Source organism: Erithacus rubecula (genome assembly GCF_903797595.1).
Source record: "Erithacus rubecula genome assembly, chromosome: 4".
Classification (NCBI taxonomy): domain Eukaryota; kingdom Metazoa; phylum Chordata; class Aves; order Passeriformes; family Muscicapidae; genus Erithacus; species Erithacus rubecula.
The window spans coordinates 45,583,149-45,655,237 of NC_136686.1; the positions used below are offsets into that span (position 1 = coordinate 45,583,149).

General features: G+C 38.9%; 1 protein-coding gene across 1 annotated transcript; it reads left to right on the forward strand.

Moving 5' to 3' along the window:
* The first annotated feature begins 16,991 nt into the window (after positions 1 to 16,991).
* TES (testin LIM domain protein) lies at positions 16,992 to 44,784 on the forward strand. Its single transcript, XM_079304719.1, has 7 exons — positions 16,992 to 17,128; positions 27,872 to 27,957; positions 36,596 to 36,845; positions 37,950 to 38,291; positions 41,252 to 41,467; positions 41,992 to 42,150; positions 43,342 to 44,784. Exons 1-7 carry the CDS (start codon positions 17,102 to 17,104, stop codon positions 43,531 to 43,533), a joined length of 1,272 nt encoding a protein of 423 aa, XP_079160845.1. The 5' UTR covers positions 16,992 to 17,101; the 3' UTR covers positions 43,534 to 44,784.
* Positions 44,785 to 72,089: the final 27,305 nt, after the last annotated feature.

Sequence of the window (72,089 nt, forward strand, 5' to 3'; positions counted from 1 at the left end):
ACACTACATTGATACACAAACACCCAGTGTCAGGATATTCCTTTGACCTTCAAAAATAACATCCTTTTTATACACATTTCATTTATTACTGTGAGCTGTCTGGTTTTACGATTTCCTGGTTCAGTAAGATTGTACCTTTCTTTGTCATAATTAATGCACCAGCATTAATGACTATATATTACTTTAAACTAAAATAGTAAAAGAAATTAAACAAGACCCCACATCAGCTCATTAAATGCAATATCAGAATCTTGTCAGAGAACTGAGCTGGTTTAGTCAAGAAGATTTATCAACAGATCTTCAACATGGAAGAACTCTGACCTGTAGCTAGCACTATATTTTTTTTTCTTTGGACTTTGTACAAAAGATAAACTAACCCTGTCTCTTATGGCAAAGCAAAAGAAGCAATAAAATATCTTCTCTCTTATAACCAAGAATTATTCTTCAGGCAACTGGAAAATATTCATGTTTTAATATGTACATATTTTGGGAATGGTTTAATAAAACCCAAAAAATACAGTGGTCTGATACTTAATTGTTTTATAAACTGAATACAGATATATATATGTAATAAAATCATGGCATGAGAAAGACACGTCATTATTCAGGACTTCTGTGAATCAATTACAGAAATAAATTCTATGATGTCATACAGCTCCTGTATACTCAGTTCCTTCAGAATTAGATCTTTGGATTGCCTTTTTGGGAATGGAAAACATGGCTCCTTCATAGTACTACTTTTTGTATCAGTGGCTCCCTCATACCTCTCCCTTTTCCCCATGTAAGGTGTAACAATCTCAAGTTGTTTACATAAGAAAGTCTTAGGAAAACTGAGCTTTTTAATCCAGGCACATCTTAGAGCTTTTATTTGTATGCAATTTCAAATGGAATTAATAGTACACTTCTAGAACAGAGAACAGCACTGCAAGAGCTGGATTTCTTATCCTTATAAGAAGTTACCACCCTCACTCTTCCATTCCATTTTGCTTTCTAGATACCTGTTGAGTTGTGCCAATTACCTTGCTTTCATAAAGAGCCACATAATAGACAAGCTTGTTGAGATCCACCCATGTGGATGTGGGACAGAAATGGGCAAATGGGTGCAGTGAAGAAGGAAAGGAGCTGCTTTGTGGAAGTCAGTGGCAATTTAGATGTATCTTGAGGCAGCTGTTCTGACAGCTTCAGACTCTCAGGTGTCACAGCTTCCTCTGGTCCCTCTAGCCTCTTGCTTTGTCTCATTCCTTGATGCCAACCATGGCAGAGTGGACTAATTGTAATAGGTAAACTAGCAGAATAAATAACCCTTACTAGGTTTCCTACTGGCTTAGGAAGGCAAGAAAGTTCACAGCAAAAGAGAGGTGGTGAACTCTGAAACTGGGAGCCAGAAGGTAACACCAAGTTTGACCAGAACTAAGTAATGTGAAAAGGAAAGTGCAAAGGGGCAGTGTTTCACTGGAAACAAGTCTGAGGCTTTCAGAAGAAGGTGGCTTGGTGTGAGAAGTACCATTAGTCATGATCTTACAAAATTTAAATTGGTGAGCTGGGCAGGTTTTGAGACCAGCAACTAATTGCTAATGACTAACTGATGCCTATGATGCTATTAATTTATTTTTCTGCTTCACATAAAAGCAATTCAATCCCAATTTTACTCTACTATTTTGTCTAAGATAAATACAACTTATTGATAGTATAAAAGGGCAAAGGACTGTAATATTCTGTGAGGGATTTGAGCATAGATAAAAATTGTTAGAAATGGTTAAACAGAATGGATTGGAGAAAAAGGAAGCAAAGAAACCAAAGTCATCCACATAAGATGAAACCTGTGGGCAAAACTCCTTTGCATTATGCCACAGCTAGGTAAATCAAAGTACTACTGACTCAGCACCCATCATATTGACTGTCTTTGAATCCTATGAGTAATTTGGTTAAACTATTTGGTTAGGTTTCTACAATTCAAAGGAGCATTCAAAGTTTTCTTCAAAGTGTCTACAAATACTTCTGCTTTAGATGAAAGACTTTAAGAGAAATTTGTATGCCTAATAGTAGCTGAGATAGACAAACTAAGCAGCATTTCTTGGAACCTTATTTAATGGTTGCTCCAGTGGAGATGTGCATTCATACAGTCCTACTGTCACCTTTGCAGGGCTCCAACAAATCTCCAGAGAACCTTCCAGGCTCAGCTGTTCTGTGATTCTGTAAAAATGAATTAAACTATTCTGGTCTCAAGGCTGCAAATACTCACCAAGGAAAGGGTGGCCTGACAAGAAGCAGTATGATTAATTATATATGAAAGTATATATGAAAGTATATAAAAAGAAATTGCCATCTCTAAAGGATGAATCACATCACCCTAAGATTGGCATAAGAGTAAGCCTGATGAAGCACACACTAGCAATATTTACTTCTTTCCATAGATTTTAAAGACAGCTCAGAAGAAGTAGCTGTGACTCAAATATTTAACTCCTACACATGTAAAATTGCATGACAAAAAGCTCTCACTTAATAATGACAGACACTGCATACAGGAATACAGGAAGTTGTAGAGTACCCTACAGCCTGGACTGACACCTGAACAATAATGATGATTGGACAGATTTCTACTGAGCAATGACCTGTAGTAAAGGCAGGCATTGTTATTGCCAGCACTGCTGTTACAACACTCACATTGTAGCTCTCTTCTCACCAGTAACCTGGATTTAGTCTTTTATTGACTTATTCGGGTTTGGTGTTTGTTCTGTTTATTATTTTTCTTCAGATTGTGTTTCTTGTCACTTCTAGAAACACAGATAACAGTGTCTTTCTGACTGAGGCTTTTTCTAGACTGGTTCAGGATTAAATATTCCCTGCCTCTTTAGTTATTAGCTTTCTGCTGATCCAGGAGAAATCTGCTGTTCATCCATGGTGGGGATACATATTTAGCTGCTGACTAGAAATTCAGCAAAGAGTTTGGTAGTTAGTAGAGCAGCTTGTTTAGAGACTCTTAAAAAAATGTGCTCCTGGTTGCATGGAGTCGTGCAACAATGTTGGTGATGCACTGTGTGATGGGGTCTCTGCCCCCAGCTGAAGAAAGCACCCAAAATACCTGATGGCAGTACAAGTTGTGAGCAGGTGACAGGCTGAAAGGAGTCTGAGCTGGGGCTGATGGTGCCTCATCTATGGGAGATGTGCTTTGTTGATGCTGAAGGGGTTGGGAGGCAAGGTGACTGTACATTCTCATGGAGAAGGAAGAAAAGAGCACTGAGTCTTCCTGACACCTTACAGAGGCAACAGCCTCAGCCACACAATGAGTAAGCATGGCATGAGGCTGTGCTTGAACCTGTGGTGGATGGAGACCCCTCCACAGGGAAAATTGAAGCTTATGCCTTCTGACCAACAGAATGGGTCCTCCTCTGGCAGTAGATCTGAGCTTAGAGTGTCCTGAGAAGCAAAAAATGGGCACAAGCTCCACTGGGGAGACTCTGGAGCCCGAAATATGCATTAGCACCAAGATGAAATAGTCTGATAGTGCTTGGAGATCCCCTTGCATAAGGGATGGAGTTGCTGTCATAGAGTTTCCTGTTTGCTGTGTTGATTAAAGAGATTGTGGGGAAACTGCTGGGGCTCATTGTGCCCTCAGACCAATATTTGTCATTGCTTATACACACGGACACAGAGGTAGACCTGGAGAAACTCCAGAGGATCTACTTTGCTGAAATGGCAGAGGTGATGGACATAGGAATCCAAGAATTTTCCACAGTCCTACAGGTGAAAGGTCAGGTAGGATTGGACATACTCTAATTTACCAGGTGGTTACATGGCTGGTGTCATGAGGAGTACTTTGGTTTTTATGACCATGTTGTAAATTCCTTTTTCCATAATGGGGGAACAATTCAGAGGAGGCAGATGTAGGTCACATTCAATATTCATTAGAGCATTTATTAATTAAGCTACTGTTATTAACTGAAGTTAACTATTCACACAGCACATTTCCCTCACACAGTTCACTTACGCATACATACTAGTCAGAGCAAAGGTTTAAAATTCAGCTTCAGCTGCTTAGTCAGAAGCAGAGTCATACTGATGCATCAGTGGTTTGTATGAACATTTTGAGAACGGTCCCTCCAACAGTTCTTTTTTATCAGCTGCATATGCAGTCCTGTAACATTTATTTGCATACAGCAGCCTTCACTGCTTCTTGATGTGGTCTGAGCTACACAACCCATTGTCCATGCTATTGCAAGCTAGTGGCCAAGTACAGAAGACAGCCAGGACAGATGACATCTACTGATCACAAAGATATTCCAGATCATAGGATATTGAGCTCAGCCCCAAAATTTAGAGAGGGAGGTTGGTGGGGCCTTGCTGGGCATTGGTCATTTGTTGGTGAACAATTGTTTTCCTTTACATTGTCAAGAAAAGATTCTTGGATTTTATTTTCCTTTCTCCTTCTTTGGACTTTTTCCTCACTCATGAGATTTCTTCAGTTTTACCCTTCTGATTCTCCCCCCAGCACTGAGGGGGGGTGAGTGAGCAATTGTGTGGGGCTTAGTTGCTACCTGGGGTTAAACCATAACATTGGGTTAAAAAAAACATATGTGTGATTCCTCAGGCTAACTGCATACTGGGTTGTAAAGGAAAAAAACTGCAGCCACTAAGTCAAAGGAAGTGATTAATCACCTCCACTTTGGGCATTGTTAAACCATTCTCAGAGGGGGCTCCCACATTCAGTTTGGGGTCCCTTAACACATTAAAGGCATTGACCAGCTGGCAAAGAGCCACCAAGATCATCAATGATTGAAGCATTTGCCTTGTGAAAAGAGTAACATGCAGTCTACAATTCAAATCATAATTATCTCTGATAGCTAATTTAAAATCACTGGCATTTCATAATGATCATCCAAGACACAAAAGTGCAAAGCAGCTAGAGCTTTCTCAGGCTTTATAGCAAGACTACTTTTAATGTAATTATAGCAATTAAGACCCTTCTATTAATAGCTTTCTTTTCAGATTAATAAGCCACTTATGCAGCACAATATAAAGAAGCTTCTAATTACAGTGACAACATTGTGATTTCTGAAAACTGCCTAATAATGTGTGATAAGTGACTGCCAACTTGAATTAAGATGTTTTAGGAATCCTGCATGAACCTGATGTTTGATAATACTGTTTTGAAGAAATTATTTAAATTGCAAATTGAATTTAAAGGAAAATTCAACATTCTTCAGCCAAAAGCAGTAGAATCCTTTTTTGCAGGGCTAAGCAGAATTCTAAAAGCATGGCAGTGCTTGATAAAACAATTTGTTGTTGTTTGATGTAGCTCGCCATCAGATGAAAGGCACACTGGTGACGGAAAAAACCTCTCTTAATAATCTCAGTGAATCAAAATCTTAAGTGAATTATCTGGTTTAAACAAGGCATTCACTCAATAGGAAAGACAAAGTAATTAATAAGAAATTAATAAATATAAATTGTTTGACTTAACTATAATAAGAAAATAATAAGATGTTAAAACTGGGTCTCTATTTAATTGCTGTAGAGCAAGATATCTATTTCAGATATTAATGAGATTTGTCCCTTGCTGTATATGAAGCTCTTGGATTCTTGATTTTTTTTAATTTTTTTTTTAATGTCATATGGATTTAAGGAAGACTTATCCTTCATATTTTAGACATGAATACTGAGATACAGAAAAATCACATTTTCAAGAGATTAAGTTAGCTGACTCTACTTCTGAAATTTTTATCCCCAATACATTACTCAGTCATTTATCCTTTTCAGGTTACTGAGCTTAGGGTTAATGGTTGCTAAACTACATGGCATTAACAGGTTTCAAACTGATCTATCAATTTGTGACATGTTTTTGAGAACACAGTTTTTCAAATGCTAGTATTATTATTATTATTATTATTATTATTATTATTATTATTATTATTATTATTATTATTATTACTATTATTAAGAGATTTACAAATTTTAATTGTCTTAAACACTCTTAAGACCACCAAAGGACTTTACCCACTGTAGCAAACTGTGCAAAGAAGAAATTGCTCATCTACAACCCCTGAAGCTCAGCCCTTCAGATATATGCCTTCTGATTTCAGGAAACTGGACTGTGAGTTAAGCCACCTGACAGGAACTTGAGATAAGATAAAGGCTGTGTGATTGTCCAAGTATCTCAGGTCTAAGGAGAAGCAAACAAGGCTGGGGCAGACAGACTCATTTGCTGAGGCCAGGTTTGCATGCTCTCCTCCCACAAACCAAGGGGGAGAAGGAGGGGAGTTTTTGGGGAGGTGGTGACAAGACTCTAGTCTGCATAAAACAGAGTGATGAAGGCTAAAAGCCAGATAAGAAGCAGAACCAAATGGAGACAAAATGGTGCTTTTTACTATGCCAGTTTTCTTCCCTTACACAAACTGGTCCTGGGTAAAGCTCTCCCTCCCACCTCCCAGAAGGTCACATTTTCGCAGGACATCCAGCTGCCTGATGTGAGAGGTGGCTGTCATGTTTAGAAGGTGTCATAAACCACCAAAGACTCTGGAAAGTGTGCCCCTTACTCATTCCACCGGAGCATTGCACTTGATTCATATGTTAAAACAGACTCATTGTCACAAAAGGCAGTGTAAACATGCCTCACCTCTGAGGAGGTGCTTGGGCATTCCCACCTGTATCTGAATATATTAATCCACAGAACTCTGTGTTTCATGAGACCCCCAACACCAACAAGCTCAGGGGAAAAGGACCATGGGATGCTACTGGATCCACAGGGATGGTGATTCCTACTTGTCTCTCACTCTCCTTCTCCCTCCCACGCTCTCTTTCCTATTTTTTTCTCTCTATTTCACATTTACAGTTGAATAAAATCTGTATTGTTGGCTTTGGCATATGGTCTTACTTGCATCTTAGTTTGAGTAGAGGCATCTCTCGCTAATAATCATACCATAACAATTATAAGATTATAATTAAATTCATCTATTCTTTACTAAAGATTCTTATTACATGAAAAGACAAAACTCAGACTAATTTTCTGCAAAAATTCAAGCATTCATTTAACAGATTAGAAATATTAGAATTACAGTTGGAGGCAGTTTTGGAAGGAATAATCAATTTAACAAAACAGCAATTTTACATTCTTTAATGGCATTTATGATGCTGAGCTGAATCTGACAAATAGGCTTTATTAAAAAACCCAAACCAAGACAGGCATTTTCAGGTGTCATTTACAGAACCAGGAAAGAATGGTAGATTTTCTTCCCAAATTTTATCCACTAGTGCATAATAAAGTTGCCAATTGCCAGAAATGGCCCAGTTTATATATTCTAAGTGTGGCTACACTCACAATTATTCCATATTAAACGGAGTGGCAATTATCCCAAATCAGCGTTTGCTCCTTCACAGCAGGGATACTGCACAGAAAGGGATATATTAGAAAAAGAAGATTTCTTGTCAAAGCTGTTCCATACAAAATATTTTAAGTCCATATATGGTGAGACAGATTGTTTCCTTACTTAGAGGTTACAGGATTTGTGTGGGAGATTCAATATAAAAACAAAAAGTATTAGACAAGACTGTCCCATACTTCAAATACAGCTGAAGGCCCTAAACACAAGACTATCCAAGTCATACATGGATCAGTACATCCATTTAGGTTGTTTGCTGATTATAGACACTGACTTCTATTTAAAATGCCTCCAAAATGAGACTCCAGCTGTCAGAAAAATTTTAGAGAAACAGGTATAAGAATTGTTAGTGCTGGCAAAAGAAGGAAATACTCTTCCCTATTCATGTTCCAGGAAATACCTTAAATTATCTGGAATTAACAAGAAATCAAATCAACTTATTTATCTCCTCTAATGTTACACACACACACAAGAAAACCAAAAAACTGTGAATGATTTTTAGAATAAGAATGGAAGAATTATGCTATTATGTTGGGTAGGATGTGAAGCAGTAAAGCTTCATCTCAAATGGCTGATGCTTGATAAAGTTATAACGAGCTGAAAATAGACCTTGCACCAGGAAGTCTTGGATAGCCTTGGCTCTTGGTACTGCATTTTGTCACTGGTGGAAAAAGAAGCAACAAAATAAATGATAAAAGCATTTGAGAGGTAGGCACATACATGGGCACACTGAATTCTGACTTTCTTTTCTCGTGTTCCTTCTTGTATATATTCCCTTAGTTACAGATAAATACAAGATGCTATCAGGTTATATTAAATACTTTTTTTGAGAATAGAAGGCAAAACATGGACGAAAGTAAACTAAGACTTCAGTCACTCCATATAAGGGAATGGGAAGAAGATGGAAATCAAATAACAGAGCAGCAAAGCATAGAAAAAAGGCATACATAGAGAAGAATGAAGGAAATCTATGAAAAGCTCTAATGTGATGAACCATGTTGTTGATACAGTTTCTTTTTAATAATGCTTTGTGAATTCTTTAGTCTTTACCAGTAAAGGAGTACAGTTGTTGAGTACATAAAACAGCTGTGATAAATTGTGCTGTAATATTTCATGCCTACTCTACACAGAAGAAATACACCATACAGGCAATGAAGAAGTGAAAAATTTAAAATGAGATACAACTTCAACAGTTTCTGATTTCCATGGCACTCATGCATCATATTCTATCCAACAGCTTTTGAGACACAATAAACCTACTGATCACCAGTACTAAATGCTTGAACCAATGAATGATGCAGTTCTTAGCTCACATACTGTTGTAATTGTACTGCTTCCTATGAAAAAGCCAGAATCTAGACAGTACTGCAGTTGAAGACGTGCAAACAGACTGATGATCTTTGTGAATCAGACTTGTTTCTTGGTCTGTACTGTGTACAACAGACAGCTTCCCCATGATATTGCCTAGAAGACATGAATTCTGAACAACTAGCCTCCCACGCTTGCCTCTACCTATTCATCTTCAAGGTCCAATCCCTCATCCCTTCTAGACATAATTTTGTCATAAAGCTGTCTCATAGCTATTCAATAGTCCTCCCAATTCTGCTTCTGCAATGACTTCTCTTGTTATCGGCTTCCCTCATTTGAAGTTTCATGAGAACACTCTGCTACCAAATACACCATCATGCTCATCTCCTTCTGCTCTTTCTGGTGTTTGATTTCTTCCACAGCCAGTTCAGGTATCTCTATTCAGCTCACTAAGAGGACAGAAAATTAAATAATCACAAGATTAATACATTTCTTCTGGTTACAGAGTTGAACTGGCTACTCAAGGAACCAGAGATGGCAAAAGTAAGGTCATTAGACTGGGCAAAAGGCAGAAATGAAGGAAGAAGGAAAAATCAGACCTGCTGCTCTAACCAGAAATGGATGTCAGATAGGACCAGATATCTTCTCTCATTGTTCCTCAGCTACACAGTCACTTTTATTGAATAATTTTTTAATCATGAGAAAATGTTTTTGTGTCTCCCCAAAACACATTTGTTAATGGTACACAAGTCATTAGACCACTTAAAGTCAATTGCACCATGTGGCTGTGTAAAGCTAAAAGCATAAGCAAACTACTTGTAGGACAAGCCCTAAGAAAGACCAAACTCATTAAGCAAATATAAAAATCCACCTGTGGCTGAGCTTGTGCCTCTGTAGGCTCTTTGTCACAGGAAAAGAAATCAGATTTTCTGAAAACCTTTGAAAAATGTTTTTATTGCTTGAAAAAGCAGTTTGCTCTGATTCTTGAGAAATCAACTGCAGTCCAGGTTATTGAGCTCTGCTTTTCACCTGTTTCAGAGCTAGAAAACCTCTACACCAAATGTCTCCAAGTCAAACAGCAGAATAAAGTGGCCAAAGTGTTTTTTGCCAAATATGCCATATATCTTCATTTTAAATGAAGGCACAGATGTAGGGAAATTATCTCTGTGGCTGACTTATGACTCTCAGCTAGCATTCCCATCTGCTCAATCAGAGCCCAAACTTGCATTTCAATAGAGGCAGCAAATGCTAGACTTATATCAGGGCCATATCATATTAACACATTATTGTATGAAGGAGAATTAGAGTGCAGTATAAAGTCTTGCAGGACTGAGAAAAAAACAGAAGTTGCAAGCCCAAGCAAAGAGTTTTCTTACTGTAGTTCAGATAATTGTCCTAATTTTAATGTTTCTTCCTGTATACCACATATACCATCTGAAACTATAAATTGTATCCCCTGAGACTAGGCCTTTGACAACCTGCAAGTTCAGAAAAGTAAAGTGAGTAAAGCTCAAGTGGGTACCTTTTTGTCTGGGCTTAAGAGTAGGTTTGATCAGTAGAAAAATAAGAGTTTTTGATCTATCAAAGGGACAGTTCGGAGACCTATGACTCTAATGACAACTTTAGTCTATTTAAAACAAAAATTTGTGCTTGCAGAGCCAAGCCAGAAATTTTTTTTGATGGCTCTAAAAGGAGTCTAGTATGCAGAAAGTCTGATCATCAGAGCCCATTTCCTAAGACGTAACAGGTTTGCTTTTCTCAGATGTGGGTGGCAAGTATCACAAGATACTGGATTATGAACAGACACATAAAGAATTCAATTACCTACTAATGTTCCTTGGCATCTGTAGTCATAAAAGCATGATCTCATATACTGTAACTACTTTCTTTCAATAGCATTAAACATCATCTCTTCAAGCCTAGGCTGAAGTTATTAAATACAAATTATAGCAAAAGAGTTGCTATGATTCTATCCAGATGGTACTTAAATTATCCTTCTTCTCTAGACATATGCAATCTTTATGTAAATTATTACTAATGGAAAATCTGAAAACCACAGAACCTTTACTGAAGCTCTCTTGCTTGGGAAAGAAGCCAAACAAGTGCTCATAACATTATTGTCAGCAGAGCTGTATAGGAAATTAGTTCCTGTTCCACAGTTTTTTTGAGACTATAAATAAAAAATTGTCTCACATTGCATTGGAACAAAACCAAGAATGTTCCAAGTGAGAAACCTGACAGAAACAGCCTTCACCCTTCATTGAACTAACTAGCCTTCAACCTTTATTGAACTAACTATTCCCATAGTGGACGTATTCACCATGTTTACAATCTACTCTGACCCAGGCAAAGCAGCATCAGATATTGCTCTTCTGCAATTCATGTAAATACCTTAGTCCAAATGAGATGGAAAATGTTTTTCTGTATTCTCTACTGTGATAAAAAATTCTACTCCTAGTATTTGAATTCCTGCAGAAAATTTTGATTTCAAAGAACTGCTCTGTTGTCATGACAAAATAAAAAACTGTATGCCATAAAATTTCTAAATAACTATAGTTTTCAAAAATTTGCCTCTGGATATTGAGAGACCTCTGATATAATTCACATTAAAAAAAATAGATAAACTTATTGACTTAGATAAAGCCCATGTAGCTAATAGATAAACATCAAACTTTTTATCTCTCTTCAGATGGAAAATAAAAGTATGTGGACAGCTGTTATAAATTAAAATGCCTGTTTCTTTTATCACAGGGAACTCAGATCTGAACACAATACTTCCAATTAGGCATTATCAGTGGATAGAAGGGAAGGATCACCTCCCTCAACCTGTTGCTCAGGATGGAGCATCCTTATCTCCTTATCTCATTGATGTACCTCAGGATCATATCAGGTTGGTCAAGCAAGACTTGGTAAATCCTTGCTGACTACTTTGTTCTTTATGTACCTAGAAATGGTTTCTGGGATTAGCTGCTCCACCAACCATCACAGGGGTAAAGGTGAGGGTGGCTGGCCTCTAGTTCCCTTGGTCCTCCTTCTCCTGCTTTTTTTGAAGCTAGGAGTGATGTTTACTTCTCTCCAGTCTTCAGGCACCATGATGAATCCCAAATTATCAACTGGTCTCACAATGGCATCATCCAGCTTTCTTGGCAGTCCTGGATGTCTCCCATCAGGACCTACAGACTTACACATGTTCAGTTTGCTTATGTATGCCCTGACCTCATCTTCTTCTACAAAGGCATGTCTTCCTTGTTCCAGTCTTTCCCACTGGTATATGTGATTTCTGAAGGCCAGTCTTATTAGTAAAGACTGAGGTGAAGACGACAATGCTTTTTGTATATCCTGTGTCACCAGGGCCACTTCCCCATTCAGCAACATGTCCACATTTCCCCTACTCTTCCTTTTGCTGCTCGTGTACTCAAGAACTTTGTCTTGCTGCTTTTGACATAATTTCTCAGATTCAACTGCAAGTGGACTTTGGCTTTCATAGACAGATCTTTGTATGCCGGACAGTGCCTCAGTATTCCTCTCATGTTACTCATACCTGCTTCCACCTTCTATAAACTTCCTTTTTATGTTTGAATTTTGCCAGGAGCATCTTGTTCATCCATAAATTAAATGTTTATGGAAACTCACTATATAATAAGCTTTTTAAAGAACAAGAAGTGCATCTCTGGCTTTACTCAGTATTTTTCTGATACCACACATTAAATTTTTTATAATTGATAATGCATTTTCAGTAGGTGTTTGACAAGGTGTTGAACAGGGCTTTTTGCCTAAGTAAATTTACCTCTATTAAAGATTTAATAATGAAGAACCTTGTTCTTGTTCTTGTAACTACTGATGTTGTGACTGGGACCAGAGATGAAATAAAGAATTAATTCCCTTTTCCAGTACATGATTTCTGAGTTATATCCAGTAACTGACTTAGAAACCTAAAAGTGACATGTTTGATTTCTATGCTAGGGGACCTAAGGCACAGAGAGCTCAAGGAGCAGCTCCATAATTCACAAGAGATTCCAAGCCATGAAGCATATTGAGCAAAAAAGGAATGACAGTCAGCAAACAGCTGTCTCCTAACTTAGCTGAATCACCCATAGTTGATAGAAAATATCTCTGCTTGCTGGTAAACAGAGACCCCTTCTATTCCAGTTCTTACAAAGAAGAGAGCACAGCTTATTCTTTCATTTTAGAAGAAATTTTTCTTTTATTGTTCACTCTCCTTCTCTTTATGCCTCCAAAACTGTCCACAAAGTGGACAAGTTCAAGTTCCTCTTCTGGTTGAAGGAAGCTTTGATTTTCCCAGCAAGTGTCATAATCAAGCTACACAACATTTTCCCACCACGTTGCTTTGACACTGTTCAAGAACTGAAAAGTCACAGGGACAGTCAAGAAGAACAAGAAAGAGCAGGACTCTAGCCTGTGTTAACAGTTCTTGGGTTAACAAGCCATAATTTGTAAAACTGTAAGTTTACCCAACATCTGGCCAATGTAGGCCTTGGGATTGCATAGCCACATAGACAGATTCACTCTGTCACTATTTCAGACAGTGCTTTTTCTCTTCTGTACAGTGATACTACTTTAAAAGCATAGTTAATATAAAGTAGGCAAAGTCTAGTAGTTAGTCCACAGTCCTAACAGATGGAAGCTGTAGTTTGATTCCTCATCATGCTGAGAAAGTCTTAAGATATTGTACTCTGACTTGAGGGGGAAGGTTTTATATCTACTCAGGCTTTACAGAAAAAGTGAGGCAGAGCCTCTTCTTTCTAAGGCAAAAGCTGCTACCAAATTTCACAAGGTTCTTAAATCAGCCTCTATTTCAACCTCATGTATTTCACGCATGGTCTGAAATTTCCCAGCATAATAAGCCTCTCTGGAGAGTGAAATACACTGAAGTTTAGTTTCTAGATTTTGAATGGACCAAGCACGAAACAATTATAAAATTACTGTGTCAAGATCAATACTCATGGTATCTGAAATCTGACAGTAAAAAGCAAAATAATTAAAACACAATGGAGAACCATGTATATGCTTACCTGGTAAGCAGATACTCAGTACTGCCTCCAGACTTACAACTTTCAATTTCTTCACCCAAATTCTCTTCTGGGTTTATTTTGGACCTGCCACAAGACATTTCATGTAACATTCCTTTGTTTTATTCAAATGGATACAGAAAGGCAAATGTTATTCCCTTCTCAAACTGAATTTTTTTTTAAAACTAAATTAGGATATTAAGCTACTTTGAGGCAAGACAGACTCCATATATTTATATCACACTTCAGATTATATTTAAAGATTATATTTACAATGAAAGATCTTAAAAGCACAGCATCATTGTTTCTGAACATATAAAGCATTGAGTAAACAGCAAAACTAAAAGAATTTAACTGGAATTTAGTCTAAAGTATTTGTTTGAAAAGTTTAAACAGAAGAACTGTTTAATAAATAACGGCTTTACTGGAAACAAATTTTCAGCATTGCTAAGTTATGATACTTTCCCTCTGAGGATGGACATATAAACCACCTATATAATCTGCATATCTAATGTTTGGAGAAATGCAGTTGCATTTATCATTATGGTATCTGAGTGCAAAGAAAATTGTAAAACCAGGAAAATTATCTGACAAACCATCCACTCTCTGCTACCCATGTTCCCAGAAAAGTATATGGTAGAAGTATTAGCCTTTTTCCATCTTCTCCCTATGTTGCTGTGGGAAAGTTAGTGCTGGGATATATCATGCTCTTTCCTTAGAAAATAGTAATATTTAAAACAGGTATTGGATATTACCCAGACAGTTATGATAAAGCCCAGCTCTGTGCCCTGGCATGTCAATGTTGTTCTCCTGGCAACTTCAAAATTTTAAAGTAGAAGAGTCATACAGGATTGCATTCACAGAATAGGAAATTATTTCTGCCAGGCAAATTAAAGCCATAGAAAATACAGAAAACAGTTAGAATCTTAAACTGCATTCTTTATTGATCCAGGTCTCAGAGAATGTGTGTTCCAACAGCAATCTGATGGTTTGCAAAACAGAAGTTTTATATTACTGTCTGCATTTTCCATTATATACATGAATTTGTAGGCTTCATATATGAATTTGAAAGTTGTTAAAAGATTACTACATTCTGACACTAAATGACAAAATAAAAATATGCACAAATCACAACCAGAGCATCTCCAATTCCAGAAGTTTAGGAAAAATATCAGCAAATGAAATTACTATGAACTGAGCACTGTTGTAGCTTAGTAGGGAAAAAAAAAGAAAAACTACATGATCAATACCATAATTAAAAACCGGAGAGATAAGGATAAGCAAAAAATGCTTAAACCATGCAAGATTTTCTTACACTTCTTTTTTGTTTCCTAAAATGAAAATATGCTCCTACATCCATTCCCAAATGGAAAGTATATAATGAGGACTATGATGGTTTCACTTATGGTCAAAAATACCTATCTAGTCTTTGCAATTGCTGGCATTTGACAGTACATTTACAGGAACAATCTCCTGCTTACTCCTTTGAGCTTAGTCTGAGGAAGTTAAGAGGCTTCATGGTATTCAAATAGGGTCCCAGGTACACCAACATCAGGCACTCTTAACTTCCCCTTGTCTTCCAACCCACAAACCAGCAGAAAGTTACCACTAAACCAAACAAAGCAGAGTGATAACCAGAAATGGAAAACAAAATTTCAAACTCAACCAAACGAAATACATACAACAACAGCTCCTATTGTCCGCCTCTGTTAGGGAGACACTAAACACAGCAGCATTACTTTGTAGACTCTGTTCTCTCATTTTTTCTACTGATACAGCTTGAACCCTCTCTTAGTCTTTTACTGAACTTCTTGGCCAAGATCTGCTGCATAGATTCACCTACAGGAGCTGTTGGCCCATGGCATACACCACAATGCCAGTCATAGCTGAAAAGTCAGTTTTGCTTTTATCTGTTAACAGACAAAAAACAGATCTGGTCTTATTTTTGCTTTGTTGTAAACATCTTTCAACAAGTGGTGTCAGACAAAAAAATTAAACACTGAAAGATAAGTATCTCTGGCTTCTGGGGAAGTAAGAAAATGACCTAAGACCTACTTGAGAAAAGCTGGTGTGTGTAAATGTAAAACATTAGATTCTGCAAATGAATGACAAAATTATCTATCAAATTATTCATCACCATTTCCTAGGGTAGCTATAAAGTCTGTATGAATGTTTGCTACTTTTTCCAAACATAAAGAAAATATGAAACATTAAAGTATTTATGGAAGTATTTGGTCCTGCAAAAGCTTCCTTTTTCATTTTGCATTATGTATACATTATAGGTTAAATGCATTTGATATTATCAGTGGCATCCCAGGATGGAACATCCGCGTCAGTTTGAAGGCAGGGGTCAGAGTCCGGCTCTTTCTCCGGCAGCAGGCAGAGGTGGGTCGGGGACCGGCCCCGGTGGCACGGCCCTGCCCGGGAAGGCGCTGGGAATTCGGGAGCGTCTCGGTCTGCTGCTGCCTGCCGCTCCTCCTCGCCAATAAACCACAGAACCACAGAATTGCCTGGGTACGGAGGGAGCTCTGGGGATCATCCAGCCCAACTCCCCTGCCGAGGCAGGGTCACCAGGGCAGGTGACACAGGAGCTCCCCACTGCTGGGGTTTGAATGTCTCCAGAGAGACTCTACAACCTCCCTGGGCAGCCTGTCCAGGGCTCTGTCATCCTCAGTGTGAAAAAGTTCTTCCTCACGTTGAGGTGAAATGTTTTGTGTTTTAGTTTATAGCCAGTGCTCCTCGTTCTGTCACTGGGAGAAGAGCCCGGCAGCATCCAAGTCATACCAGCCTTTGAGATATTTGTGTGCATTAATGTGACCCTGTCAGTGCTCTCCAGATAAACAGACCCAGCTGCTGCAGTCTCTCCTCATAAAAAGATGCTCCAGACCTCAAATGATTTTTGTGGCCCTTCACTGGACCCTCTCCAGTAGCTCTTTGTCTCTATTGTACTGATGAGCCCAGAACTGAGGGCCAGGTAGAGGGGCAGGATCACTTCCCTTGACCTGCTGTCCATATTCTTTCCGAAGGGCAGGTTACCACTGGCCCTCCTGCCCTCAAGGGCACACTCGCTTTATAGCCCGACATTTCCCATGCGTCGGGAAGCTCCGCATTGCAGACGTCTGTCCCCGGGGGCAAGAGCCCGCACCGGCGCAGCCCTGCCCTGACGCCCCGCGCCGCCGGGGCTGCCTCACGGCGGAGCGGGGCGGGGCCGGGCCGGGCCGGGCGGGGATTGGCTGCCGGGCCGGCGGCGGCCGGCGGGGATTGGCTGCCGCGCGGCCTTTGTTCGGCTGCAGCCACTGCCGCAGGGCAGCGGAAGTTTGAGCGTCGCGGTGCGCGCGAGCGGAGACTGCTCGGTGCGAGCCGCCTCACAGGGAGACGCGCCCCGCCATGGACCTGGAGAATAAAGTGAAGAAGGTAAGGGCGGCTGCCCGCCGGGTTGTCTGCCGCGCACGCCGCTGTCCGCTCTCTGGGGAGCGGCGGACCCGCCTCGGCGCTGCCGTGCCCGCGGGCGCTCCCCGGGGGTCGCCCCCGGGTGCCGGTTCAGCCCTTCCCGGGCCCCGCGGCGGAGGTGGGAGGCAGGAGAGCTATCGCCGCTATCCCGCACGCAGCCGGGCTGCCTCGCTGCTCCCCAGCCCGGCTATCGCCGCTATCCCGCACGCAGCCGGGCTGCCTCGCTGCTCCCCAGCCCGGCTATCGCCGCAGCTGGTTCCCCAGGTGAGCACGTACCGCTGTTCCGTCATACATGTAAAACACATGTACGGTCCCCCCAGTAAACCCCTGAGGTCTGATAGTTGTTTTCATGTACGTGCGCTGCGTGTGTAGGTATGAAATAAATTACAAGCAGCCGAGTCGCAGATTACGGTTATGTTAGCGATTAATTTCAGACCTATGGTGTGGCTGACTCCTTACAAGTGTGTTATCAGCGTTCCTATGGGCTGTCTCCTTGAGCGAGAAGCCTGAGCTTGATTTTCTTACTTTTTAAAGATATGTTGACTAGTTAGTTGCGTCAATCTGGCAAGAAACAAAAGGTAAGTAAAAGAAAGCAGTAAGTAATCCAGTGATCTTGAATCCCTTTCCAAAACTCATCATCATTTAAAATTTCCTGTGCAAAACTGACTTCCTGTGGGATACTCATGTAAGTCTTTGCTTCCAGTTCTTTCACGAATTAAATGTAGTGCTAAAGCACTGATTTTTTTAAATTAGAAACTTATTTGTAGTATCTGTTTTGATACTATTTGATAAGGGGGAAAGAAGCTTTATATGTGAACATGGGTTAAATTTATACATAACCTTCATTGATATGTGAAAACTAGTCTTTTGAAATACATGTTGTATGAATGTGTGTGGGGTTTATTCCCGAGTTGTTTTATTTGAAGGTAGCTACTTGTTTTGTAAACCTGTATGCTTTTCTGTCTTGCAGGCTAGAAAGTGACTTGGGGGTGGGAGCAGTTGTGTAGTGTGGAAGGCTGCCTGTTAATGCTGAATCCTGGGAATGGTCAGCCTTGAGTTACAGCTTGCTTCAAGTGCTGTCCCCACCTGATAATGTCACTTGGGTGGACATCCTGCTTTGGAGGAGCTGCCTGTCTCAACCCCCAGTCATTAGGCTATCAGCATGTAGGTGGGTGTAGCAAAGTACTATTGGTGTCTTTAGAAGAAGTTGTGTGCACAGGGTTGTTCCCCGTGTGACTCCTTGTATGCAATGAAAATAAGCTTCTTGAGGAGGTTTCCTTGTATTTTCTAAGCACAATTTAAAACTTAGTCTTGATGGCATCACAGAGCTTGTTTGCTTGAAGCTTTTTCAACTCCATGAGGTGAGAGACACACATTTCTGAGAGATAGAGCATTCTAATTCAGAATTTTTTAATCTAAAGAGAAAATTAATATGGAGTGTGAAATGACTGATAAAATTCTGCTGATAATGGAGTCTTGGTTTGAGTGAACTTGTAGTTGCTCAACATCTGCTTTAAATTGCATGGCGATTATTGGGTAGTTTTGTGTGCTTTAAATTTATTTTACTATTTTTGCCATATTTTTCTTTGCTCATGTTTTCCTTCTCTCCTTCATCAACTTTGAAGATTCCTGAAGACTTTTCTGAACTTGCAGAAATACATTGAGGCTAGTGCCACAAAAGAAACCTGCAAAGCTCTGTTTAATGAAAATAGTATTTCTATTCTGCTGCTGAAGTCTTAATATGCAGAGAAGTCTATGATTTGAAAAACTTCACACTTTGTTTGTTTCTTACTATATGTATATTCAGAAAACTATGTTACTGGGCTGTCTCCCCTCCCTTGCACACATCATCTCATCTTCTTTCCCTTTGTTACTTGGATGGAGTTCATTTTCCAAGGGAACAGAAGAGGTTCTGTCCAAGTCCCTACAGGGAGAATTGAGAAGCTTTGCTAGGTACCAGCGAGTTCAATACAAAATTCTTCTTTTTTGACTACCAAGATTTATTTAATCAAAACTCCTTAGATTTTGTACACTGAATAGAATAACAGTTTCATGACAACTCTGGAATAACTGTACATCTTCTTTTTCCGTCCTTTAATTCTAATTCTCTACCTGTTTGTTTTGTTATTGTTTTGTTTGTCTCTTTTTTGCCAATTTCCTTCTTTCTTGAAGGGTGGAAGAACATTCTGAGATGTTTCCAGTCAAATTTATCAAAACCAGTGAACTACTTGGCTTTCAGAAGAAATTTTCCCAGGAGATGCCTGTGTCAGATTTTTAGTCTTATCAGCAGCAATGAGTTGATTTACCACATGCTGTAATTCTCACCTGTCTTCCACTGTGGAGTAAAATAGCTTGAGTCCTCTTACAAAATGTACTTTGTACTTTATACAACCTTTTATTTTGTAGTGGCTTGTAAGTATTTATTGCCTGGGAAATAACCTGGTAAAGATTATGGAGTGGTAAGTGGCTAATCTGCCTGTTGGGCAGGAAGTTCCTAGAACACTGAGCAGAAGAAACCAGGAATTGTCATGTTGTCCCCAGATAAGTGATTCCATTGCATTTTTGAACTCTGAGTTTAGATATTGGCTATTCTGTAGCCCTGGTGTTCAGCAGGGCAGAAGGAAATGAATGCCTGGTGGAGCAGCATGTCATGTGGAGGCTCAGACACTCAGCTGGTGCTGTAGAAAAGCTTCTTCCCCTACCCACAACTGCTAATTTATAACTGAACAGGGTTATATACTGGGATGTTTTCTGTTTCTGGAAAATCTGATAGATGAAGTGTCTAAGGTGACATTCCTAAGATTTATCTAAGTGTCAGTAATCCATGAGTCCATTCTTCAGTTTTGGGCTTCTGTATTGTCTCTTTGGAAAGCTGCTACATATATTTATATCTGCATGTGTAGGTCTGTAGGAAGAAAAAAAGCACTCAGAGAAAGTTGGTTTTCATTGTTGATACCAGGTTTGGTGGGCATTTTTCTCCAAATGTAACAGTTCTAACACAGTTCTAGCCTGTCTGGCTAGAATTGTTTCCCTCTAGTACAAGACTAGTAGGATTCCAACAATGTACTTGTTTTTCAGCAAGAACTAATGTCCCACCTGCCACAATTTCTAACCCATCCTTTTAGCAGTGGACACCTTATATATTTGCTGCCTTGGGACAGAAAAGCAGCAGTCCTGTTTAACATACCCTTCTTAAGGGCACAATTACTTTGGTTTAGACTTTTAATTTACCTTCTTTTTGGTTTCTTTCATGTGCTGTGAAGCTCATCTTAATGTCCTAACAAGTGGCCAGAGGAACCAGTACTACCATGTAGCCAGATGTCTCACTTGGTCTGAGTCCTGGGCTCTGGACAACCACAGCCTGCTAGAAACAGAAATTACAGCATGAACTTTCTGCACTGAGCAATATATATGCAGAATATATGCAAATTTGTGGAATGTAAATTTTTTAGTCAGTCCACCATGCTTTTTAGAGCTATTAAATAACTGGTAAACATCTAGGGAGTGAATAGAGTCTTTTTGGCTGACTTGTGAATACCAAGTCTATGATTTTCCTGGTCTGTTACAATTTTTCTTTCAAGGGGAGAGGGAGTTTGGGGGAAACTGTAGAGTTTTCTCCTTTTTTTCTCAAGAGGAATTGGATTTGCTCTTGCATTTGAGGATCATGAAGACAGTGTTTGTATAAAGCAATTCCACAACACAGCTGAAGGGTAAAAACAGTAGCTCCATCTTGAATAGTACTTGTGCAAAAAACAGACCACTATTTTTCCTGAATACAATATATGCTGTGTTCTCAAACCTTTTTTTGAGTCTATAGGGAAAATGAAGATTTAATGCTTTGTGTTGAATACTCTAGCAGAACTTTGTTCTAAGAGCCTGGATTCCTGCCCTGTCTGCCACCTCTGTGAACTTGGTAAAATGAATCAGTAGGTCACAGTCCTGCTTTTCAGCCCTGCTGGCAACATGGTCTCATGCTTCACTGGAGAAAATAATCTGTCAGTGAGTCTGTTCTACATAAAATTCCACAGTATAATACCTGCTTTATAAAAAGAACTTTGCTTACCATGGCAAAGGGGCAGGGCATGGGGGAAGAGCTGAAACTTCTCTAATGTGGAATTTGTGTATGGTTTTTTTTAATGGCATGATACTTAGTTTGTTCTGTTACAGTTGGAAAACCAAACACTGAGTGCTTTGGACATTGCTAAGTCAACAACTGCAATGATCTTTGATAAGTGAGTGGTGAATAAAGTATGTATAGGAGCAAAGTCAACTTCTCTGTGTTTTTAAAGCATGATTTAGTAATGTCTGCTGGGCTGCACTTCCTGTTGAGGTCACTGTTTGTTTTGGTGTTACTGCTATGGAAACCCATTATAGCAGATCTTTTTTGCTGTTTCATATGTATAGTAAGATCAAGGAAATGTACCTTTTATTCAGGGATGAGTTTTGCCTGCAAGTGGAAGAATGAAAACATTTATGTAGGTATGACAGGAACTACTTCAGTTTTGTTCACAAGGAAACCAAATACTTTCTGCATATGCTGTGGGGTTTGGGGATTTTTTTTTTCCCCACCAAAATAATAAATAGAAAAAGTTATGTGAATAATCTGAGTAATTTTTGGAGCAACTGTCTTAATCTTAAACCTCTAGTTATTTTTGTCTAGCATCCCTGGATTGCATCTTGGCAAATATGGCACTGCTAAACTAAGCTTTTTGACTTTTACTCTTTTTTCCCCTATGACAAAAGTACTCTCCAGGCATATAAAAGATCATGAAATGCCTGGATAGCAAGTCAAGAAACCTTGAATGAAGGACTGCATTACTTTTAAGATCAGATGAAATTGATTTCTTGGGTAGGGTATAATTATAAGACAAGTATTTTACAGCAAGGGGGGGAAATTAACTTACTTTGAGTTACAGTATTCTGTCATAAAAGTAACAATGATCTGTTTCTGCAGTTGTTCCTGAGGAAAAAAGAAATGTTTCTATTTTCTTCTAAGTAATAGTATTGGTGACTAGCAATTTTCAATGAAATTTTATTTGTAAAAGTTGCTTAAAATTACTTTTTTTACTTCAAGAAACCATGTCATACAAATTACTATCTTCTTCCTAGCAGATACAAAGTTTACAGTTAAGGATGTAGATGTAAATATCAATAATGTAGTCTATTTTAAAATTATATTTTACAATCTGAATAGATACACGTCTCATTTATATATAACTAGCACTTCTGTATGGGTTGTGTGTGTATATATATGTATATGCATTTTTTTTAATAGGAGTGTATATGTACAAACCCCCCTAATATATAGTTTTTGCTGATGACTAAAGTTGGTGGGGTTCTTTTACATACTGGAAACCTTCAGGAAGAGCAGGGCTGCTGAGATGAAAGCATGTCACACCTGTTACCTGGTGTCTCAAACTTGGTCCAATGAACAGGTCAAGGGAGTGAGGAGGCTTCTGTCATGACATTTTCAGAACACATCAGTTCTGACTGTACTCTGGTACTGCTGTGTATGTGTTTCTGGTTTTGTTGGGGGATTTTTTTATTATTTTTAAAGTATGCCTAACTCTTTATTTGTGCCTTGTTTTCAGTCTGAGGTTGTCTAGCTACAGCTTTTAACAGCAGAAAAAAAGCATGCACTTTCCTGCTTGACTAATGCTCCTAAAAAATGAATGTGTAGATTTCCTGGTCTGCTTCTCAAGACCTCATGTTAAGGATGTGACTGGGTAAGAGTGCTGATGTCAAAACAAAATATATGGAGTATTGTGAAAATTGCTTCTGCAGCACTGGATGATGGGTAGTGTTGTATTGGAGGTTTACAGATAGTGTTATAGTGTGTGTCAGCTCCATTCAAACTTAGCCACTGTAATGCTGGCCTTTGGGCATAAGCAGCACTTGTTTTCTATCCAGCTGAGCTATCTTTAATAGCTGTTAGCCTTTTGAAAGTGCACTATGTAGCAATGCCTTAAATATTTAAATTTTTAGCTATTTGATATTTAGTAGAAGATATCATGATAAAATAAATTCCCAGGGCTTTTGTACTGTCAGGTTACTGCAGCCCCTTGATTTGATGCCTTGATGCCTGTCCTGCCCAGATCATCTTCCAGATATTTTTCTTGGATGGAACCACTTTTTGGCATCCTTCTTTCTGTGCTAAATGGACTTATGTACCCAGGTTTCTTAATTCCAGTCAACTTCTCCCTAAATCAAAATGCATATTAAACAAAACAGGGTCATACCATCAATTTTAATAGACATTTTAAAAACAAATATAAAGAGGTTCATGGCATACTGGTCTTTGTTAGAGATCTGAATTTTTTTCCTTCTTATATAGTGTCTGTCAAAGTTTTATAAGAACACTGTCCACATATTCTTATGTCTTTTGTAGTGGTTTGTTCATTTTTTCATTCTGGAATCATAAGAAGTATCATTGCTCTTATATTTTTGAAGTTTAAATGCTGTAACCTATTTTAATTTGCATTTGTTGTGTTTCCCTGCTAGAGAAGACTTCTGATGGCACAGAATATAGTGATACAAGATCAGGTCTCAGCAACAGTGCATTCACAGCAATCAGATTTCTCATGGTTTTTTTGGGTTTTTTTCTTGCTTTGCCTTCCCTTCTTTGAAAGTGCCTAAAGCATGTTAAGATGTACTAGAAATCTGTTGTGCTGTGTAGGTGCTTTACCACTCAAATATCCAAATAGATCAATAGTTAACTAATCTTCAAACCAGAACATTCCTAGGATTTTGTAGTAAATTTGAGAATAGCTTTAGCATGGATCACTTCAATTCTGTGCTTGGCTCACTGAAGAGCACAGGAGAAACATCTGTAAAAAGGATAGTGAAGAGGATTTAGTTCTCATCTGAGGCTCAATTAATTGTTGCAATTCATTAGTGACAGATGTGTAGCCACATCCTTATAAATTCTGGAGGGATCTGTAACACTGAAAGGGTTTTTGATCTTTTGCAGATGCTAAGTACCAGTATTGTCTCTTGCTGTCTGTGGCAGGGTGAAGCTCACCTGTCTGGCAGTACAGGAGTCCTCTTGGAGGGAGGAAGGAAAAGCAGCTGAGGCCAGACTTAATTCTGGTCTTGTGGTGGGACTGAGGAGATAAAAAATGCTCAATAAACTTAAGAGTAAACCCTTCTGATAAGCCAAGTTTAACTATTTCATAGGAACTGCTGTTTCTCTTCTGAACAAACTCTTAGACACTTGAATATGATCTTTTGGGTTTTTAAGATGATACTAAGTTTCTATGCATGACTCCTTACTGTAAAGTCAGCCAGCTTTTGTCACTCGATTCCAGTGTGAACTGAAATGGGACAACCTTTCAGTAATTGTCACTTGGCTGTAACCACTTAAAGCTTTTTGCCCTTGGGTACTGTGTAATCTTGAAAGCAGCATGCAACAGATGATCTCAGTCATAGTTATATCATCTTCTGTATTCAGGCTTATTTAAATCACTGCTGGGTGTTTTGGTAATACCAGATGGGTTTGGTTAGCTTTGCTGTAAAATGAAAATTAATGGTGGTAGACAGACAGGAACCTTCTGGCAGTATTTCAGCTGACCTGTCTGTGCCATTTCTCCCATAACTCCATTTACAGGGGAAATGGGTTCCCTGTTTCCCTCAGACATGCATTACCTCTCCAGTGCTCTGTATCTGTGGGTGCTTCTGCTTGGAGCTGACCATCTTCTGCAGAAGACATGGAGATAGATATGGACAGCAGTAAAGAAGTGCACCAAAGTTTTAGGCTTTATAAATTTCCTAAACTACAGCTGAATTGGCTGCTGAAGAACAAAGTAATTTCTGAGGCTGATGCTTTCTTACAGCTGGAGGATGTTACAGGACTCTGGAGAAATATGTGTAATGCACTGACTTGTGGATAACAATAGCCCACAGTGCTTTTGAAGTTGGCTATTTCATATCTTAATTTTTGGCAAGCAGCCATGTAGCTTCTCTGTCAGAATCAAAGGCTGAGGCTGTGTGTGCATCTAGAGTTGCATCTAACTTGGTTTTTAAGTGTGCCTTTCAGTCTTGAGCCAAACTTTTCCATAAGGTGCCCAGACATTGTGTATAGAAACATAATTCCCTTCTTTCAGTTTCACAGCAAACTGAAAAACCTGTTTCAAAACAAGCCTCTTTTGCTAATTAATTTTATTTGTCTTGAACTGCACAAGCATTTACATAATGATATGCTCTTTATTTCTGGGGAAGGGATGAAGAATGTTGTATTTTTGGAAAAATATGCACTAAGACTGCTGGCTGCAAGTAGACTGGCTGTTTGTTGTTCCTGTAGGTTAGAGAGAATGTTCTGGGTAGTGCATTTAGATAGCACATATTTCCTCTTCTTGATTTGTTTCTGAAGAGGCGTTTTTTAGCTTAAAAAAAAGCACTTAAATGTTAGGAGGCATGGAAATGATAGTTTAAATGGTTTTTGCTTTTTTTTTTTTTTTATATTTTTTACTTGAATTTAAGGTTCTGTTTTGGGAATTCTTGAAATGTCAGGCTTATTTCTCTGTAATGTTAAACAGTCCTCTCTAAATAAATGGTCCTATGTTTCTAAATCTTCTAATTACAATACTAATGATTTTATTTCCTTTTCTTCTCATTCTACTCCTTTTGAAGCAAGGGAGAGCCTGAGCATAAAGAAATAATGCCAGTTTGTAACTGAAGTAGCAGCAAGAGAGAATGGGTTAATGTTGCCTTTTGCAGGGAATGGGGGAAGTAGATTGGGGTTTTGTGGGAGTTTGATTTGTTTATTAGGACAGTGCAATCATATTATAATTTTAACAACTTTTTAAAGATAATGAGTTTAAAGCAAGACAACACAAAATAATAAATAACCTCTCCTTCCCTGTAAACCCCCCCACCCAAAATAAAAAAGAAAAAAAGCTTGGTTTGTGTTGCTTTAGCTTTTTTTCCCTTCAGAAAGCATTCTGACCAACATATTGTCCTCTTTGAGTGTGAATTGAGAAGAGTGCTTAGTTTTTTTTGTGATTTGTGGGGTGGGGGGCGATCCCTGGTTTCCAGATGAGAAGATACAATTTATTATTGTGTGAAAAAATGCCCATTTTCAGTGAAGATGAACTTTTATTAACTAGTTAGCTTATCAAAAATGTTGCTGATGAAGAGCCTAATCTTTAAAGTTATGGGGTTTTTTTTACATATCTATTGGTAGGCTTCAAGTTGGCACCTATAACATGAACTTCTTGAGCCCTTAGGTTGATGAAGATGTCACCATGATCACAGCCAGCTTGTATTTCATCTTCCAGATATGAAAGAAATGATGTTATGTCCTTCTGTCTATCCCTGCAGTAGCTTAATAGCTGCCAGCATACCTCTTTTCACTAAAATAGGTCATGATCTTCAGGGAAGTTTTCCTCAGGGATATTTGATAATTGAGGCAGTGATCCTTTAAATTATAAAATAACTGAAAACATGGTATTCCCTGCATTTTACCATATGTTTTGTGTTAAGCAAGTGGTTTGCAAATAACCTGTTCTTTATTTTGTACAGAAGCAAGTTCAAAGTTGACCTGGTTTATATCCATGTACGTGTAAGAATAGTAGCATGATTTCTCTCAGTAAATGGCAAACTTAATAATAAAACTGTATCACCACATCTAATTAACTTTGGTATTGTGGTGTTGCCAGAACTAAAATTAGTACCAGAACTTGTCAGTTCTAGCTCTGTTTCCATTCATGGTAGAAGTTAAATTGCAGTTTCTACCTACAGCTAGTTGGGAGAGCTCCTCCTACTGTGTGGTGATGGGTTCCTCTCTGCATGTTAGGCATCAGCCTGTATACCCAGCTGTGGCCACATTTCCATGGTCCTTCATCTGTCTGATTTGAGATCCATGTTCCTGAAAGGTTTAAAGGGCTAGAGTGAGACATTTTAATTTTACTGTGTTATATGGATGCATAAGGTATCGTGCTTCATATTTGTTTTTCACCTCAAACTTCAAGTGGCTGTTGCTTGGTTAAATTTGCTGATGTGTTGACATATTGTGTGAATGCCTTTACTCTGTATTGTTTTCTATATTCTCTGATATTTCATCTGCATTGTGATTTGGTCATCCATCCTTTTAAAGCCCTTTGCATATCACTTCTGGTCTTTGATTTTGCAAGCTGTGCTGTTTCTCTTTCCCCTCTGAAAGTAATCTGGTATGAGTCCAACTGAAATGAAATTGTAAAGGGTGTGTGCCATTCTCAGTCACAATCAGAGTAGCATTCCAGGTTACTCCATATCAATGTGGGCTCTGTTTATTTCATCTCCTGTATTTTGCCAAGTCATATACTGCAAATCACTTTGTCCAGGCAGCTGGATTAAATATCCTTTGACTTGAGGTCTTCTGACCTCACTTACTCTAGTTTCAGTCTTAGACCGCAGGAAATGCTGCAAAGAATTTGCTTCTTCCCTTGTGTGAAGTTTGTAGAGCAAGCTGGGCTGGGGAGAAAAGTCACCAGGAGGGTACTAAGGCTACCTGTGCCTGCTGAACTGTGTGTACAGGCTTGTGTGAATACTGCTGCTTATATAGGTACAGTAGGAAGGTCAGTGGACCCCAGAATGCTGTCCTTATGTCAGCTTAGTCAAATGTTTAATCTTTTGCTGTAGCTGCTGATTGCACACTATAAAGGCATCAGTAAGATCATTCATGCAGCATAATTCTTGAAGCTGACTGTAATCATCTTCCTCTCTACACAGATGGGCTTGGGCCATGAGGAAGGATTTGGTGCCCCCTGCTTAAAATGCAAGGAAAAGTGTAAAGGATTTGAGCTTCATTACTGGAGGTAAGTGACACCAAAAGTGACTCAGCGCTGCCGACCTTGACCTATGTATGCAAATAACTAAGTAACCACTTTTGTTCTTTCTTTCCATTGAACTATTAAGATGCTTTTAAAAAGCTGACAGTGTTCAGTGCCAGAACTTCTCAGCTGCATTACAACAGAGTACCTAATCACACATTTCATCTGCCCTGAAGTGAATGCTAGGGCTTCTACTGCAGCATTTGCTTTAGCTGATTAAACAGTTCAAGTAGATTTGTAAAAAAATGTCTAGCCTTACAGTAAGAGACATGACAGGGAAAAAGTGTTTTATCTCTGTAATAAAATGCTTTTTTCAGCTCCTGACCAAATATGTAAGCTTTGAGATGCTAGGAAAATTTATTTTGAAAATATTTGAAATTTTGTATACACCTACAATTTATTTAGATGGGGAAGAGATGTCATTTTTGAGTATCACACAAATTCAAATAAGTTAAATAGTACTGAGCCTTGGATGGTGTAATATTCCTAAATCAGTGAGTTGATGATAGCAGTAAATAGTCTGTCATATCTTATGCTGAAACTTTGTATTTCATTAAGACCTCTCTTGTTTTGCTGAAACAAGGTGTACTTATGTGTATTAATGCATTTATGTATCACTGTCCCAGTTCACTCATAATACCAGGTGCGCTTGAAAATAGCTTAGTAATTCAGATTTTTTAATTTTTTTTTTTAAGAAATAAAGTCCCTCTCAAAGGGAAAAGCCTGAAAATAACAGAAAAATAGTTGTTAGTAGAAGTAGCACATGCTATCAATGAAAATTATTGCATTTAACCAATGCTAACTAGCTACAGGGAAAATTACATTTGCAGTAGAATTTTGTTTTGTTTTATAATGTAGCCTTTGTAGCTCAGCCATAGTGGCATTAGGTGCCAATAAGGCCTAGGAGATTCTACATCTTTGCCCAAATATTTGACTGCAGATGAGGCTGTTTAAAAAATAATCAGGCAAACAAAAAACAAAACACAGCAAAAACTTGTTAGCAGTTGATGCATAATCAAGAAGCTATATTTTTATCTGTAATATGTAGCTATAGAAACAACTTAGAAATAATTACATGGATGAAGAAGTGGTAATGTACTAGTAAGTAAATGTGATCATCTAAAGATAAAAGAAATAATTAATTTATGGGAAGACTTTTTCAATATGCACTGCATCCCTGAAGGACTGTGTGTAGAAGTAATAGTAAAATAAAACAGAATTAATGTAAGTAATGCAATAAGAGAGTTCTAAAAAGTGCAAGAGTCAATAGTGTTTATCCATGGTTAGATGAGAAATTAATTTTATTACTTCCTACTTGAAAGCTCTTTTGTTCATAGTCACCGTGCAAGATGGGGAAATTATAAGTAGGGAGGAAAAAATGCAGTTAACTTTCTGTGGGTTTTTTTGGGTTTGTTTTTTTTTTTAATACTTAGTTGCCAATGTTACGTCTTGTAATTGCTAGATTATTCTTGAACATGAAATAATTTGGAATAAAAAGAAATAAAATTACTGAAGTGGTTTAGTTGCATCATAGTAATATTGCAAAGTTAAGAGGTGTCTGCTTCTGTGTGAATATTTGGGATTTTTTGCCTGTGTTTTTCTTTATCCATATTGCACTATCTTCCTGTGATTGGGGGCTCGTTGTGCCAGGTCCTGAATACATAGCTCATCAGATCTCTTCCTCTTCTAGAAGATATGAGTTTGTAAATAGCAGTGGATTAAAGAGCAAGTAATCAAATATATGTTAAAACAATGACTATTTAGCTAAGATTTAGTTTGGAAATTAAGTCCATACAGGATAGACCAGATAAATAAGGTTGCTGGAAGTAGTCTGAGAGGCTTCATCTAAGTGTCAGACGAATGTGGCACATACATATGAAACAGTCAAAAAGTTAGCAATTGAGAGAATTCAAGAGTGGGTTGGAAAGTAGCAGTTTCTCCAGCAGAGCTGCTTCTGCAGACAGTAAGAGTGTGAATCTGAAGTCTTAATTCAGTTTTATGTGGATAGTTTTCAAAGGAAAAAATATATTAATATGCTTTGCATGATGCATATATTTTGGTAGATCACCACTTATATGGAAAGTGATGCATCCCAAATATTTGTTTACTTAGTTGTTAGCCTTTAAATCTGAAACTGTTTTAAGTAGGGACAAACTGTAGCACAAGTGGACAGACTATTGTCTTTAACATGAATAATCAAAATCAGTTCACGTTTACCTATTATTTCATTGCTGATCATCTTGAAGTAAGAACTGTAATTAGAGAAACAGTTACACAGTGGGAGAATAATTGGGGTTAGGGGTTGACCCTGGTCAGCAGCCAAACACCCACACAGCTTCTCACTCCCTGTCCCAGACATCAGGGTGGGAGACAAAAAAGGAGAAACAAAAGTCAGGCAACTCATGCGCTGCAATAGTTTAAAGGTGAAGTGGTGAGTGAGCAAGTGATGCAGGGGAATCACTGGCTGTCTCCCACCACCACACTGATGCCTAGCCAATACAGTCTCCAAGCAGTAACTACTTAAGAAGCCAGAAGCCCTGACTTCTTAGTCTTCTATTTCTGTTTTACTGCTTATCATGAAGTTATGTAGCATTTAAACCCCCCTGACCAATTGTCAGCTTTCCCTCCTTCCCAGCTTCTCTACTTGCAGAGGCGGGGTCAGAATTCAGAAATGGGGAGGCCTTGGCTTAGTGCCGAAGTGCCCAGTAACAGCAATCCATTCGAGGCTGTTTCGGCAGCGGGCGCAGAGCCCGGCTCCGTCAGGCATTGTGCAGGCAGAGCCGGACGCAGCGCGGCGGGAGCGGCCGCGTGTGCGGGCGCGGTTCTGCTGCCCCCTCCCGGGCACCGCCGGCAGCTTCCGCACCCGCGCGGCTCTTGGGCTGGAAACGCTGCTCCTCCAAGACCCAGCGTGTCATTTCTTTCTGTATTTCCGTACAAAAAGCCCTCAATTCTTCCTCTAGGGAGTCAGATTGTAAAGTGCCCAAAAAACCCAAGTGCACTTCTCTTTACAAGGACCTCCTACATCCTTTGTCTCTATACGGGGAGTATTTGAAATATATCTCTTCTGGGGAGGCACATAATGTTTTAAGACATTTGTGCTATAAATCTTGACACTGTATGGGCAGGTTTTATAGGTGCAGAACTGTAAACTGAGGCTAGTATAGAAATGGTGGTAAACCAAGCCTTTAGTAAAATTTATTTCTAAATTTTGAAGTTCTGGTAGCATCAGCGTGAGCTAAACACAATAACATGAGAGAATTACAATGGTAATTGAATAGTTAACAATTGCCTGGTTTATCTTAGTGTGTTAATAGCTTTTGCTTTTCACATTGTCCTCAGAATCATGCTTCTGTATAAATGTAAAGGCAGCAGAAGTTGGAGAAGATGTTTTTAATTTAGATTTATTTCAGGCTTCAAAACAACCCCACACATGTCCAGTGGGTCAGGCTGGATGTAAGAGATCAATACTCAGTTACATATTGCTCCTTGGGAATGTATCTCCCACTAGAGGGAACTATGGTACAGGAGTGAGAAGTTGCTAAAAACAGGTGAGATTTATCTGATTGATCTTGGTTGCATATATACCAGAAAGTGGTAATTGTCCCTGATGTGACTTGTTAAGATGTTAAAAAAAATCTTTTGAAATCAAGAATCTTAAGCTTGGGAATAATCTCTTTCAGTATGTGGCTTCTCTGCACAAATACAGGGAGAGCCTTATGTTGGCTTTAAGATTTTCTGATACTACAGCTAACAGGGAAGCATGGAGATGTAGGTCAAAGCAGTTCCAATTACTTTTAGCTGTATTAATAGTGAGAAAACATAGCAGAAGGAATTACAAAATTGTCAACTTTGATGAAGAGTGAAGTGCTTTCTCAGTAATTTTACTAATGATGCAAAGCTGGGAGGAGTGGCTGATATGCCAGAGTGCTGTGCAGCAGGATTTTGGCAGGTTGGAGAGATGGGCAGAGGAGAACCATTTGAAATTCAACAAAGGCAAATGCAAGGTCCTGCACTGGGGAAAAAGAGCCCCTTATACCAGCACAGGCTGGAGGCTGACCTGCTGGAAGGTAGCTCTGTGGAGAAGGATGTGGGGCTACTGTGGACAGCAAGCTCTCCTGGGGGTCAAAAAGGCAATGGTGTCCTGCATATGTAGTGCTGTTTCCTATTCTGTGCTTCTCAGTACAAGGGACCTGGAGCTCCTGAAGCAGGTTCAGTGAGAGGCAACAAAGATGATTAAGGGACTGGAGCATCTCTCTGAAGAGGAAAGGCTGAGGGAGCTGAGGCTATTCAGCTTTCAGAAGTGATGACTGAGAGAGGACCTCATCAATGCCTATCAGTGTCTGAAGGGAGGGTGCCAAGGGGCTGGAACAGGCTCTGCTCAGGGGTGCTGAGCAATAGGACAAAGGGGGGCAATGGGCAGAACCTAATGTGCAGGAAGATCCACCTGACTATGAGGAAGAACTAAAGTAGTTAGCTGGAAAGGTGGCCAAACACTGGAGCAGGTTGCCCAGAGAGGCTGTGGAGTCTCCCTCACTGGAGATGTTCAAGAGCCATCTGGATCTCTGTGGCTCTGTAATAGGAAGAGGTTAGTTGTTCTGCATGGAGGGCAGAAGCCTCAGGGCTTGCCAGGTCTTTGTTGAGAATTTCTCTATGCTTGCAGCTACTGCCTCCTGTCACTAGGAGCCAGCATAGGAAGGATCATTATCCATCTTATTTTTCCTCTCCATACACCAAGACACGGACAGTCAGGAGGATGGTTAACATTTGATTTTGGAGAAAGAATGGGAAGTTTTTGATCCTTATTTCAGTAGACATTCAGGAGGCAGGAATTAATCTCTTGAAAGGATGGAATCTTTACCTTTCTTCCTTGTTCTTTCTAACTACTTAACAAGTGCTGGCAAGGCACTATAATAGACCTGTCTTCACAGTAATACTCCGCTTTTCATTCCATGGATTTTGAAGCTTCCTATCTTCTATGTTTTGAGTGGAAAAATCTTATCAAATTCTGAGATGGGTGTGGAGGAACATCCTCTGCTTTGAGGAAGTGATGATGGAAGCAGGAGTCAGTAACACCTCCTTCTGCAGGGATCTTGCTGAATGTCCTCAGATAAAGAGAAAATGTTTTCAACAATGCAGATGGAGAGAACATGAAATTTTCACTGCCTGTCCTCTTGATAGTCAAAGGAGATAAAATTGTCTAAGCATATATGTTTTTATATATTTGTATGTCTTTGGGTGCATATAACAGCAATTGTTTTTTCTTGCACATGAATTGTTCACTTTAACAAAGATGAAAATAAATCATCAATTATCAGACAGATTTGTGAAATAGAAATTTGAGATAATGGGATGCAGTCACTTCAATGACCAGAAAAATTACCAGCCAGTCTATTCTAAAGATTAGTAGTCTGCAATATACCTTCTGCAGAGGGTACTGTGAGTGACTAATGAGCATGATTGTGCTGTGACAACTAGTGAAAGAAGTTAGGATTAAATTATAAACACTACTATGCAGGAACTGTTACATGTGTAAATATCAACTGGATATCTTTTAGTCCTGAAAATTACTCCAGAGGAAAGATTATAAATCAGGACAGGATACTTTTTTGGGCTGTTAGCAGCTGTATGGACATCTTCATGTGGCTGAGATCCAGGGGAGCATGGGAAATGGCAACAGCCTAGGGGATTTTCCTTCAGTTTACTGAGATATGCTGACATCAGTTGTGACTCAGCATTCTCCACATTCTTTTTGTATTGTTTTGTCCTGCATTCAGAGGCATAATGGTACTCAAGTTCTAATACCAAGGCCACTATTACACTTGTAACATAGCCCCTGTAACAGCTTCTGGGAAACTGTTGGCAAAGAATTATTCACTTAACTTTGAAAGAGCAAGGAGATTAGACTGAAATGCACACAGTCAAATTCTTAATTTCAGTGGCTGCAGGGGTGGGGAAGATTAGTGGCTAGCTCATTATTTTCAATACAAGTATAAATGCAGTACTTTTCACAGTGAATCAGGAAGGACCTAAGGGTGTTGTGTAGTTCTTTGCAACTACCTATTTATGAGGAGAGCAAAAACAAATCTCTCACAGATACTGCAGTCGGTGAAACATGTTAAGCCTTTAAAGTGGGACCAAGAAAAATGACAGCAGCTGTGTCAGGGTGTTTATCTAATTGAAAATAGAATCTCTAAGCTATTCTGCATTCTGAAAGAATACTATTAGAAAAATGATATGCAATTTCATGACATGAGCAAAAATTAGGTGCTCTTGTGTTTTTTCCAGCCTATGGGAAAGTCTTAGGATGAATTCTACCACAACTTGTTGGGGGGTGGTCTGGTCTCTGCCTGCTGTCAGTGTTGCTTTACTGTAGTTGGATGCTGTAGAGTGGGGAGAGTGCACTGCCTGTCACACAGGCAATATACCAACATGAACTGTTCTTACTGAGGTCTGTCTGGCAAGCAGAGCAGTTCTGGGCAGCATGGTCATACTTCCATTGCCCAAGTCTATGCAGGGAACCCAAGAATATCTGGTCATTCATCAATGTTATTAAATCACATCTTACCAAGAAACGAGTCTGAAACTGGGGTTTACTGTTGTTGTTAACTTGTAATAGCAAATAAGGTGTTTGGTGTCAATTCTTTTCATGGACAAATGTTTCAATTCCAGGAGCATGTGTAGCTGAGAGGCATAAAACTGCATGGTGATCAAGATGTAAATCACTAAATCTGCAAAAAGCAAGGTCTGGTTCTGTCAGCTGGTATTGGATCTCAAAAAAGATATGACTGAGAATTGGTAATAAGGTATAATCAATCACATGCATGCCATATAAGATGAGCAAAGTGAATATGAATTGCTTTATTATTATATTAAATAGACTAAGTATTGGCTATGCAAAGGACTTGTGTAGATAGATGCTGAAGATCTTGCAAAATTGTATGTTTCTAGTGCTTGAGATGCACAGTAAAGCCTTTAGGCTTACTGGACAATGCTAGTTCATTCTTTAATGTTTTGGTAAACTGGAAGATTGCAGAGTGATTAGTGTATAATAGCTATCCAGGTAAGTATCAGCTTTGAAATTCTGCACATCTTTTCTTTTTCCACATCTTGTGGAAATGAGTTGGATGCTGTCAGACAGTCTACACCCCAGTTAGGGATCTCTTTAGGTATTTGTGTTGCAAAGTGGAGTCACTTCTGCTGAACATTCTTATTTTGCATGAGTGGCTCATTATTATTGTAGAGTTAGGTATCCTTATTTGGAGTGAGCTTTACAACTTAAATTACCACAACGTATGTTTTCTGTGTAACCAAATGACCAGTGCAGCATCCACCATACACTGAAATATTAGAACCCCACATCCTAAACTGGTGTACATGTAGAGAGCATATGTTTGGGGCTGTTTGTGTATCACCTCAGGTGGCCAGTTAAATTTCTTTCCCATTATCTCAGGGGCTTGCTGTAAGCATGGCATGCTCTTGTGTTCCTGTGGCTTATGGCACTAACTTGTGTTCAAGACTGTATAAAGCAAGATGCAGAACAATGTTGAGAGTTTAATGGGTTTTAGCAAGCAGGGTTCAGAAGCATTTTATACCTAATAGTTCATGCTATTTGCTGTATGAAGGATAAATAATGGGGTAAAACACTGTTTGTTCTTCTTCAGAGTCTAGAGATCCAGAAGGTTGATATGTTTTCTTAGTCTGTAATAAGAACCTTTAGTTAACATTTAGTTTCACTGATTTCTGGCTGACTGCTTTGAACTGAAGTTCTGGGGATGCTGTTAATAAATAATGAACTAGCTTCAGTCTAATCCAAGGTTCTATTCATTTTATGTGAATTGTTTAATTATACTTAAGGTAACAAATTGCTTTCTAATATGTGTTAGCTAAAGCAGTTGAAATGCATTGTATATGAAAGAATATAATTTATATCCAAGTAAGTAGATATACTTCTACCTTTTAAGGCTGTTTTCTGTGAATATTCTCTCTACATCTTGTGCCAGAGTACCTCTGACTTGGTTCAGAGCTGTTTTGAAAGACTTTATCCATATAAGCCTTTAACTTTTCTTTCATCTTCTCTTTAAATTCTATGCTTTGAACAGAACTTGGTGCAAATACACTCTTTGTATGTCTGTATGCATTTTCTTCCTTTCTAGGAAATATTTCTTTCCCTGTGATAGCAACCCAGTGATAACCAAATATCATGCACGCAGTGAAATAAGTATGGAGAAAATAGTATAGTGTGTATAACTTTGTGTATGAAGATCAACTGAAAAACTAAAATCCCAAGCAAATGATTGCTGGGGGAATGTTGATGCATTAAGTTATAACAAATCTGGTAGGTGACTGATAAAGGATATATGTAGGTTTGATCAGTACTGAAGAAATTACATAGCTTCATATTAAAAATGCATTCGTGTAGTTGACTGATATTTATCTGATAACAATATATTTAAATAAAAAATGTAAATAATGCAACAGGACACATAAGGAAGTGCTTGACATATTGCAGAAAAACATGTATTTCTAAACAAAGCCCTGTAAAAAGGATTTGGGTTCCTGGTAATGTTACTGTACACCAGATGGTGTGAGATTGTAATTTTGTTGCTGTTTCCATGAATTCCAGGAAAATATGCCGCAACTGCAAATGTGGCCAGGAGGAACATGATATCCCCTCAAGCAATGAGGAAGATCGGAAAGTGGGGAAACTCTTTGAAGATACAAAATACACAACCCTCATTGCAAAGCTGAAGAATGACAGCAATCCCATGTATAAACGCAATGTCATGATACTGACCAACCCAGTGCCAGCCAAGAACATCTCCGTCGATACTGTGACTTATGAGTGGGCTCCTCCTGTTCAGAATCAGACACTTGTAAGTCCAACTCACATTTTTTCCTGTTCAAGGCAGGAGTTGGTGGGAGATTAAGTAGTAGAGCTTACTGGAAGGCTAATGTTGCCTCTTGTAGTCTTCCTTTTTTCCTCCTCAAAACTAGAAGTATGTTGTCTGTTTAATGAATCTTGCATCTGTCATCCTGCTTTATGGATGTTTGTATGTGGAAATTCTTAAAAACCTGGGGAGGTAAGGTAGTTTTTAATACATAGGATTAAGAGTTATCTACTAAGTCCCTGGAATCCAGTTTCTGTAACCTGTTTTTTTTTTTCTTTTTTCTTTTTTAATGAAGTTGAATTTGCAGGGGGTCTGGGCTTAAAGAAAAAAAGAGGCAAAAAACAGAAACCTGTCCCCACATCAATTTATATAACTGTTTAAAGTTAAGAGGAACACTTAGCCTTCCTTATAGCTTTTACTGTATATGGTAAGAACAAGGTCAGTGTTGACATCTAAAAGAGCAGCTCTCTTCCAGTATATTTTCAGCTGAAGTAATTGAGATGGTAGATAGCCTTCTGAGGATCTTGCTTCACTTTTTAAACTTTGTTTACTAATTTATTGTACCAAAATGTTGTGTAATCCATGCCAGTAAGGAATTATCTCAAATTATTCATTTTCAGTGAATTAATCAAACCTTGTGCATCTAAGACTTATTTAACATTCAGTTACCAATTGGATTTTTTAGCCTTGTCATTGTTTTATTGAAGCTAGAGCTTTTTCCTTAATTTAGCTGGAGTTATTTCTTCAGTGGGCTCTATGCCCCAAGCAGATTATATTTCAGATCCTAGTTTTCTAGGACTATACTCATAACCAGTATTCATAGAGAGAGACAAGGTGCTGTGTAATTTTCTGTATGTTGTAAAAGGCTTAAAAAGGAGCCTGTCTCTTACTCTGGGAAGAAGCCAATTAATGCATCTGCTGTATTTTATCTTCATTACTGTTTCGGGAACTTAATGTTTATGGAAAGAACGTTGTTTTTGACAAATTTGACTGTCACTAAAAACAGTAGAGATTATTTTAGTTGTGTTTGCTTATGAGAATGGGTCTGTAGTTGAAGTGCCATCTGATATCTAATTCCTCCTGATTCAGGCTAGACAGTACATGCAGATGTTACCAAAGGAGAAGCAGCCTGTTGCTGGCTCGGAAGGCGCACAATACAGGAAGAAGCAGTTGGCAAAGCAGCTGCCTGCTCACGATCAGGATCCTTCAAAATGCCACGAGCTCTCCCCCGGTGAAGTTAGGCATATGGAACAATTTGTGAAGAAGTACAAAAAGGAGGCACTTGGTGTAGGAGATGTCAAGCTCCCTGGTGAAGTGGAAGTGAGAGCTCCTGATGAGAGTAACTTGAAAAATGGTGGTGGCAGAGGTACCTCATCTGCTGTTGGAGCAATGGACAAGAAGACTCCAAATCAGAAGGCGGAATCTCAATATGTAAGTATAAGAAGGGAAAGATAAGGCAAGAAAGTAAATTATCTGAGTGCTCTATTTGGTCATTTTTGCTCAATTAAACTGTTTGTTAATTTGGAATAGCAAAAAAGTACAAAAAAAAGAAGGGGAACTGGAAAATGTTGTGAATGTCTGCACAGAGCCCTGGTTTTTGACAGTATTTAGTTCACTGCAGCAAATAACTTCCTGGGTGACACTGTCATCCTCAGTGCAAAAACATGTTAGCTTGGAGATAGTATATTAGGGTGGCTTTTTCAGAAGAATAATCAAAAAGCTTGTCTTGTATGGACTAACTATTACATTCTTCTCCTCTCAGAGTTAATTTTAGAGGCTTGTTTTCTCCTCTTTCCTGGAAAAGCACTGAAATTACCCACTTGACAAACTGTGTTTAAAATGAAATTAAATTAGTTACTAATAAAGTAACATGTGTCCATGCTGTGTCCAACAAGATGAGCCATACAATGGTCTTTTGACTAGCCTTCTTTTCATATTCAGCTCCATTTTCTTACCTATTCTTTTTTCTTCGTCATCCGATTTCTCCTTATAATAGCTCAACAAAAAATTCAGTATATAAAACTACCCAGTTTTCATTGATATTTCAAAAATTATAGCCTTAATCAAGCATTTTTGACATAACTACTGCTGTGCATGTCTCAACTACTGATTGAAATACAAAATAGAGGTAGGATTACTGAAGGAACATTAAATCAGTTTAGTGGGGGGTAGACTTTACTTAGGAGTGCCAAAAGCTCTACTATAAGTAGCTTTCTAGAAATGTTACTATTATATGTATGAATCCCTAAAATTACTTGTCTTCAGATTGCTTACAGAAAATTAATATACAAGTTTTAGCTGGAGAAAAAGGTTTGCTTAATAATGATTGTAGAATGTGGCTTTTGTTATGGTATTGTTGGGGGTGTGGTGGTTTTTTTTTTTGTTGTTTTTTTTTCTGAACTGACTATATATATGACAGGAGCCACTATATGTCTTCTTAAGTAATTGTATCAGAAGGTGCTTTGTTTTTACATTACACCTGTTTATCACTTCCAAACTTTTCTTACTCCAGCATCTGAGTATTATTCCTGCAGTTTAAGCCAAGCATATATTATCTCTGTGGGTCTGATTTAGAAAGAGGTTTGTAGGTGCTTAATAGCATAAGTGAACATTTGGGTTTTTTATTTAATTTATTATTATTATTAAACTCAGTACCTTAGAACAGATAATCAGGATTCAGATATATTATTTGTAAGTGGTTGGGGGGGAGGTCTGATTTCAGCAATGAGACTTTGTTTCAGCTTTATTTAGCATTATTTCAACTACTTAACAGTTAATATAAATTGATACAAAGAAGAGCTCAAATGCTTAGCAGAATGCCATCCTTGTCTACACTTTTTTATTGGTTCTGAATTTTTGCTCATCATATTTTTTTCTACATTGTCTTTCAGACTGGGTTTGAAAGCTGTAGTCCTGTAGCTGTGGTGAAAAGAATCTCTTGGAAAATTAATTTTCATTATAGGAATAGACTGCACTTATTTGAAACCTGATAAAAATAAAAAAAGCAAACCCATCAACACTAACAGCCAGGTCTCCACTATTAATGTAAATATATTAATGTAAATAATTGTCTCTGGTTTGCAAATATACAGCTTTTTTGCAGTGTCTGAAAGCTGAATTAAAGAAAAATGGGTGCTCAGCATATTTTCATATTGTAAAGAAGGAAATTTTCTGTCATTTTTAACCACCAAAGCTGGAGATGTTATAAATGATAGGCAAATGAATCACACTGCCTAGATTTAGGTCTAGGCAGCTACTTAACCTTCCATTGGACTTCTCTTGGAGTGAGGTCTAAAGTAGAAAGATCAGAAACCTTTGTTACATGTATATTTGAACTTTCCCTTTCTCTGACTTCCCTACTTTCTACATTCTGTTTCTGTTCCAAGTTGTTCTTCCTCTTTTGGTGGCTTTGTATATACCTTTTGAAATTGTCTGGCATCTGATCAATATGCCTTTCAGCAGAGGCACTTTATATGTATTTTATTTTTATACACTTTATATTTTGTGCACACATGAAGCCATTTGTTGCTGATGTGAGTCATAGAGGAAAACCTTCCCAGGATGTTCAGCCCAGTCCACAGACCAGCTGGAGTGCAGGAAATGCCAGACTGATGATTAAACTGTAGATAAAAAAATTTTGGTTCAGTAAAATAAATAATCTGTGGGGTTTTTTTGTTTTTTTTTTTTTTTTTTTACATGATGGCAAAAACCTCTCTGTAAACAGGTATAGGACAGAAGACTGACTATGAACTCTTGGGAACTATTTGTAGTGTAGCTATGTATGTATGCTTTGTAGTTATTTGTAGTCACTCTGCTGTCCTAAAGTCATTAATCACTGACTGTTGGATAGCAGCCATGAGTGACTAGCATCCCTAGCACACAGCTTTAATCAGAATCAGTTTGAAATATTCACTTATTTTTTTATTTTCCCCACCAGTGATGCAGATATGGCTTGGTCTTCTCATGACCCATAAGTACAGCCATTTTCTTGTCATGTGTTCTAGTTATAGTGGTTATCTTGGATGGAAGCTTATTGTCCTCTTCTTGTTCCTAAGCATGTCAGGTTTACAGAGCTTAACATGAATTTTGATTGCCTATTGTTTTCTTTAAACACTGGACTGCAATTGCAAATGTGAATACAGCAAAGTACAACAATCCTTTTAAGGAGCACTAATGCTATGACAGTAGAATGTGCATCATCCTGAATTGCTTAGTTAAACCTAAACTATGGAAAAGGTATATGTTGAAGCACTGCTGTCTACTCATGGGATTAAACTAATGCTTTTATTTCAATCTGAAAAGATGGAATTAATTAAATATATCTACAGTATGTAATTTTTATAAATGCAACTCTCAAAGACTTAATTAACTTGGTAATAACCTCTTTCCAGTGCTGCTATCACTGCAAACTGAAGATGAAGGAAGGTGACCCAGCTGTCTATGCAGAACGTGCTGGATATGACAAATTGTGGCATCCAGGATGTTTTGTCTGTTACACCTGTGGTGAACTTCTAGTAGACATGATCTATTTCTGGAAGAATGGTAACCTGTATTGTGGAAGACATTACTGTGACAGTGAAAGACCCCGCTGTGCTGGATGTGATGAGGTAGGAAATATCCTAGTCCTTTCTTCTAGCATGTAAGTTTGTTCCACTGAGAAGTGATTAGTTTTACTAAAACATTTCAGTGCAGGAAGATGATATGCCTTCACTAATATGGTTGATATTTTAGATGCAAAGAACTGAAACCAATATGGACACTGCACTTCAGGAAGATCCATAGTTTGTTTTGGATTTGGTGATGATTTTTCATAATCTATGGAGACATAGGATGTGATATGAGAGGGCAAATTCTTCCAACAAGTCTCACTTATGCAGTTGTTTCCTTCTCAGGGGGACTGGGGGCCAAAATGACCCTGGGCAGCAACAGGGAACAGCCCTCCTGGGGCCTCTGGCATCTGTGGGTTCCTTGCTGTGGAGCAGCGTGGAGGCTTTTGGGAAATGGTTAAATAATGGTGGTACCACTTGGAGTTCTTGAAATTCACAAAACATCCAGAGGCTGTATTTATTAAAAGGTGCACTGTTCAAATGAATGTACTTGTTTACTTGGATTTTTTGTATTTTCCTCACAGCTAATATTCAGCAATGAATATACTCTCGCAGAAGGGCAAAACTGGCATCTGAAACACTTCTGCTGTTTTGATTGTGATTGTGTTTTGGCTGGGATAACCTATATAATGGTGAATGATAAGCCAGTCTGCAAATCCTGCTATATGAAGAACCATGCTGTGGTAAGGTCCTTACAGATGTCTTGGTGTTGAGAAGGAAGGGAACATGAGTCTATGGAGCTTCAAACTCTTACTTTTCCTCAGTCTGGGAGTATCTGAAGAGTATAAATTGAATGTGTGTTTTGGCTTGAGTCAGTTAATCTTTTTCAGTTTGGGAAAAATAAACCAAAACCCACAACTTTAGGCAGACATGAGTTTTGTCACTTGAACAAAAGCCACTGCCAGGGTGGGGGGTGGAACCTGTTGGAAAAACACCTGGAACTTAGCCAGTGGTGAAGCAGAATTTGGTAACAGGAGTGAAGTAGGTAAAGGTGAGTGATGCTGCTAAATGTTTAGTTTTCATCAATTGCAGTTCATTGAGCATGGTGAAAATCAATTTCAGCTAAAAGCCTGTAGTAATAACTGCAATTCAGGTGTTTCATTTATTTCTAACCAGATGGTTTAAAAAGGAGAGTGATTGACAGCATAGAGCTAGAAGTTTGGAAAATAATGGTAATTCTTGATTGTGGTTATGCTGGAAACAAATCTGAGATGATGGTCTAATCATAACTGTAAGTTAGGTAGCTACTAGTTGGGGGCTCAGTCTAATGTGCATCTAGATCTAGGTTTATCTATAGTGAATTGAGGGGAAAAACAGTCATCTCTAGTTGGCAGTTAATAATATTCTGAGATAGGTGTGAGGAATTGGTTTTTTGGGGAGGCAGTTTTTTTCCTCTTAAAACATTAATTTTCTCTATCAAAATTATATTTTGTGGACAACCAAATTTTAAGATTAATTGCATTCAAGACTTTCTAATATCTTTTAATTATTTGGCATTGCCACAGAGCTGTCAATGCCCAGGAAGATTTGTAGCTAATCTCTTCACATATTAAGGTTAATATATGAAGATCTGTGCTGTTTGACATAAAAGTTTTTTATGTTTATTTGGGTATTGGGAAATCCTAACCATCATAACTGTCTGAGCTTAGTCCCAGCAGTAAATAAGTTGTGTGTCCATTTTATTATTCTGTGCCCTTAGCTGAATTCTAATCAAAACATTTCAAAAATAAAGAAAAAACCAAAAGCTGAAGACTTTTTAAAAGGCTTCTTTTAACACCTGTCTCTCTCCTCCAAAAACATTTAAGAGTTCTAGGTTTCATTGCACTTGCAGAGAGCATGTGTGTGGTTCATTTCAGTGTTTTGTTTCTGAACAGATCTGCCAAGGCTGTCACAATGCTATAGATCCAGAGGTTCAGCGTGTGACATACAACAACTTCAACTGGCATGCTACACAGGAATGCTTCCTGTGCTCCTGCTGCAGCAAGTGTCTCATTGGCCAGAAGTTCATCTCTATGGAAGGGATGCTTTTCTGCTCAGTGGAATGTAAGGGAAAGATGATGTCATAAATGAAGACGTGCACAGAACTAATCAAGTGTTGCTGTGTTCCAAAGTTTCTTGCATTTCTACTGTAAAATATATAGTGTCAGGGCATTTAAAATTATTGGAAGTATTAAATAGCATTTCCCAAAGATTTCTTGTTAATATCTAAACCTTCGTATGTAATACTTACTTCTTAGCTGTAATAATAATTTTTTTTGGGATACTCTTTCTGAGTCTTATTTCAAATTACTTCATATCACAGAAATGTAAGAAGAAATTTGTTACAAAAGCTATACATTCTAAGGGAGCTCTTCACTGTGAAGAATCTTTTTGCTGTATCTTGTCTAATGGAACAAGAAAATGTGAAAATGCTCCAATCTATCTTGTTTTGTATGATAAATGTAGCTCTTTCACCTCTGGTCTCACTAATTTATCATTTTTATAGTTTTTCTGCTTTCATAAAGCACTTTAGACAAAATAATCAGTTTTACTGCCATAAGCAGTTTTGTTTTCCTGACTTCAAGTATGCAAGAAGAATGACACTTTTAAAAAATTGCCTTTAATAATTTCTTTGGTTTTGACACATGGATTCTTGGGGAATAGTGACTACTCTTATGTCTAGTTTTGAAAGTAACTCCACCAGCAGAGAAATGTTGGCTCATGTTTCTTTCTTGCAACTGTTCGTGCCTGGAAAAGCTTTAATTTTGCAAATACTGAAGTTATGTTATAGATGAGGGTGGGGAGTGTTGGTGTTAGAAAATAAGAGCAAGTCTTGCTTAGATTGAAAAAAATCCACCAGAAATAGTGGGTGTCACTGTTAGCCTTTCAGAACTGGCTCCTGCTTTATATCATGAATGTTACTTTCATAAGTTGTGCCTTCTATCAAGAGGGATGTGGCACAGAGTACTGTATTCATTTCCAAGAATGTATTTCTGCAAAGGGATCCTGCTTTTGATTTCTGAATTCTGAACCAAAGCATGAAGAAGCCTTTCCCAGAAAATTTCCAGTATTTGAGTGAAAGAATTCACAGCGGTATATTAGCTTTGCTAACTAGATAAACCAAATGTGTGGTTCTTTTTTTTTTTTTAATATTTATAGACCTACAGTGAAGCTTCTTAGATATTTGTGCCAAGTGCTGAATGGGGAGTCTTTGGCCTGAAAAAATAATAAAATTATTTTTTAAAGCAAAGTCTATGCAAGTCTTATGTTCACTTCTTGTAAGTTTTATGGTGATTGTATTGTAACATCTATAAATAAAACAAGTGTTTTTCACTTAAGTTGTCTAGTAATTCTGTTTTTGTTCAGTCCCCTTCAGGGGAGGCAAGGAGGAAGGAAAACGTTCCCATATTTTTCTTTAGCTTGGACATTACTTCCTAAAAAACTGAAGCCCTGTACTACCATGCAATGGTCACTGTGTTGTGTAACACTGTTAATGTGCAATAGCTGCACATTAATAGGTGCAAAACAGTGGATCTTGTTCCAACACAACTTCAGAACTTAGTGTTATTTTTTTGTTCACATATTTTAAGACCTTGAATGGGGAGTTTTGAGTTCATACAAGTGAGGTAATGTGTTGAGAAAATAAAGTGCATTGTGATCCTTTGAGTGCTGTGAAAACAAGACCCACTGAGATCCATTGGGATTTTTTTATGCATTGTTTGTTGTAGACTTTACATCCATGTTCTTGAAGCCTGTACAGCTTTTCTCAGATCATCAGGAAGTACAAAAATGTATATATATTTCAACTCATACCAGTAAGCTGTATCCTTGCCAGATTTGCAGATTTAAAACAAGGAACACTAGAATTTCTCAGTAAGAGAAGGTTTTTCCATGTAAGTGCTTCTTAACCTGTAGCAGGCTGCATACTTTAACCTGTGCAGGGCATGCTGTGAGAACACTTTTTTGTGGGCGGGATAAGGTCTTATTTAATGTTTATCCATAAGGATGATGGCTTAATAGTGACTGGGTTTTATGTGTCTTGAGTACATCTGTCCTCACCCACTCACTAACATATCTTCTGGAAGATGCAGCTGACCTTTTTTAAAGTGCTGTGAAAAGATCTTTTGCACCTTTCTCTGCCCTTCCCTTGCCATGCTGTGCAACAGCTTTCTCATTATTGAGATTACTTGGACTGATAGCAGTCATACTTTCTACTTTAAATTTTGTTTTGAACAGTTGTGTTTATTTATTATTGTGTAATTTTCATTTACAAGGCTGAGCAGGAGATACCTCAGAGGTTACTTACTCCATCAAGACACAATTGCTAAGGAAATTTATGTCAAACCAAACAATTTCAATAGTCCATCAACTAGGACTAACATTTTCCATGCCTCTTCTGGAGCATGTTGGCTTGCTGGCTTTAGCTGGCACTCTTCTTGAGTATTTTTCCTTGCCTGCTTGATAATCCCTCTGGCTCTCTTCACTGGAACCTGATTGTCACAGTGTAACTTGGGTTTTGCCAATTTTAATGTATTTAGTTTCCTTTAGAGATAGGATTTAGGAGCAGAGACAAGGTAGGCTTAAAACTTAAAAGGGTATAAGAAGAAATTTATTAATAACACAAGAAGAATTCAGACTAAGATTTCTAGATTATTCCCTCCTCCCCTTCCCTTCATTCCAGATTTCTTAACAACAACATACAGAAACACTTCAGTCCGTTATCTACTTAAATAATCATTTCAGTTCACTCTAGAGAGAAAAGTCCCTTTTTTGGTTTAGGCTTAGAGGGTGTCCTCACCTTCACAATTTGCGCCCGCCTGGGAGATAACTGCAAACTGTGAATTTCCTCTCATCTCCACAGTCCTTCCAGAGCTGTGCTATGGGTTATGTTGCACACTTAGGGTACCACTTTTAAAGACAAGCTTCTGAAAGACAAAATTCTCTTCTCTTTTTCTATTAAATGTCTCTGTCCATATTTCCAGTCCCAAAACAGAGAGCCCCATTTCCTCAAAGCAAAAAGGTTTCTTTTCAAGCACTTAAACCTCCCAAGTATATTTCACAGTTTAAAGGAATTTTAGTGTAATCACAGTCCCCTTACATCCCCACAAAAAAGGTTTTCAGCTACTCATCAGTTGCATCTTTTCAATCTCTTCCCATCAGGAACTTTATCTTCATTCCGCTGACTTCTGCAGACTCCATGCTTTATTTCTTCTAATTCAGGGGAGCTCAGGAGATCAAGAATCTTATCCAGGCATTAAAAGGGTTAAAATTGCATCCAGAATGTGAAGAAGCCATGCGGGCAGCTAGAGGCCTCTTCTCTCAGAACGGGGAGGGGAAGGGAGAGCCTTTGGTGGCTCCCAATCCCCCTGTACGGCCACGCCACTGGAGAGGGGAGCCAGGCCAGGCTGAGCCGAGCCCTGCAGAGCCGAGCTGAGCTGAGCCTGAGCCCAAGGCCGAGCCCCGGCCAGAGCCCCCTCACCTCCAGGGAGGCCAGAAGCCAAAAGAGAATGGCCCACCCCCACCAATGTGATTTATGAGAACAAACAACTCTCTCATCAGCCACCTGGGATGGCAGCCACCAAACCAGCCTCTGACTGGTCCCCACATCCCACAGGGGAAGCTCCCAGAGGAGGGACAGCCCCTCCATCCCCCCGGCAGCTCTGCCCCACACCATTCCACGTGCAACCAGCACACTGATGCATCTAGGTGTTTCTTCTATGGGGTATCCAAAATGTAACTTCTGTTCATGCAATAACTGGAAAAGACCATGTTTTAAGAATATCAAGTGTAACAGGTATACAGCGAGTAGACAAGGATACTGCTGCATGACCTCACAATAGGTCAGAGGTGATAGGAGTGCTGAACTGTTCTTGTAATGAGCTAGGAATGAATTCATGTTCCTGCAGATAATGCTTTTTGTGTTAGATGAGTGATATGTCAACATACTGGAACTCAAAAACAAGCATTAAGGAGGTTTCATTCTGTCACTGTCATAATGAAAATATTGGCAGTAAAGTGTTGGGGTTTTTTCTCTTGCATTTTTTGGCTATTTTATAGAGGTCCCTTTGGATCTATTTATCTTAATAAGCTAAGAATAGAAGCTGGAGGCTTTTGCATGCTTCAGTAATAAAAAATATATACTTTCCAGATGAAATTTTGACTTCTCTTGAATGTGGAAGTTCTTTGTTTAAGAGTAAAACTTCTTTGGTAAGAAAAAGTTATAAGGAGTCATTTTGACAGCTAAATCTTTTTATTTAAGGAAGAGTTTCCCTGTGGGTCTGTAAAATTGAGGCTGGTAAAAGCTTTGCAAACACTGAAAGAACAAATCTAAGGAAATGCCTCTTTGAATTAGTAATACATTTATACATGGTAGGAATAATCTGTAACTTTAACTGAGATTTGGATTACATTTCAAACTTAGTATGGTTATGCATGTGCTAGAAATAAAAGAAAAAACATACTTTAATCAGGTCTTATATGGGGGGTTTTTTGCCTCTAGAAATTTAAAGTTGTGTATTAAAAGACATGCTAAAGAGCAATCAACACAGGAACTTCCCATTTGCTTCCAGAATCATAGGTTTTGAGTCTTATGGAGCACAGTTAATGGTGTGAAGCAAAATTGTCTGACTTTGTAGCAGTAATGACCATTATCACAGGAGTATTTGTTGGCAGAACTAGAAGTACTTGGACACTCCAGACCCTCTGTTTCCAGAAGAATTGGTGAGGTAGGGGTGACAGAATGGTGATAGCATTTTGCTCAATAGCCTCTGCTGAGTTTAGCATGGGTTTGGGGTGCTGGAGTTAGGAATGGGTGGCAAGGTTGGCAGTCCAGGAAAGGGTCAGCAATTCACCTAGCAGCAAGCTTTCCAAGGGACCAGGGACACCATGGCTGTACTAAGAGGGCAGGATGAAGGGAGCTAGTGTGTGTAGCAGTTCAAGGGCAGAAATTCAGAGTTCAGATAGGTGTTCCCAGGTCCTAAGTGTGCTTTCCCACTGCAGCAGTGTCCCATACCTTGTTGAATTTCAGTGGAAAACCATCTTAAATTCACCTCCACAAGAGCAGTTCTCTGGGGGCTAAGTAGTTTTCCTTTTTCAGCCCAAGCAAAACACTGACAGAGAAGATTCCAGTCGGATTCACATCAATAAATATGAATGCTTTTGTGTGATGAAAAAGGGTAGGAGAGGCCAGTAGAATATCTTTTGCTAGGCCTTCATGTGTCAGGACTGTGGAGTGCCCTGCTTTATCCTAGAACTGACAGGAACCCACTCAACTGCTCCTTACATACCCATCAGCCTCCCTTGAGTGCAAATGTTATTTTCTTTATAGTTTTCAGTGTGAAACACAGGGAAAGTTTGTTCACCTTCTTTTGTGTCTCTGTACGAGTGAAGTGTTTACTTCCAGAATTGGAAAGTCTGGATTCAAGGCTTTCCTAAAGCATTTTAACTCCAAATTCTCCCTCTCACCTGGGAGAATGGCTCAGCTGTCAAGCTGTGGTGTCAGCTCCAAGTAGACATTCTTCATATGATCTGTTATGGGTAGACCAAAGCAATTAAGAACTTCATAGTCAATCTAAACTACACACGATACAGCTGATGATTTTTAATGTTAACTGAAATGCGGCTTTGAAGTTGTATTGCTTTCCTCAATCCTTCAGTAAAAAAGTACATTGAGTTTGTCAATTAAGCGTAAAGCCAAAGAATAATACTTAATAAAGCTAAATGTGCTGCTAAAGAAGTCCTAGAAGTAAGTACTAAATGCTAAGTATATGACCTAATTATCATCGAGAACTGAAAATAACATTTTCATTTTTTCCCTGTCCTTATTAACATGAAATGATGGGTAAAGGAGCTTTAGAAAACAAAAGTCCAAACCCATCTAAGCTAAGACTAGGCTCAGATTGTAGACTGCCACCCTGTGTTCACTGCCTCACAAAACTCACAAAAAATGAGCCAGATAGGCTTTTCCTCTGGCAAGCACCAAGCAGTACCTGCTTCACAGTGCCACCACCAGAGCAGCAATGTCAGGTTTGGTGCTTGCTGTGAGCAATCACAACGTGTTACAGATCAATTTCCCCCTTTGCCTCCCCACTAAACAAGTGAAAAAAGAACCAAATAAGAGGATGTTTCTGCTACAAATTAAGTCCAGCATTGTTCAGATTTGGATTCATGCCCAGCATTGTCATAGAAAACTTCTGCACCCAGTTTATGAGAAATGAGTCAAGCTTCATATATTTGTTAACTTTTCATCTGTTAAAAAAAATTAGTGTTGCAATAAAGCATAAGGCTATTTATTGGTTGCCCTGAATGAGTTGTTTACATGAGTGAAGACTTGATTTTTATGCTGGCAGTAACTGAATTCTTGGAAGCAGCCACCTGGTGTTCCTCAGTTCCCCAGCAGATGCCGTCTGTGCTGCACCCAGTGCAGGGGCTGCTCCGTCCACAGGGCAGGGAAACAGCAGAAAATAAGTTCTGAACTGAAAGAGGTCCTGAAGGCTTTATGAAGAGTAAGATGAGGACAGGGCTCTAAGTCCAAGAGGCAGTGCAGAATGGGAAAACAGCATGACCAGGGGTTTGGATAGGAGAAAAAGGCACAAGAAGGATATTTTTGAATGAACATGAGTAGAGTGGGAAAATAGAGCAAAAATGTGTAATAAGCCAGAGCATCATGCTGAATCATTGAAGCACTGTGAAATCATTTTGACTATTAAAAGGTGAAAGGTAAAAGGTAAAAAGCACATGCAGTGCTGAAGTTCAATAGCTCTAGAAAAGGAAAATTAATGATGCTGTTAATTGCTATAGGTAGAAATCAGGCCATGAGGCTGCAATAACCAAGGTTGTGAGATAAGAAGAAGATGACAGCTGGTGAGGAGAGGTTGTTCTTCGGCCCTGGTGAGGCGTATCTGGAGTGCTGTGTCCAGTTTTGGGCTCCTCGGTATAAGCTGAGCTTGTGCTGAGACCTGGAGCTTCTGGAGTGGTTTCAGCAGAGGACAGCAAAGCTGAATGAGGGGCTGGAGCATCTCTTGCAAGGAAAGGCTGAGGGAGCTGGGCCTGTTCAGCCTTGAGAGGAGACAACTGAGTGGGGACCTCATCAATGTCTGTCAGTGTCTGAAGGGAGGGTGTCAAGGGGAGGGAGCCAGGTTGTGCTCTGTGGTGCTGAGCAATAGGATAAAAAGCAATGGGCAGAAACTGATGCACAGGAAGTGCATGCTATACTCACCTGTATATAAGAATTTTACTGTGGAGGTGACTGTGTACTGCCCAGTTTGCCCAGAGAGGTTGTGTAGTCTGCCTCACTGGAGAATTCAAGAGCCACCTGAACACAGTCCTGTGCCATGTGGTCTGGGATGGCCCTGCTTGAGCAGGGAAGTTGGACCAGATGACACACTGTGGTCCTTTGCAGTCTTACCCATTCAGTGATTCTGTAATTCAGCAGTAATCCATGCTCCTAATGTTGCACCCTTATATCTAAAAAGTTATCTGTTACACCTGTATGGTAATTAATAGGTATGTCTCCCTTCAATAAAGCAAAAGGGGGTTTTGTGTGCTAATGGTCTGATGCACTGTGCTGCAGTCTGCTGCCTGAGGTTAGCTTTATGACTCTTCCTAGCAAGGAGATCTGATTCTGAGGAATTCCACTTCTCATTCTGAGGAATTAGAGCAGAAATGAAATGCATTTGGGAGAGTTTGAGGTGATCCCTATGTTCCTAAACAGCAAGACACTGATGTCCAGTTAAATTTTCCAAAAGCTAAGGGCATCCAGGCCAGATGTTCATGCTTAGCTGTTATCAACAGCTAAGCAAAATAAAAGCAAAACCAGCCACCCACCTTTTAACTGTGGAATCAGTGTTTGAGGGCTCATTATATCACACATAGGTTTAAACTCATGAGAGCTCCTGGAGTCATCCAGTTCAATCCTCTGCTGAAAGCAGGGTAAAATTTGTGGGCATGTTGTTACTCAGAGCCTTGTCCGGTCACAGTCACAGTCTGCTCATTCCAATGACATTTGTAATTTAGTTCTTTGTATCTCCAGGCCTGCTCTGGTTTTCACTGTCACACATCACTGGAAAGGTACCAGCTGATGTTTCTCCCTCTAGCTAAGATCATTGCTCCATGGTGTCTTCCTTACAAAGGTTAAAGCATGTCCAAGTACCTGAACCAAAGCAGCTTAGCTCCCAGAGGTTTGGTGATTAATTGACAATCTAATTGTACTATATTAATTTGCAGCCAGAGTTTCTCCTTCAGAGACTTCAAAGAATCTACTTGAGAAACCATATTCATAAACATACTTATAACCATACTTTTATCATCACCTACATTTACTAGGTAGCAGAGACTCCACACAGGCAAGAACTCTGAGGTTTTCTGCACCTTAAAACATAACCACTGACTAATGCATTTCCCATGATTAGAGAATTCATTAGATCTTGTTTGCCCATGTGAAATTTCTGTTGTCTTTTAAGAGGCTGAGGCTCAGCATTAACAGACAAATCTTGTTTTGCAAGGTTTTTGAAACTTTTAGGAACTGAATATTAGATGTCTGTCCCTCTGCCAAGTTTGGCTGAGGTTACAGGAGAAGAGGCTCCTCTGTCTCACACACAGACCGCCTACATGGAAAACACATCCACTCATGACTCAGCCTGAGGAGTCTTTCCAAAAGTATCTTAACTAACACTTCAGTGTGGTCTGCACCCATTTCTATCTGACAATAGCAAGCTTCAGAACAGACAGAAAAATCCATGATCAGCATTTGCAGCATTACCTACTGCTGTGTTTTGGTGGGAGAGACCCTCTGTTCAGCATGTTGGCTTTTTGGTTCTAACCTTTACTGCATTTTTAAGTTCTGGACCCAAAAATGGCACATTCTGACTGACAAGTTTTAGGTTCTGACACCTTTTAGTTAGATTGTGTAAAATTTTGACTCAATGAAAGCTATTGAGGCTTATATTGTCTCAGTTGGATACATATCCATTAAAAAAATACAGGAAAAACTCAACAACATGACTTAAATTTCCAGCTGAAACAAGCTGGGAGGTATTTTTAATTACTAAGTTTGGTGGTATATTCAGGAGACAAATCAAGAATAATCAGTAAGAATAAAATCAGTAAGCATTTCATCAGTTCTTAGAAAACATTTTAATGACCTTCCAGAACAGGGAGCCAGAACATTGTGGGCAGAATACAAACAGCATCTCTCTCATTCCAGGAATTCAATGCACTTTTTTTCGCTTCAAAAACTCTCAATATGATAGGCATTCAGAAGTTTTTCAGGCCACTTTTGTGGAATTGTGTCTATTGCATTCCTTCTTTTTTTTTTTTAATATTGTTTTGGTGTTTTAATATGTTAGGGAAGTTATTTCTAAAACGAATACCTTCTACAAATTTCTTAGTTACAGCAAGCAAACAGGTTCTTAGCCCACTGTAATTTAATTATAATGCATGGAAAGTATCAATATATGCTGTTTGGAATCCTTTTTATGCAATACTTCTTTTCTGTCTCAAAGCATAAGGAATCAGCACAGTTTAGTAGACTGCAGATCATGACTGCAAAGCAGAAACATCCAACAACTAATTCCAGTCACTGGCTGAATGCAGCAGGACATTGTCTAAATTCCTTGGGCATTCTGTTCCTCGATTCCCATCCTATTGGGATGGGTGCAATAGCAACTTCACGTTGATATTTTGAAGTTCAGTCCAACTGGTAAAGTTCATTGCATCTGTAAACTGTGTAACTGCAGTGCAGTTCTACAAATAGTCTTAACAGTCTTTCTGAAATACCTTTTTTCTTCATTTTTAAATTCTCATATAAAACTGCCAAACAGAATCTGGGGTTTATATTTAGGAAGGTTGTAATCATTCCATGAAGTTCAAGAAATCTGGCAGTGATCTGGAAAACTTAGGAGGTAATGAAAGGTTACCAGGGGAATGCAGAACTGCCTTGTATGGTAGTGGAGAGTGGAACCAGTGCATATTTTGATAATACAGCACAGCTCTTGTCTTTGGGGTGGGCCTTGGTTGTATAGCTCTGCCTGCATCTGAAATGCATGGCAGTGTAAACATCACACAGAGATTCTCTTAAACATTTGTAAATCGTTCAGCAATTTCGAGAAAGGGGGTGGAGCCTGCAGATGGCTAAAGAAAGAAGCATTATTCTCATGCTTGCTGAACTCACTGTCCCAGTTCTGATCCTAATGTAAACCACTGCCACTTGCCTTCAGGCACAGTTGTACAACGTGTGTCTGACCAGACTTGGAGGGCACACATTGTTCCAGAGAGAGCTGTGCTGCATCCAAACCTGACCCAAATGTGATACCCCAATCTGAGGATTTATTTCTACTTAGCAAGAAAAGGTGCAGTATTGGGTATATTGTGAGTGGCTTGGAGGAGATGCAACTTTTTAAACTGAAAACTAGTTCTGAAAACCAGAAATTCTGTGATATCATCTTGAGGCTGGGTTTTTCTAACCGCTTAGAGTAGGCCATTACCTTTTATAATTCTGTGGTTTAATTTTTTAAATGAAGATGGCACCACCAATGTTTCTGGAACCTTCTGGAGTCAATTAATAATTTTAAAATAACTTGAAGATGAAAAGTGGTATATGTTTACTCCGGGTGACTGTTCTCAACATTCCAGTTTCACAGCACATAATATATAAATTTTCTTGGCCTTCAATACCTGGCTATTGCATATAAGCCTTGAGGCTTTAGGTGTATGCTGCCACTCATCTGCCCTGCTCTGAATCATGGCTCAAGGTATGATCTCTTGTATTTCAGAAGAGCCCTGATGCTGTTACTGCAGGTAAATTTTACTTCTTAATTCAGCCAATTGAATTGTATATCGAGTTTACTGCAGCTACTTACCAGAAGACATCATTTAAATAAAGAACCAAAAAAAATTAACTTTTAAAAAACCCAACACCCTTTAATCCCAAATGGTGTCATTAGGATTGCATGATTAGAAGTATTGTTTGCTGCAGCAGCACTATAATGGTCTGCACTTCTGATCATTCAGAGAACATCTATAGGCTGGGAGATCTCATTAGTGAGAGGAAGCTGGTATCAGGAAAAGGTGATATCAGCAAATGCTTCATCTTTTAAATTGATAAGAACAGGTCCCCACTGACAGAAGTCTGTGGAAAGGGAATAGGATGTGGAATTTTAGACTCCCATCTCAGAGGAGCCTTCCAGCATTCTTGATACGTGGTGGTGCACAGGTCTCAGTCCCATTAGCAGAGGCAATAGGAAGACAGAGCTCTTTGGGAGGGGCTCTCTAGGGACTCCAGAAACAGGACAGGAATTAGAAGCCTCTGAGGAATGTCAGAGTCCCACCCCATTAGCTAACCCATATCCTTCACTTTACATTCATAGTGATAGGGCTGACATCCACAAGTGAGGAAACACTGAGTCATCAGAGTCATCTAATCTGGCAAATTACTTTCACAGGATTCCCCACCTCTTACAGAGTGGACAAGAAATGTGGAGGTATAATTTTGGTCAAGCTCTGTTCTTTTACCCCAAGCCAGTGACATAGCCTCCTCTATTGCTAATTGTGACCCCTACAAGAAACTTTGTCAGAGGGAAGGTACAAAAGTGAGACCTGGCAAGCTGCCTGCTCATACCAACCTGCAGCCAATTCCTGACTGATAGAATCATAGAATCATCACAGTTGGAAGAGGTCTTACAGATTTTCCAGTCTAACCATCTGCCCAGAACTATGACTGCAACCACTAAATCATCCAGTGCCAGATCCAGATGCCTCTTAAACACCTCCAGGTATGGGGAGTCATGCACCTCCCTGGGCAACTTATTCCAATACTTGGCCATCCCAACAGTGATTTTTTAAATTTTTTTCTAATATCTAATCTGAATCTCCTCTGTGCCAGTTTAAGGCAATTTCCTCTGGTTCCCTCACACAAGCACAGTAGAAGAGACCAGTGCCCCCCTCACCACAGCCTCCTTTCAGGTAGCTGTGGAGAGTGATGAGCTACTCTCTGTGTCCTCTTCTTGAGACTGAACAAACACAATTCCCTCAGCCACTCCTCATAAAACACATTTTCTATACTTTTCACCTTACTGCCCTTCACTGGGCATGCTGCAGTGTCTCCATGGCTTTTTAAAGTGAGGGGCCCAAAACTGAATTGTAGTCAAGATGTGGCATCACCAATGCTGAGTACAGGAGGGAAGTTCTCAGGTTTAGGAGGGGCTCTTTCTGTTGTGTTTTTACCCCAGCCAACAACCAAGCCCCACACACCTGCTCACTCACTGTCCCATCATTAGGATTTGGGTAAAACCAAAAGGGTAAACCTGGAAAACTCATGGATTGAGATAGAGAATTTAATAGAGAAAGCAAAAGCCCTCCACACAAGCAAAGCAAAACAAGGCATTAATTCACTGATTCCCAAGGCCAGACAGCAGTTCAGCCATCTCCAGGAAAGCAGAGCCCCATCACACACAGTGCTGACCTGGGAAGTCAAATGCCATCTCTCTGAACATCCCCCCCTTCCCCTTTCATCCTCCCACTTTACATACTGAACACACATAGTAATATATTGAATATCTCTTTGGCCAGTTTGAATCACTTGCCCCTGGCTGTGTCCCCTCCAAACTTGCCATACATCCCCAATCTTCTCACCAGCACTGCTCAGCAATAACAAAAACTTCTCGATGCTATCAGGATTGTTTTCAGCACAAATCCAAAACACAGCCCCTTGGTCCACTATACCTCAGTTCAAACCAGCACACAGGCTTAAGGCAGAAAATGTCATGGGGGAAGAATTTGCTTTAATAAGGGCAACAGGCAAAGAAGCCCATTGTCCACAGCATCTGCATGCAGCTGACACTTTCTCAAGTATTAAAGAAAAATAAAAGCTTTATAGATGCTCACATTATCAGGACTGTGCAACAGCTTACTTTGAGCACAGCATAGAGGCTGCATGCACTCTGCACCTAGAAAAGTAGCATGGGACAATTTAGAGTTAAGCAATGATGTCAAGTCTGGAGAATAATAATAGAAAACTGAGTTGGAAAGAAGACAAATGTTATTTCTTTTGGAAAAAGTTGCTTTTGGGTCTCCAAACTGTCTGTTAGGACACCAGACTGTGCTAGGTGTTGTCTTAGAGGGAGCTATTAGGAGATCCACATTTTACCTAAGCAAGCATGTAAGAATAAGGTAACTTCTTTAAACTAATAAATGATGCTTCCCATCAGCAAATAGATCAAGGGAGTATTTTCTCTTCACCTTTGTGTAAAAAATTGGTTCATCCTTCACAAAATTCCCTTTTTTTCTGGAGCACATCTCTAGCACACTGAGCAGTCAACATCTGCCAACTTAAGCAGACATTTCACTTCCCACCATGGGTAGAAGAGTGAAGATTTAGGCCACCATCTTAGACAAGACTTTTCTCAGATTGAAGATATTTGCACAAGAACCTCACAAAACATGAGACCATCTTGAACAACCAGCAAAACCTTGTATTGTGGCAACTAGATTCAGAAAAGAAAATGCAGTCTTGTTTTATATTTGCTGTAAATAAGCCAGTATGTAACAATCTTCAAAGTATGAAATGTTTTCTTTCCTTTGTTTTGACTAGATTTGTAATAAGGCAAACAATTAGACAATATAATAAAAGTCAGAGCAAAGCTGCTAAAGCCAATCCTCTCTTTGGCCTAAAACAACAGTAACGCAGGCAAGAGAAGTATTTTACTCTTTCAGTCATTTTGGAAACTAAACTGGATGGCTAATTGAGTCAAACTTTAATTTCCTGAATATTTGTCAGAAATTTAACATGTTTGTTTTTGCTGGATGATAATGTGCAATACTCACCAATTTCAAAGTCAAGGCATAACATTGTTTAGTAGCTTCTATTTTATCTTTGTGATATGTACACAAATAGAGCTTAGCCTCTCACAGTCACACTGCAACACAATTTATGCAAGCCACTTATCTAGACTGCTGGGAAATAGTGCAGTAAAATATGGTAAATACTGCATGAAAAACATTTTTGTGTTGCTTAGACACAAGGCTTCAGTGAAAGCAGGGTTTGCTTGCCAACTTGCAGGGGAGTTAAATAGGCTCCAAAAGGTGCTCTCTGTTCTTGCAAAATCTAATTTTTCCATGTGTACTTTATACCTTGCCAGGAAACAACCGGGCAATAATGTTGCAATTAAATAGCAAAATAGGTAACATTGGAGGTTATGGGCAGCTAAATGCTGATGTTCCCACTGGCCCTTTGAGTGTCTCTTTCCATTGACTAAAAAGGGAATCCGGGTTCCTAAACTTGCATTTCCTTAATTGCACTAAGGTAGATGCCTAAAGTAAGCATAGTAAATCGCTAAGTAAAAGCAATAATTGTATGTTAAATCTATTTCCACTTCAGTGTCTCTGCTTTCCCCTTTTCCTGCTTTTTTTAGATAACAAAAGAAAATAACTTTCAGACGCTTAATATTCAGCCAGATTTGAGATGTGCAAGCTCTTTTTCCTACACCTTCCCTTCTCTCTGGTAAAGGCAGATTAGACAAATGATAAACAAATCCTTTCAAATCTGGCCCTCACATTTTTATGCTGTAACTGCAGATTAGAGCCATGATATTGATAGAAATTTCAAGTGCTTAACACCATTAGAGATACAGTATTTAATCCTGAAAACTGATGAGCACTCTCAACCTGATCCAACAATGCACTTCAAAAGATTTATGGCAATATTTTGCATAAGATTGCTATCAAATGTTTTGCTCTGTTGGGTGAAAATAGATAATGGCAAGATAAGGTTCATGTCACCTCATTTTAGCCATTTAACAATAAGATGTCAATCTGAAGTTAATCATCAAAACTCAGTCTGTTACTAAAGAGAGGAGGTTAAAGCATCTCCAGAGGGTGATTCTATTTTAGACATTTATTTTTGAATGACTGAATTTTTGCCACTCATTTCTCTCTTTCTCACTCTCTCTTGATGGTAGCCCTTTGGCTTAAACTACACACCTGACTTTCTGAGAGTCAAAGTAATTAAGTTTAATTACCTATTTGTTTTTGCAGAATTGGTAGCGATTTCATTTAATCTATGTATCATTTTAAAATATTTATATAATTTGAATGCAAAGATAAGGTCTGTGTCCCTCTGTTATTACAAGTAAGCAGGAAGAGAAAATAAATGCTACCAGCCTCTTGAAATCTTTTTTTTTTTTTTTTTTAATATTACACAAGAGTGAAATCACTTGGCCACAAAATTATCAGAGAGAAATAATTTATTCTCTTCTTATCCACTAATGAATCTGCAGATTACTGTCACACCCACAGTGATAAATTTATACCTAGTTCTCTGATGGAAAGAATTCAGGCAGTGAGAAGTAACTTCCTTTTAGGAGTGGAGCCCTTATCTACATGTGGAGTCTCAGCTAAAAATTAATTAATAACTTGTTGAGGAAAAAAAACCCAACAAACCACAGCGCTTCCATTCTTGCATATTGAAAAGTTTTCTCAACGAGTGGATCACAACTAAAGCTAAAGATCATCAAAAGGCAGCCACACAGCATTGTGGAAAACTCTGTGGTTGAGATTTGCCAAAGACCTTCTTGTGTGGTCTTGAGATCCTCTGAATTCTGATAAAAACTGTATAAAACTGTGATAATATCTAAGTGCACTTAGTACTGAAAGGAAGAAATGGAAAGCTTGATCATAAAATTCTAGAATGAGTAAAATGTGGATAGAAGAAGAAAACTTTTGCACAGTACCTGGCTTTATTTTCATTTCCATGTTGTATCAATAAAGAAAACTTTTATCACAAGCTTGACAAACATATTTTTGAGTGCAGTGAAGACATTTAATGGTTTATTCTCACAAGCTCAAGTCAACACATCTTAAATGTCTGCCAGTCAAATGGCAGTGGCTGGATGTGCAAGAGGACCCAACCCATTACAAAAAGCAGCTTAACCAATCTTCATGGGTGACTGCTTATAAACTGAGTTTCCTTTGCATTTGCCACAGCCAGGAGCACACTTGGGGCAGTCAGTCTCTACCAAATCACTGAAAGCCAGTAATATCTTGCAATCAAGAAGGCAAATGGAATTAGAAATGAGAGCCTAAAGACTTACTGATTCTTTCAGCGGTGGATTTGTGGGGGGAAATAGTAAGATTTTCCTGTTCACTACATTTTTGGTTTTTTTAGCTGGCAAATAATGCTACAGTGTAAGTCTGAGCCTCAGTTTGATTAAATTGTTGTGCTTTTTCCCACAAATTTGGGCTATATTTCTACAAATTCACTGAAATTCACACATATTTCTTTTTAATGAATTATTACAGTGGGTCTGGTTTATGAATTATTCCGAACTATTTCCATCACCTCCAGGTCTTTCTTTTAATCACACAGAAATGTATTTTTTTTAATAAACCTATTGATACACCTTTACTTACAAGACCTGTATTTCTCATCTGGTAGCTTATATCTCTGATTTGAGCTTATGTGGATACTTGACACTTTTTCATTTAAATGACCCTTGTACATTTCAATTTATTCATTGATGCCATTTTAAATGCAATTTTCTTGGTGTGAGAAGCGACAAAATTGAAGTATACTCATTGAAAAGCATCCTGTACTAATTCTAAAAGGTAATGCACTGCCCTGCAGTCTAGTTATCCTGTGTGGACCCAGAGAGGTCACTGGGGCTCCTTGTGAATGCAGGAGTCAGTGTGGGATGCAGGGTGGGGGCAGAAGTATCTGTTTGCTTTACCTAGCAAATGGATTTGAAATATTCCTGGGAGGGCTTTCAGGATCTGCCCAGATGAATGTCTTCCATCTTGAAGATGGATAATACTGATAACACACAGATGTTGTTTATTTGTAGAAACCCATTTCTTAGATTTTAGAAATGTCAGGGGTATACTGAGGAAAAAAGATTTTCCAGTGTGGTGCAGCCTACCCTTGGCAACAAAGCATTTGATCCCATCCATGAGCTGCAGTCCCAAAAACTGACTCAGAGTCTAAAGCAGATAGAACCATGCAGAATTGCTTTATTTGCAGGGCCAAGAGATTCTGAGAAGAGGCATCTCTGGAAACTACTTAATAGCCACAAAGCCCACATAGCAGCTAAGGAAACTTCCCACAGCTCATGGGTTAGATCTTCAGCTGCTGTCAGAACCTGTCCCCCATACCATTACAGCCTTGGGACAGTGGTGGTAGGTCACTACAAAAACCCATTTACACCAACACCCTGTCTCCAGCAGCCACCACAAGTCAGTGTCTAAGGAAGAGTGTGGGAACAAGGAAAACAGAAAATACATCACTGAAGTGCATTCTCCCCCTTGAGTGATTTTCAAATAAAAATAAACCCTAAGAACAATATGGGTATGTTTTAGGCTTCAGTTTGGTTTTGTTGGGTGTTTTTTAATTTGGTGCCATTTACTGATTCCTTACCTGTGGGCTTGTCCAGTTTCCTTTTAATGCTCTGTAAACTTCTAGCATTCAAAGCACCCTGTGGCAAGCAGTTTCCAAGCTGAATATTTCATGAAGAACAATAATTTGTGCTCTTTGTTTCTCATCTATGTTCCTTAACCTAGAGACAAAAGCATGAACAACTGTGGCAGTCCATTGAGATTTTTCACAGTGACACTCATTAAGAAAGTACTGAGCTTTGCAGCTGTTTTATCACTGTTGGGCCCTGGGGGTTTTTTGTTTGTTTTTCTTTACTAATGCCACTTGTGTCTCCTCCCAGGGAGTAACTGGGGTCAGTTCTCAGCTCTCCTGCAGGCTGCCTCTGTGCCCTCTTGGGCTGTGACCTCATCTGTATAACCAAGTGTTGAAAGTACTGGCAGTTTAATCCCTTAAACTTAATTTCCACATTCTTAACAATAGTTTGCTTCCCCCACCCTTTGCTTATCTTGTGTATATATACACAGAATGGTTCACTAGAAGTGAGTCTGCTGTTTTCTTATTATACAGAGACCCCAAATCCAGTGGAAGGACAAATAAACTTCTAGTTTGACTTTTAAATTGTAATACTTACATGAAAAAGAAAAACAATCTGTCTTCTTCTTTCTATTCTGTGTTTTCTGATGAACTCTTAAGGTCTTTCTTCACATTATGTGGATTAGAATCTTTTTGTTATTAAGCAATAGTAGAGTCTCTCACCTAGCACAAGAGAAATGGGGGAAAAGGAGGCTTGAAAACCATAATCAAATCCTGAATATCACTAATTTCCATCCCTGTATCTTTACACAAATACTGTGTATTATTTTTACTGTTTTATTTTTGACAGTTGGTCTCAGGAGTATTATGCTTCTGTGGAAAAAAAACTGGAATAATAAAGTATGCTTGTGTGTCTGCAAGTAATTTTCTCCTTGGTCTAGTTGTATTCATGATAATACATGATATTCATGTATTCATGATAATACATGCAAGATAGCTCACACTGTGAAACTCAAAAGCATTTGCTTTGGGAATATTTCAGGTAAAGCCACACTAAAATTGTGGTCACAATGGTCTGTCAAAGGATCAGAGTAAAAAATCTTGAAATGTTCCATATATACATTCTTCAAGATAAGCACTTCTTTATGTCTTCCCTTAAGCCAATAACACTATAGCTTTGAGAATGAAGTGGGGTCTATTCAGAGATGTGTTGACTTCCAACAGAAAGAGAATCAATTTTCCTTCATGCCAAATTATGCATCTATGAATTCAGACCAACAAACATAGTTTCCATCATTTTATCTTTCCCTTAACAGATAAAAGCAGAGTGGTGAAAGACCTCTCAAGATATCACCGATCCACCTACCACTGAAACCATTCCCACAGGTGATTGCTTATCCTGTCTGCAGATCCCAGTGAGGAATAATCTGCATTATCCCTTGGTCATCTGATGTCCCTCATTGACCATGCACTGCTAAGCAAAGCATGCTGTTTGCTGAAAAACACTCTCAGTTTGGTAATTTGATGAGATCTGCTAATTAAGGAAGATTTTTCATCATAGAGAAATTGTTCATGGAAGCTCTTATTGTACTGCCTCCAACCCAGCTAAACTGATTGGGCTGTTGTGCTTTATTTACAACTAACACAGACTTTTACCCATCTCAAACTTGAAGACTTGTAATACCCTAGAAAGTGCTGATTTAAAAGAAGCATGGGTTACTTTGCAAAGTACTTTTCAGCTGTAGGTGTAGAAGAAGAGATTACAGGTGACCTTGCCCCTGATAAATCACAGTTGTACTAATTACCAATGAAGAGGAACAGCCTTTGCCTTAATGGGTCAGAGCTGTGACTTATAAAGATAAGTGTGATAAAAGGAGTGGGTTGGCTGGTTAGGAGTATCTTGGAGGAAGTGGAACTAGAGAAAGAGAACTTTGAGGAGCCCTGAGGAAGAAAGAATGAACCACAGAGGCAGAAAGAAGAATGAAACAAAGAAGGGATTTGCAGTCTGGGTCTGAGGGAGTCAGAGCTGCTGCTGGAGCTGCAGTCTCAGCTGAGCTGGGTGAAAGCTGTTCAGAGTCTGCAAACCAACACTGGCAGCCACAGTCAGTCTGCAGCTGGACCCTGCAGTGGGAGCTTGCTGTGGTCAGAATCAGGGTGGCTGAGCTGTAAAGAAGAACAAACCAGGACCCTTTTCATGTTGTTGAATGAGAGTCTGTCTTGGCTCATTTCTACCCCTGCAGAGATCTGCTGCAAGACTTAGCTTGAGGAACTAGTATTTTTGTAGCTTTTCTTCCCAGCATACCCTTACTTAGCCAAGGCTCTTAATAAGCCAGCATGTTTATAACCTTCACAGGGTGACAGCACAGAAGTGCAGTGAGGATGAGAAGTTCATGGGTGCAATGTTCAGAGGCCAGTGCCCCCTTTATGGTCGGGGTACACCACCTGCTGCCAGCCCACCCTGCAGAGCCCCATCACAGCTTCCCTCAGCACCAAGGGTTTTCAGTGCCCATGAACCTTCTGCTGGCTAAATGCAAAGGAAAAAATGTGTAGAAATAACCAGCCCAGAAAACTATGTCACAAATGCAGCTCTAGTGAGGAATGATGTTTGTTGGCATTCCCTGAACATATTGCAGATCATTTACAGGTCCTAGCAAAATTCCTCCAGAGAGCCAGGCCCAGCGAGTGAGTTAGTGTGCTTCATGCTGGTGAAGCCATTGGCTTTAAACAAAATGTAAAGTTTAGGAACTGCATGAACTTTCCAAAAAGCATTTTCTCCTTATCTGGATAAGGAGCAGTAACCAATTAATAATTTCTGGTTAGCTATGTTTTTTTTTTTTTTTCTAATTTCTTTCAGCTCCAAGGTCATTAAATAATTTCTAAGTGTATTTTAGGTCTGTTACCCAAATTGCTGTCCTTGAGTTACTTGCCAGAGTCCCTGACTACAATCTGATCTTTTTTTGCTTGTAATTTGGATGAGATGTCTTTAATCTGGCAGGATGTATTCTATCCATTAGCTAAGTGTGTTGCAAAAGCCTCTTGTTATTTTTGTCCAGGTCAGCAAAGTTATTTGAGGAACTTCCAGTGCCTTAATGTTAAATGGTTATTTAGGTATCTGTTAAAAGGTAACAATGTTTCCTTAGTGATACTAAAGCATATGGATTCTACTTTATTTGTCATAAATAGCTTATTTCTGCTCATGTAAAAGAGTTCTTCAGACCAACTGGAATAATAATGTGGCATGCAGCTACAGTCTGAGCATCCAGCCAACCAGAGCATGATTCTTTATCATAGTTTTGCATTGTTCTGCTAACTGCATGATGCCAAAAAATAATAATAATAAAGAGAAATCCTTTGTTCCCTTTCACTAACCCAGAAGGTCACAAAACAGACAGTTCCTTCTTGATTACACTAAATAAATAAAAGTCTGATTCATAGAGGGGAAACAATCTTCTGCCAACTGCCAAGCCCTATAAAGGGTAAATCTGTTTTTACTTTGTGAGCCAGATTGATGAGTCACCGAGGCTATGACTACCACCAGCAAGAATTAAAATGTACCCAAAAATATAACCTCCCTTTGTACTACACAGGGCATTTCAACAGCAGACTCTGCTCCAGAGCAGGGATCACCCCAGCATTTGCTCTCCAGAACCAGGGGCCCTCCCTGCCACAGCTACTGACACACATCTGCTTTATTCACAGGCATAAACTCACCAAGGACATGAATAATTAGGTTCTTCATTTGGGAAATCAGCCACTATGGAAATAAACACCCACCTCTCCTCCCTCCTCCCTTCTGAAGGCGAGCTGCCTTCAGAACATGCCATAACCAGAGGCTCCTCCTGCAGCCCAGTGACGTGCATGGGATGTTCAGGAGGGCTCTCCACAGGGAAACCCAGCAGCCTGGTCCAGGCAAAGACAGGGATGAAGACTGAAAGGGTCTTTTTGGATCTTCTTGCAAAGCACACTCTCCAAGAGGCTCAAAAAACAGGATGAAATTACCTTGTCACTTAGTATTTTGAATATTATGTAAGGGAAAAAAATGTTAAAACAATGGCAACAGGAATAAAAAGGATTTGTTCATTCATTTCATTTCTTTAAATGGGTGGATTTGTGAGTCCATTATAGTCACTGACAAAACTCCTGTTAATGATAACTGTGCCAGAATTTCACCAACTGCACTTATCCCCTAAATGCATGTTTTAGTAACAAAACTAATGCTGTAAGACTAATTTTTAAGTATAGCTCTTTCAGGGTCCACAGATAATCCTTAGAAATTGCATAAAAGAAGAATCACCTGAAGTGAAATAATATGAGGGAAAAAACAACTCTTGCCTATGGATGGAAGTAATTGTCAATTCTCAGGTAAACTTCTATATTGTCAGCCTGGAATTTGGGACCCTTTGCAGCAAGACCTGTCATGAAAATAGTAGAAATTATTTTGGTGAGGATGTACCAATAAGAAAAATAGAAAGAATGACACTGTACTCAAACACTGAATCATTAACAGAGGACAATGCCCTATACACTATTTTTAGGCCTTACATGAACCTAAACAGCAGAATAACTTCAACCTGTGCCAGGGTAGAAGAGCAATTGATACTCAAAGCTGGTTAGAGAAGGTACTTTTATATTCTTTGCTGAACTGTAATTGAATGCTGTAACCTTTGGAGAGCAAGGTTACCAGTGCTGAACTGGAGAAGATTACATTTTTATTTTTTATTGAATTTTATTTGATTTTATTTAAAATTCCATACATTATTCATTTTTCTAATCCAACAAAGTGTTTACTTTTATTTAAATTAATTTTATTTTTATAGCCATTTATATTTTTATATATATAATATGATACATACATATATATATATATATATATATAAAAGCCTGCTAAAGATAGTGGGATTTTATGATTAAATTTTGTAATTCAGGCTTTATAAAATTATATGCACAGCTTCATACATTTGGTATATTTCTCTTGAGACACTTTTCCAGGAAACCCAGAAACTCAATATTAAAGCTACTTTATATTGTTTTAGTCCTCTGATCTTTAGACTGAATGGAATGGAGTTAAAAAGTAGATAATTCCATGTTTTCTCTACAATTTCAATCTTTCCCTGTTATTTCAATCTTTCACAGTTATTGTAACAATGACAATTGGACATGTAATGAAATACATAGAAATATGCAAAAAAAGCACAGAAACATATTTGGCCTATGCAGTAGCAAAAAGGTAGGGGAAATTCAGATACCAAACCCACCTGTCTTTCCAGCATAAGTTTAGATATAAATATCTACTTTTTTTCCTGGTGGTTCCATCAGAACAAATCAGCACAAATCCCTTGGGAGAGCAGAGTTATAAACTGCAGTCATATTCCTGTCTATGAAACCTCTGAATAATACATGTAATTTGTGACTCATATGCCAAGAATCCTAATTCAATGTATGTATCAGCAGTACTAAGAGTCCTATTTTTTTAATAAATGAATGAAATGCTTTTAATCAGTCATTTAACAGTTATAATATTCTCAAAAGCACAACAAATTTTTATATATATATATGTATATATATAAATATACCTGTAAAAATGGAGGAGGAAAGTCAGTGAAATGGGGCTGAGTCTGAACATCTTTCCCTAACCTTGTGCAAGTGACTAATTTTTCTGCACCTCAGTTTTCTAGACACAATAAGCTCATAGCCATTCTCAGCCTTGGAGAAGTGTTATAATGACAAATCATGTTTATGTGAGAGCTTTTCATATATAATGATGAAGGGAGCCATAGAAAATAAGTAGGGAGATAAAAGTGATTCACTGGCTGAAATAAAATGATGCTTGTTAAATTCATTTCAAATTTCATCTTCTTGTCTGTGCATAGAGACCTATGATATGGGAAATAAACCATGGGTTTACTGCTGAGGAGTTGACCTGAAAATAAATATTTTTCTGGTTTCCATTATTCTGTTCATTTTTCTTGGTCTCAATCTCTTGACTTTATTTTTCCATGTCTCCTTGGAAATTTCAAAATTGTTTCCACCCCATCCTCTCCTCCCAAACTAAATATCTGGACAGATGTGTGGGCACATGCTGCTCAGAGAGCTGGGTGACAGAGCAGGATGGATTTTGACAAGGCTATGAGTATTTAAAGGGCTGGGCTGTGCCCCAAACTCAGAGTGTTTGCAGAGGCAAGATCACAGATGCATAAAGGAATCTGACTTGAACTTAGAAAAATCCTGGGAGTGGGGATAGATAAAGCCCAAAATGCAATTACAGAGAAAGCTGTGTCCAGTCTTACAGCTCTGTGTGAATGGTGACATACTTCTGTGTTATTTACAGTGAGGAATAAAGTATAGGGTTTAGAACTTTTTTGGCTGCTGTTTGTTTCAGACACCAGAAGCCTCTAAAGAACATCTCTGTAAATCCAGATAATGCACTAGGCTGCAGTGCTGTGGCACTGGAGGGCTTCAAGCTCTATGCTGGACTTGACACCTGAATAACACTGAGTTTCTGTGGCTGAGAATCCCTCAGCTTCCACCAAGAAGAAGCAAACAGAAAGCAATTCATGTAGCCAATGCTAAATGAGAAGAGCAGGAGAGCACTATGGGTCAAGGGAAGCTGATGAGTGATCTCTGTATACAACAAGCAAAGAAGAGCAGTCTAAAGGTTAATATAAACAGAGTAATGGTTTCTTTCCAGAAAGCTTAAGAAGGTTACCAAAGCAGATAAAAAGGAAAAAAATTAAAAAAAAAAAAAAATGGGGACACAAGCAAAAAAAAAAAAATTTAAAAAAATCCCACATTGAAATCATGCCAAGCAAAAATTTAGCTAGAATAGTCTTCTGTCTGCAGAACTGTAAATTATGCCTCTGAGTCTGTGACACAGTAAGGCCCCAGAAACCTTAATAAAACCCAATAATCAGAGAGGAGAGCTTGGAGTAACATTCACTAGTGGTAACAATATAAAATGTACAGCTAGCACTGAACTGATGGACTGATTGCTTGATGGCACATGGTTTTGTCCAAGCTAAGAGAGATTGTAAGGTGACAAGCTTTTATGTTCTTCAAGCTTTTTGCAGGGGTGGTAAATAAACTTAGAGAGCTGCCCCCAAGACAGAGAGAGGGCAAGGTGCAGGGAGGCAGCAACAGTGCTGCTATTGTGCATGTAACAGCCAAAGATGATGATAAAAATGCTGTCTGAGCATTCTGTGAATGTGTCCCACAAAGTTACCAGCTCGACCTGCAGATTGGTCTCATTTAGGAAAAGGATAAAACCACATAAAGTTTTGAATTTTCTTTTTTTAGTTGCTTTTGTTTCTCCCTTGCCTTTGAACAGTATGTTGAAACAAGAGGATTCTTTTGGGATGCTTAGAAAATGAAATAGGGACAAAAAGGGAAAAACACAGTGTGGTGTGTCATATTCGAGGCTTAAGCAAATGAAATGGAAACAGGGACATTCATTTCTGAATTGTTCTGTATCACAAAGTTGTGAAGTTGCAGTGGAAAATAAGAGAAAGGTAACAAAATAAAGAGTTGTCACATCTTAGTTAAAGGGTCTAGCAGGACAGAAAAGCCATATATCCTTAATGTGTTCTTAAAAAAAATAAATGCAAATATTTTCATGAGAAAAGCAGCTTCCTACAAGTGTAGTGAAAAACACATAAATCAGCATGATGCCAAACTGAATCAAATTACTTCTATAAGCAACCACTATATGTGATTCATTTTTTGTACCATAACATCCCAGTAGTGGGATGAAAGTTAAAGAATATTTAGAGTAAGAATAGAGCTGTAGCTGTAGGTGAAGAGAGTGGAAAAGAATATGGAGTATTCAAATCACAGTCTACAAGTGAGGAAACATGACAACTGGAAACATATTGCAAGAGCTCATTTGAATGGACACTACCAAAAGACATAATGCTGAAAACACAAAGGAGACAACTGACCACACCAAGGGAAAAGAGGAAGACAAAAAAAAAGAGCAGAGGTTTCTGAGTTGAGATTTCCATATTCAATACTGTTTCATCGTGTGGCAGGAAAAAAGACTGATTAATAAGGTTCAGATTAGGGCCTGGCACTAGGAAAGGGCAGTGACAAGGAAAAAAAAGGAAATTATAAAGCAAACAGAAGGAGCAGCAACAGCAGCGTTGAAGTACTAACAATTTGCCTTGAGCAGTAATCAAGAAAAGAAAAGAAAATGCAATTAATTTAAGTCAACTTTCAATGATATTATGACAAGGCCAGTTACTAACAGAATAAGATAAAATTACATATTACTGGTTCTGTTACTATTTTTAATTGGGCTGACTCCTATCAAGTATGTTTTCCTATTTGATATTGAATTTTTGCAGTTTTGATCCCTAATACAATGTTCAAGTCCAGATTATGGTGGCAGGGGAAGAAGTGCAAAAAGAAGATCAGATCCTGAGCATATCTCTGCTTTTCACTGTGCCAAGCACTTTTAAGAACAAAACCAAGCTCTGTACAAGGGCAAGCTGCTGCTGGGGGAAGAAGCTGGGTGACAGGCATCTGCCTGGAAAGCACTGCCATTCATTACTGAGCCATGAGTGTCCAAAAAAAATGTCTGTACAACAGAAATAGCCAGGATGAGAGAGGTGAGGAAGTGATTAGGGTGTGACATAGGAGGAAAGCCAGAAGGGGCTTCATTTAGAGAAGCTGAACACTTTAAAGAGAGAAAACTGGCTCCTCTTGCTCCTCACTGATTTCAGTTTTACAGGATTTTTCATGCTTTCTTTGCAACCAAACCAGATTTCCATTAGTAGATCCCTGACTTTCCAAAGGCAATAACCTAGAGAGGTCTCTAAATATGTAAAATTTGCAGCAATATAATTTATTGGCCCAAATGCTGTATATAATGCTGCAAAACATTGTGTAAACACATGAAAAGACCATCTACATGGAATTTATTCTCTGCATGGAGCATCTTTCAGCTATGTGTGTTTTGCAGTTTTAACAATATCATACCAGTTTTGAAGACTTGTTCACAGTTTATGAATTCAATTCTGAATTTATGATTCAGCCTCTGCTCACTATATACCATGAGGCTCATGTATAGACCATACCAAAATCAGGGAAATAATCTGGAGTTCCTGATTAATGGGAATCATGTTTCACTATTATTTTTTCCATTTGTGTAAGCCACTGGTATATGTGTGTGCAACTGCTCTCAAATAACAGAGAATGCAAGCCTGGAAAAATTATTAATTTACCAGTTCTTCAGTTTAAGGAATAAAGATATCTGTCTTAGTTGAAAAAGACATGGGCTTATTTGCTTATGTTAACCAAGGCAAGATTCATATAGCTCTGTCTGAAATCTACTGTTCTCTTTGCAGAAGAGAATGACAAATCACTGGAGATGGATTATACATGAAAAGTCAGAGCCTTCGTCCTATTATGGAGAGTGTTCTGAGGAATGAGCCTTGTCACAAGCACTTCACAGAAATCTCACCCAGCTGAAAAATGACACTGACAGCCTTTTGCCACTCTTTGAAGAACTTTGTTCTTTATGTGCTTTACTTCAATAACCTCTAAATGTGAATAAAGCCATAGACAGTCAGCCATACATTTGCCCACATATTGTGTGAAGATGAGCAAAATTAGGTGCTGATCAAAAAAAGACAACATAGAGAGTGGAAGTAAATATTCTGCAAAGGAAGGACACTGAAGTGTGGGAATCCCATCAACAGTTTTTACTCTTTGCCTTCATCTTCAAGTTATTATTTGATGTTTTTTGGAGGGAATCTTTCCCTCAGCCTCACCATGTGCTTTCTGTTCTGTTTCAGAACAAGACAGATCCAAACCTCGGTGAAAAAGCACATGAAAGGAAAGTGCAAGAACTTAGACAATAATGAAAACTTTTATTCTAGGACAAGAAATAAAACAGGCTCAATTGCTTTGGTATTTGCTGCAAAGCTCTGGCCTAAGTATTTTTCCTATTAGCCCATCTGGCAGCTGTCAGTAACTGTTCCTACACCTGGACTCAGCCAAGGGTGAGTCAGTGTCAGCGAGCAGCAGCACGAGCGAGGAGCTGAGCACACACCAAGAGCACTGAACTGAAACCAGGCAGAAAAGAAAAGCTGCTCACCCAACATGGGCTTCCCATCTCAGCTAATTTAAACATCCCTGTGGGAAAAGCTCTACCTGTGACTCAGCAAAATGCCTTAAGCACAGTTTGCTGGGGAAGCCCTATTTAAGTAACAACTGAAAAATATACACAGGCATTAGAAAATAATATATGAGTGATGTAAATTCTGTGGTTAGGGACCATAGGATGAGGTGGAGAAGAATGATTTTGTGCTCCTAACTGATATATGGGTTATAAGCCAGCAAAGCCAGCCTTGGGCTCAGTGAGGGTCCAAGCTGCTGGTGGTGGGACTAAACCATGAGCTATCTCCTCTGGTCTTTGGCCAGTGGTGGGACAGTCATACAAACAACTTCTTTCAGCTCTATCTCAGCTGTCAGAAAGTGAGCTCAGCTGGCAACCAGCATTCCCTGCACTTGTGTCTAGCCATGGTTATTTGGTAAATTGTGTATTAGTCAGACCGTGTCCTCCATGAGAACCAGCTGTTGTAGCTTCATTCCTGCACTTGCAACAGCTTGGGATACAACACTCATTTACAAGGTATACCATACATCCAGAATGTTTATAATTACCCCAAAAGGAGTTTTGATAGAACTATAAAAATTCCATGAGAAGATTAAAATCAATCTCCAGAGCCAGGTGTTGATGTATATTTATTATGGAGAGATGCATTACTTCTTGCTAGTACTAGATTGTCCTCTAGATTGCAACATATATATTCAAATAATAGTGTAACTCATGGCAGGAGCATAAAAACAAAAGGGACAAGTGGTAACAGAGGCAGCTGAATTAATAAAGCTCTAATTACAAGTGTCAAAAAAAAAAAAAATTAAGGGAAGAAATATCCTAGCAGTCCCTATGGATTTCTTCAGGATATGGCTTACAGTGCTCTGGACAACACCTCAGGTGTCCTTCAGCCTCTGCAGCTCATCGTGATCAGGACAAAGGACCTGAGCACATACTGACCAAGAGTCCCTGGACACAGGGCAGTGCCTTCCTGGCTGGGTATTTGTGTGAACAAACCACTTGTGTTCTACTCCAAAGGGCACCTCCCACCCAAACCCCACACCCAAGGACACTGGATGGAGGTACAGAGGACAAAAGAGACAGCCAGTGCCCTAAGTGCATCTATAAATCCTGGTCACACCAGAGGAGAGACA

Bases quoted from the DNA above. Each gene is read 5' to 3' on its own strand.
- TES (XM_079304719.1), top strand. From the start codon at position 17,102: ATGGACCTGGAGAATAAAGTGAAGAAG. The intron at 17,129-27,871 runs GTAAGGGCGGCT...CTCTCTACACAG, and splicing joins TGGAGAATAAAGTGAAGAAG to ATGGGCTTGGGCCATGAGGA. The intron at 41,468-41,991 runs GTAGGAAATATC...TTTTCCTCACAG, and splicing joins GCTGTGCTGGATGTGATGAG to CTAATATTCAGCAATGAATA.